The sequence below is a fragment of the Lithobates pipiens genome, unplaced genomic scaffold, assembly GCF_037356315.1.
Source record: "Lithobates pipiens isolate NorthernLeopardFrog02 unplaced genomic scaffold, aLitPip1_a1.2 Scaffold_10, whole genome shotgun sequence".
Lineage (NCBI taxonomy): Eukaryota > Metazoa > Chordata > Amphibia > Anura > Ranidae > Lithobates > Lithobates pipiens.
The window spans coordinates 72579635-72640897 of NW_027507686.1; the positions used below are offsets into that span (position 1 = coordinate 72579635).

At 45.0% G+C, this 61263-nt stretch overlaps 1 protein-coding gene across 1 annotated transcript; it reads right to left on the reverse strand.

The window, feature by feature from the left end:
- Positions 1–2854: 2854 nt before the first annotated feature.
- UBXN1 (UBX domain protein 1) lies at positions 2855–30885 on the reverse strand. The gene is made up of 10 exons (XM_077455860.1): positions 30798–30885; positions 25742–25802; positions 18141–18194; positions 17915–18063; positions 14148–14196; positions 12012–12203; positions 9977–10028; positions 8333–8461; positions 7847–8030; positions 2855–3093 (listed from the first exon to the last, which is right to left on the reverse strand). Exons 2-10 carry the CDS (start codon positions 25798–25800, stop codon positions 3053–3055), a joined length of 909 nt encoding a protein of 302 aa, XP_077311986.1. The 5' UTR covers positions 25801–25802; positions 30798–30885; the 3' UTR covers positions 2855–3052.
- Between the last annotated feature and the right edge of the window lie 30378 nt (positions 30886–61263).

A 61263-nucleotide genomic window follows, 5' to 3' on the forward strand; every position in this document is an offset into this window, starting at 1 on the left:
ATGTAGTTTTTTTCCCCTAAACTTGGGGTGCGTGTTATATTCCGATAAATGCGGTAATTAGCCACCATTGTCAGTTGCATTTTAAAATGGAAAATATCCTTGTACAGGAATTTTTCCTTTTTGCTTTATACACATTAGTTGGAACCTATATTATGAATAGGTGCGGACTTCACAAACATGGCGGCCAGAGTTTTTTTTTTTTTTTTTTAACAAGGTGCACAATGCCCTCTAATGTTTATTCTGATGGAAAGATAGACATACCCTGCCTTTTTTTGAGCACTGCTATTCATGTTGCCCCAGTGACGATGTTCATTAGAACTAAATGTACTTGGGGGGCGATTTGCGGGTTGTCTATTGAAATTGCACCCAAAGTCGCCAAAAGTAGTACAGAAACTACTTTGGGGAATCAGTGCGGCATTGCCAAGTCGGCGTCGCACCGATTCGGATAGTGCCATTGCCGGCAATTTGGTATACGATTTGACATGTCAAATCGCATCAATGCCAACCTAGACTTAAGGATGTCTGCGCAATGATTTGTTTCCCCCTTTTTAATATGTGACACAACGAGCTGGAGTGTGGATTACTAGCACAGCTGGATGTTAATGTGATGTGGTTTTTCCATTCATACTGAGAGCCTGGATTTGCAAAGGAAGTGTCATCCCATAGATCTTTGCTTGCATTGAAAAAGCTGGAAAAAGGCTGCGTTAGACCTGCAAAGGTCAATCCATTTGGTAAGAGGCAAATCCTCTTTTGTGTGCGGTGTATTTAAAAAGGTTCACACATTTATTCAGGAAGAATCACCTCTGAATGGTTGTTGGAAATCTATACCTAAACACACTATCTTGTGTATGGGACTTTTTTTCATTTATTTGTTCATTTATTTAAACCATGGACTCACATTTGGTTTAATTATTCCACTCTGTGAAAAACAACTTTTTATAATTGATGCTATCAATGATTTTTTTTTTTAGCACTGTTTTGAATAAGTGCATTTACTTTCTATACATAGTATTTTTTTTATTGTTATGTGCAATATGTTTAAGTGCTGCTATCCCTTTGTTTGAATTCACAAATATGTATATCATTTTATTCTTTTTGATGATGAACACCTTAATGTTTTACATAATATTTAAATTACTAGCACAAATATTACTTATTTCATATATGTGCTTAGGTCAGATTTCATGAATTGGGTTTACATCCACTTTAACTGCATGCTGATCAGCTGCCGTCATTATACTACAGCAGGTTGGCACAGCTGCCAACTTTAAGAGCGATAGTGGGCTTGCGACGCTGGAGCCAATGCGTGAGGCCGGGGGCCGCTATGTCCGTCAGTAACGCGCGATCGCTCCTCAGGGAACCAGAACAGGGATCTGTCAATGTGAAAAGACAGCTCTCCGTTCTGACAGGGGAGTAGACAGATCTGCTGTTCCTAGTGATCAGAAACAGCAATCTCTCTCCTTCTCCAGTCAGTACACTGCCCCCACAGTTAGAAACACCTCCCTAGGGAACACTTGATCGACTCCTAGTGTTAACCCCTTCCCTGCTAAATGTTGCTGATCCGCCGCAATGTCCCAGGCCCACAAAAAAAAGAAAAAAAAAAAAAAAAAAAAAATCGGAAATCACCTCCATTACTAGAAATAAATAATAAAAATGCCATAAATCCTTTATTTTGTAGACACTATAACTTTTGCGCAAACCAATCAATAGACGCTTCTTGCATTATTTTTGGTTTAAAAAAAATAAAAAGCCATATTGGCCTAAACGGATTCCATTTTTTTTTTTAAGACATTATAGCAAAAAAGATTTTTTTTTTTACATCAAAATGTACTTTTTTTTGTTCATAGCGCAAAAAAAAAAAAAAAAAAAAAAAAAAAAACGCAGAGGTGATCAAATACCACCAAAAGAAAGCCAATTGTGTGAAAAAAAAAAAAAGACATAAATTTTGGGTACAATGTTGAATGACCGCAAAATTGTCAGTTAAAGCGATACAGTGCCATATTGCAAAAAAAAAAAAAAATGGCCCATCATTAAGGTGGCAAATCCTTCCGGTCCTTACGTGGTTAATTTCTTAACTTATTTGTTTTGATTTCTTTGGATGGATGGGTTGTTACCAACATGTGTGAAAATTTCTCGTCAATAGCACCTTTAGAAATATATTTACCTAGAAAAATGGTGAAATGTTAAATACTTATTTTACCCGCTGTATATACACACAATTTGTTTTTCTTTTATAGCAAGGAGCGGTCTCAAGCTTCAGCTATGGTTGGCGAAAAATTTACAGCATAGGCTGTTTTTAAAGTGATTGTAAAGGTTTAGGTTATTGAAAAAAAAAAAAAAAAAAAAAAAGTACGTTATACTTGCCTCCTTTATGCAAGGGTTTTGCACAGAGCAGCCCCGATCCTTCTTTTCTGGGGTCCCTCTCTTCGGCGAGTGCCCCCACAGAGAGACAATTTCCATGGGGGCCACTTGTGCAGGAGCACTCGAGTCCTGGCTCTGCGTCCATTGACAAGACAGCAGGACTCGGTCCTGCCCCCCATGTCAATGGATTCGAATGACATCAGTGGGAGCCTATGGCTCCTGCTTCTATCAATCTATCCAATGAGGACCTGAGACAGCGGTTGGAGCTGCTGGCCTCGTCGCTGGAATGATCGGGTTCAGGTAAGAAAAAGCGGGCAGCTGCAGCACAGAAGGTTTGCATAGAATGCAATAAGGTGGAAAATCCTGAGACTTTGCAACTCCTTTAAAAGCATTGAGGTATGGCATCTGGAATCGTCTTTTAAAAATCACCTTTCCTATTATCATAATTCAGATTCAAACAACCTGGGGTTTAGTCAGATAAGCATGAAACGGATAAGGATTTCACACAATGGTTTATTTCCCCATTAAAATATATATGCTAGCACATCACAGTTTGGGGAGATGAGGGCAATAGTCTGTGTGATCCTTTCAGAAAGATAGCGGTCAGGTTTGTCCACACTGGTTTCTCGGCCATCGCTCTTCGGTCTCTTCTATTTTGGTGGTCTTTACACGGGAAAGATTTTTGTGCAATTTACTTTTTAGCGACAATTAAGACAGCTGAAGGCACCAAACCTGCAAAATTCATGAGGAAAAAGAATGAGTAAACACAAAATTGCAAAAAAATGTTTTAAAAACAAATATTTTAAGAAATATCGATCATGTCTTCATATAAATTTGTGTGGCATCTCTGTGGCTGGAGAAGGGCTACATTATCAGGTACAGAATGCTGCCAAGTATAGCAATAAAAAAACAAAAACGAAAAAAACACATTGTTCTGTTATGCCACTTACACACGATCAAACAATCCGGTGGAAAAGTCCGGCGGACTCAAGTCCGCCAGACAATCTGCCCGTGTGTAGGCTCCGGCGGACTTTTTTTACCCAAAAATCCAGCAGACTAAGATTGGAAGTTTTGCACATCAATCTGTCCGCTGGACTCGCATTTCGGCGGACAATACAGACGTGTGTGTGCCAGTCCGCCGTACTTTTGAAATGAACAGACTTTTCCCGCCCGGAGAAAAGTCCGCTCATTTTGAGCGCGGCTCCAGGTAGCCGGGACCAGCGAAGGATAGCGTCGCTGGCCCCGTCACCTGGTATGGACTTAAAGGGGAATCCCTATGCTGAAAAAAACGGCGTGGGGGTCCCCCCCTAGGTTCATATCAGGAAAGGGGGGGTAAGCGGGGTGCCTTGGGGAAGGGGGGGCCTCACGACCCCCCACCCCAAAGCACCTTGTCCCCATGTTGATGAGGACAAGGGCCTTTTCCCGACAACCCTGGTCATTGGTTGTCATGGTCTGCGGGCGGGGGGCTTATCGGAATCCGGGAGCCCCCTTTAATAAGGGGGCCCCCGGATCCCGGCCCCCCACCCTATGTGAATGAGTATGGGGTACAATGTACCACTACCCATTCACCTGGGGGTTTTCTTCCGTCTTTGGGGGTCTTCTCGCCTGACTCCTCCGCTATCCTCTGCTAGCTCTTTTACTAGCAGAGGAGCTTTCTTCTTCGCCGTCGCCCTCTTCCAACTTCGGGGGTCTCGTCCCCCTCTTCGGTTCTCCGGTCTTCTGTCGCCGCCGTCTTCTGTTCTTGAGATGTTGCCTCGTCGCTGACTCCGGTCACTATGACAGGACACGCGGCGTGACATCATAATGGGCGGGGACATCATCCAGGGATGTCCCTATATAAGTCGCCTCATGCCACGTGTCCTGTCATAGTGACCGAGACAGCGACGAGGCACCATCTCCAGAAGCGAAGAACAGAAGACGGCGGCAGCTGCGGCGACAGAAGACCGGGCCACCACTTGTAAAAGCTAGAAGAAGGCGCGGTGGCCCGGCAAGAAGAACCGAAGAGGGGGACAAGACCCCCAAAGTCGGAAGAAGAGGGCAGCGAAGAAGAAAGCCGGGCTCCTCCGCTAGTAAAAGAGCTAGCAGAAGATAGCGGAGGAGTCAGGCGAGAAGACCCCCGAAGACGGAAGAAGACCCCCAGAGCTGTGCAATAAACTATTTTAACCCTTGTGTATCGTGTTTTTTTTTTTAAACATTTTTTTCCACAGGTGAATGGGTAGGGGTACATTGTACCCCATACTCATTCACATAGTGTGGGGGGCCGGGATCCGGGGGCCGCCTTATTAAAGGGGGCTCACGGATTCCGATAAGCCCCCGCCCGCAGACCCCGACAACCAACGGCCAGGGTTGTCGGGAAGAGGCCCTTGTCCTCATCAACATGGGGACAAGGTGCTTTGGGGTGGGGGGGCCGCACGGGCCCCCCTTCCCCAAGGCACCCCCCCCATGTTGAGGGCATGAGGCCTGATACAGCTCAGGAGGGGTGGGGGGGCGCTCGCTCGTCCCCACCCCCCTTTCCTGGCCGGCCGGGTAGCGTGCTCGGAAAAGGATCCGATTTGGACCTGGGGGGACCCCCACGCCGTTTTTTCGGTGTAGGGATTCCCCTTTAAGTCCATACCAGGTAACGGGGCCAGCGACGCTTCCTTCGCTGGTCCCGGCTACCTGGAGCCACGCTCAAAATAAGCAGACTTTTCTCTGTGTGTGTGTGTGGGCGAGTGCGTTCATTTCAAAAGCTTAGTCCGCCGCAAAAGTACCGTGTGTGGGCAGGTAGCTCGTTCGGAAAGTCCACCGGATAGTCTGATACGTGTGTACGCGGCATAAGTTCGTCACACCTCAATTCACTCACTCAAAGCTGTTTACCATCATAAACTTTACTTTTTTATTTGTTATTACAAAACCTAAAAGGGGGTGAAGACCAGATTAAAAAAAAGAAAACACTGGGCTATTGTCATATATGAACGCTTTAATAATTTTAATTTACTGAATATCGTAGTTATCGGCGTATAACACACACTTTTTTCACCTTAAAATCAGGGGAAAATCGTGGGTGCGTGTTATACACCAATCCCCCACTGATCTGCGCTCTGTGGAGCGCCACCATTTACCGAGCCGAGCGTACTCGGCTCCATTCGCAATCACGCCCAGTCCGGCTTCCTAGCCTTTATGTCTCACCATTGGACCGGAGTTGTGTCCGTCATAGGACCCGGACCAAGGGGCGGGACAGGGGTGTTACTGCGAGTGGAGCCGAGTACACTTGGGGTGCATGTTATACGCTGATAAATACAGTATATATTTGCAATGATAGTGGATTCGATTTGTGTCACTGATGCATAGTGGGTAGTCGAACTATAAATAAAAGGCGTTTGTGCCAATATAAAGTGAATGAAATATAATAGCATGTGCCATACAAAATATACATGTAAAATACATACTGAGAAGTCCAATGTGACAATACCCAACACCAAATATAAAACTTTTTAAAAACGTAGAATAATGTGCTTCTAAATGGATGGGTCTTCAAAAACGCTTTACCACGAGTGCTCATGGGGGAAGTAGGGATCATCACCATTGGTTTAATAAAGAAAGGCCTTGAACAAGGTATTCCTGATAAAACTATAGAAGTACTTTTACCTCCAAATGCCAAGACGTCATACTGGAAAACTCCTGACAATATCTCAATGTTCTTCATAATGACAAGGCCCAGAAATGCAATTGTGTTCTCACATCCCCAGCATTTTCTGGAGGGAGTTTTAGAATGGAGAGGTGCAAACCCAGGAATCCATCAGATTTTTCCAAAAGCTCATTTTGACTTACTGTAAAAAGAGGTCAAAGACCTTTGGTGAGTTTCCATCTACCCCAAGCACTTGTGGCAAAGCGTTTTTGAAGACACATCCATTTAGAAGCAATATTTTTGTATTTGGCGTGGGGTATTGTCACATTGGACTTCTCAGTTTGCATTTTACATGTATATTATGTATGGTAGGGGTGCGCATTTTCACCGATTTCAGGATTCAATTATCTGGTCAACGATCCGATTCAATTCCACGATGCATCACGATTACCGACGAGCTCTCATTTCCGCTTGGGCCTTCCAGGCGGCCCTTCCACCCTGCAATCTTCTGGGACACATCACAGGTCCCAAAAGATTGCCCGGCTATGCAGGACAGCGCAGTAAGACATGCACACCCGGCTGTGAAGCTGCAAGCTGTCACAGCTGTATGCCCACAGTAGTATTGCCAGCACCGTGGACAGGCGGGGAGAGAATGGAGGGTTTGGCTGGCCACATTGCTGGATTGTGGGACAGGCAAGTCTCTTTTTATTAAAAGTCAGAAGATAAACAAAAAAATTGACTGGAACTCTGTTTTAAATTAAAAATAACCTCACTCCCTTAAAAGGGCAGTAATCCAATGCACTACATGGTACAGACATTCACACACACTGCTGCTGGGAGGTCAGTAGGGATTACAATCCACAGCTGACAAACAGCCTTGTAAAGATCCCTGTGCTGACCAGTGGCGGCTGGTGCTCCAAATTTTTTTTTGGGGGGGGGGGGGGGGCGCCACAAACTGAAAAATACTGAACCTCCCCCATCAAATGCAGCCACTGTGCCTGTCAAATGCAGCCACCATTTCATTCATGTGACTGCCCTGCCCGGCCTTCCTCTCTCCCGACATCAGCGGGGAATTCTCAGCCCCTCCTGTCCTCTCAGAAGAGACACGAGATGAGAAAGGGGGGGCCGGGCCGTCACATGAGCGCGATATATTGTACTGAAATTCGGTATTAAGTTCCAGATTTATTTTTAAAAAGCACATACAGCAGGCACTTCATTGATTGTAACAGCATTTATTAAAACACAGTAATTTTATCAATATGCTCGGAGCGCTCTCCCGGGAGGGGCGGGGAAAGTCGGGAGGACGTCACCAGGTAATCGATTTTCCGGTTTTATGCATCGATACCGCATCGGGGACACCCGAATCGCGAGGCAACGATTAATTTCAGCACCCCTAATGTATGGCACGTGCTATTATATTTGATTATTGTTAGTGCCAACACCTTTATTTATAGTTTATGTGTATGCAGGAGTGATTATTTCACTCATTTAAAGGGGCAGCTACAATATTCCAATTTCACATTCATCACCAGCTATGTTGTTAGCATAGTGGGAAGTAGGGCTGTGGTTTTCCACCAATACCCGGAACCAAGTTAGGGATGGCTGCAACATCTCTTGACCATTTTAAGCGATATGGGATCACACTCTTGTTACCTAGCTTGTGAAACCCCATCATAACCCCAACTATCCTTACTAGCTATTTGAAGCCCATCTATAAACACTCAAGAATTCCAACAGAGATTTGACAAATGCTGATTTTTTCTAACAACCAATTTTTGATATGAATGGAATTTCCAGAACAAAAACAAAATACAAATAAATAATTTAAAGTCGTCATCCCTATAGAAAACCTGCAGTATTTTCTCCTGTGAGACTCACCAAGCTCCTGCAGTGGCTTTTCCATATCTTCTTCAGTAAACACTCTTCGTGGGAAGCTAGTCAAAAGATTAAAAGGCTCTTCCGTGCCACCAGGCCAATTTAATTCCACATACAATCGAACAGCAGCCAGCTGCTCTCGTGCACGAAACGTCTGCGATAGGGCAGTGCCATCCAAAAGGCGGACCTGAGAGCAAGAACAGTTTTATGCTACTACTATAAAAATGCTTGAAATCACCTACAAACCTTTGGAATTTCATCATTTTCCATAACATATATTACCGCCATTGTGTTTTTTTTTCCATTCTGCAATATAAACATTTCTGCTTCGCAAATAATAATGGCTGCAAAAATATATGAAAATTCAAATTTTCTGGAAGATTTACCCTATTCAAGATATGATAGATTTGCACAAGCTTTAATAATCATTTATTCAATAGAGATGTGTTCTAGATAGCACACAGTGTAATTCAGTGTTCCTGGATTTACCTGTATACGACACTGATCATACTCCTTCTTAGTAGGTGGCTCCTGTGTTGGAGAAGATGGGGAGAGTGCGGGGGCTTGAACAGGTGTCTCTGCTGGAGGGGAGATTGGATCTGATGTCTCTCCACCATACTGGAAGAAAGCAGGATTACAAGTTGGAATAAAACAATGTACTTACCATCTGCCCTAATGATAGTACTAGGATCTTTTATCTGGAAGGCTCAGGATTTTGTGCTCATTATTACTGTGTGCGAGTACAGGGCACTGTGGTGACATTATCCAGGTCCATGGTTAGAAATCATGGGCCCCGTACATCCTACCTGACAGGACTTCCTTTGACCCCACCCTCAGCCCCAACTCTGGCCCTGCCCCTGACCTAGTCCAGCTGGCTACTGATGTTTTCTTGTGACCAAGAGCTGTTTTTGGCAGCTGAGTCTTTATGCATGCAAGAGGCACACTCCTAGTACAAACATGGATTGCCCAGGGTTGCATATGTGCAGTGTATGGGGGTTAAAGCCCAGCTTTTTTGATGCTGCACATATGGGTTACTGGTTTGTAAAAGGGGTTAAAAGGAGTGGTAAAAAAGCAGCTCAGCTGCGTGTTTTTACTGAATTTCCAAAGGCAAGTGTAAAAGTAGTGTCTCACTGTGCTGGTTATCATCATTACGGTAATTACACAGCACAGCAGGTGCTTTATGGCTCTGTCAAATTGTCCATGGCTGTTGGGTGCTGAATTAGTTATAGCCGTACTGTGTTAAGTCTGTAATGCAGCCATACGTTATCAAAGCCAGCACCCAACAGCCATGTCACACTTTGACAGAGCCATACAGTCTCTGTTGTGCGATTACCATAATGTTGATGATCATAAAATAAGTACAGTGAAAATTTTGAGCACTCTAAAACAGATATTTGTGTTCTTTACAGTGCAGCCACACCACCTGCCGCCACGGTCAACTTTTGACTTGCTGTTACCTGCTGTCAGCCACTTTCCATCAGTCTCAGCACCCGACGGAGCAGAGGGAAGCACGTACACAAGATCAAGCCATAAGGGAAGTGGGCAGCCGACACTACAACCTGCATCCCGAAATTAGGGCGGGGGGGGGGGGTCCCTCTGTTGACCCGATGGAGCCCATGAGAACATAGTTATACACCCCCTTAAACAAGCAGGAAGAGGGGTGCAGTTTAGGAAGCCCTGTCTTTATTTGGAAAAAATGAAAGCTGCTGGGGGGCCCCCTGTAGAGCTGATGGGGCCCAGTACAACAGGACTGATTGTACTGCATTATCAGCAGCCCTGACATTATCTCTGGGGGAAGGTGCATAACACCCTGCACTCAGTTTTTTTCTAAGTACAATGCCATTGGGTGCCATTTAAAATGTTACTAAACCCAGGACCCTGCATTCCCTGTATCTGTCCCCCCACAGTGCACAGAACATGGAAATGATCTTTTATTATATTTAGTAAATATACCCTGCTTAATACCCTTTCTCATCAGCAGTATATAGCAGTCTTGTGACTTCTATCAGTGTCTGGTTAAAGCTTGAAGAGGCGTTTTCATTTGACAAAGCCTTCAGTATTTACTACCCAACAACTAAAGGGATACTCATGTGCCTTTCCTGAAGGTAAGGAAATGCAGCAGCTCGTACTCACCCTTCTGGCTCTCTCGGCTTTATCCCTTGCAATTTTTTCCCGGACACGCTCTCTGTAAATGAGAAATGCATATAAAAGCTTCTGCCATCCACTCATGCAGCAGAATATAGCAGCTGCTAGTGGTTAGTGTTCTTTTCACAAAATCGACATAGAAAAAAGACTTCTATAAGCACCTTCACTGCTCCGATAAGAGATGGGAAACACTGGGCCAAATCCCATTTTCCTCTTTTAAATCATCTTCTTGTATACTTTAAGTGACATATTTGACAGCTCTGTTCAATGTATTGCACATCTACCTGGGATTTTTAGTCTGTTGATTGGACACGTTTGCTGCTTTTCACCTCTTAACATCTACAAACTTTAAGCGATTCCAAAGGCTCAATGTTTTTTTACCTTCACGCATTCTCTGTGCAGCAGGTCCCCCAGCTGCCCCCCCAATACTAGCCTGAGCCTGATCTTGCTCCAGTGCTGTGCATGAGAGCCTCGGCTCTCCAGGGACTCTCCCTCCTCATTGGCTGGGACAGCAGTGGGAGCAATTGGCTCCCGTTGCTGTCAATCATAGCCAGTGAGCAAATGAAGAGAAAGAGAGGTGGGGCTGAACCGCGGCTGTGTGTGTGAATGGACACGCAGAGGCTCGGCAGCGAGCCTGCCTGGGTGTCCCAAGAGCTGAGAAAAGGAGGATCGGGGCTGTTCTGTACAAAACCACTGCACAGAGCAGGCAAGTATAACACGTTTATTATATTAATGTAAAAAATTCCAAAGCTTTAAATATCACTTTTTTTCATCTTAAACGGCTCTACATTTCCTTTAGCATTACCAACTATACAGTGCCTTGAAAAAGTATTCATACCCCTTGAAATGTTCCACATTTTGTCATGTTACAACTAAAAACAAAATGTATTTTATGTGATAGACCAACACAAAGTGGCACATAATAATAATACAAATAAATATCTAAAAAGTGTAGCGTGCATTTGTATTCAGCCCCCTTTACTCCGATGCCCCTAATTAAAATATTATGTAACCAACTGCCTTCAGAAGTCACCTAATTAGTAAATAGAGTCCACATGTGTTGTTCTGTGAAGCCCTTAGAGGTTTGTTAGAGAACCTTAGTGAACATACAGAATCATGAAGGCCAAGGAACACACCAGACAGGTCAGGGATAAAAGTTGTGGAGAAGTTTAAAGCAGGATTAGGTTATAAAAAAAAATCCCAAAATTGTAATATCTCACAGAGCACTGTTCAATCCATCATCCAAAAATGGAAAGAGCATGCCACAACTGCAAACCTACTAAGACATGTTCGTCCACCTAAACTGACAGGCCGGGCAAGGAGAGCATTAAATAAGAACAATAGCCAAGAGACCCATGGTAACTCTGGAGGAGCTGCAGAGATCCACAGCTCAGGTGGGAGAATCTGTCCACAGGACAACTATTAGTTGTGCACTCCACAAATCTGGCCTTTATGGGAGAGTGGCAAGAAGAAAGCTATTGTTGAAAGAAAGCCATAAGAAGTCACTTTGCAGTTTGCGAGAAGCCATGTGGGAGACACAGCAAATATGTGGAAGAAGGTGCTCTGGCCAGATGAGAATTTTTTTTTACTTTTTGGCCTAAAAGCAAAACGCTATGTGTGCTGGAAAACTAACACTGCACATCACCCTGAACACGCCATCCCTACCATGAAACATGGTGGTGACCGCACCCATCTTGTGGGAAAGCTTTTCTTCGACAGGGAAGATGGTCAGAGTTTATGAGAAGATGGATGGAGCCAAATACAGGGCAATCTTAGAAGAAAACCTGTTAGAGTCTGCAAAAGACTTGAGACTGGGGCAGAGGTTCACCTTCCAGCAGGACAATGACCCTAAACATACATCCAGAGCTACAATGGAATGGTTTAGTCAAATGGTGCATTAAAGGCTTCAACCAACCAAAGGGTTCACCGCTTGCTGTACACACTGCTCTTATACAAGCTGAACAAGGCCTTAAACAACTTTATGTGACACTCATTTTCCGGACCCCTACATACAAGAACCAACCTGGCCAGTCTCTCCTCTTGCTTTTCTCGCCTCCTCTCTTCCACTGCCTTTTGCATCTCTTGCTCTTGAAGTTTTTGTTTGATTGCAATTAACTCTTGTCCCTGTTTCCGCCTCTGTTTCTCCTGTTCAATTCGCTCTCGTTTTTCTCGATCTTCACGTTCTTGTTGCTTTTGGGCTATCAGTTCCATCATCCTATAGGTAGAATCCTAAAGATTTATTGGGCAATGTACACTGTAGTTGCACAGCATGAAACAATGTGTGGACAGTATGCAACAAGGTTGTAGCCATTGACACAACACAGGCCATTCACAACACAGTGATAAAGTCAGCCTGTAAAGAGGGGTAAATATCCTACAGCTCCACCTGCTGGCTACAAGTGGTAAATATATATTTTTTGGTCCTGATTAAGCAAGACAATATACACACTCTTTTCTTTGCTTCCTCACCTCTACCAACAGTTAAATGTCAACAGAAGATTTTTCCCTGCTGCAAGATGCTCAAGTCATAGCATACACAGGGCTAAGGACTTTTCACATATAGCAGTATTGCTGCTTGGAATGAGCCACATGCTACCCCACATCTGGAAGAAATTAGTATTTTCTTCCCCCCTGCCAGCTTAACTGAGTGGGGGGCAAATGGATGGTAAATATACACTATGTACTGACTGGTTAAGGGGCGTACCTCCTTTTCATTGCACTGAATGTGTAAAGCGATTTGCACTTTTTTGCTCTTTTTAGTGCAATTGTAATATATGGTTTTGGGGCGTTTCTTTCAAATATCGCAATTATGTAAAAATATGAGAAAATGCCGCTAAATCTAAAACATACATGTGCATATTAAACCACAAATAAATACAATTTATACAATAGTGAAAAATCCAGAAATTGTGATAAAAAAACTAATATGTGAAACAGAACATTTGGTCCACAAAGGACATTTTGCAATAGGCACAAAGTGACAGAGTCCTATGGACAAAGCTGTAAAAGTTTTATTAAAAAGAATATTATATAGTAAAAAGCGCCGTAACGCTTGCAGTATAATATACACAACAAAATAGGCAAAGATAACACAAGCCACTTTAGAGGATCTAGCCAATCCCCCGATATCACCTCTGACAAAATGCGCTGGGTGTGGCTACGATCTAAAAAGCATTATTATTTTTATCTTTGCTATATGTGGCATGTATTATCTTTGTCCATTTTTTTGTTATGTATATTATACTGGAAGTGTTGCGGCATGTTTTACTATATAATAATCTTTTTAATAACAGTTTTACTGATTACACTATGGGCATATATTTTTTTATCTCCCAACATATTTATAATACTGAGAGCAATCCTGATGGGCGACGTGTCTGGTACCTGAAAGTATCCTGCTCAAAAGGATATAACAAGCGATTTCGACCATTTATTTCATGTTTTTAATTTATCTTTGTGCCTTGGCAAAATGGCCTTTGAGGACTAAATCTTCTTCTGGTTTACATTTTTTTAGCACAATTTCTGGATTTTTCCCAATTGCATTAATTTATTTGTGGGTTAATATTCACATGTACTGTATGTTTTGATTTAGAGCCATTTTCTCGTATATTTGTTTTTTGCTGTAAGGCCGCGTACACACGGGCGGACTGTTCGCCCAACTTAGTCCGCTGAACAGTGTTTCAGCGGACAATCCGCTCGTGTGTGGGCTTCAGCGGACAGTTTCAGCGGACAGTCTGACGAACAAAGTCTTTAGGAATTTCCGTAAGACAGTCCGTCCAAACTTGGTTTCAGCGGACAGTCCGCTCGTGTGTAGGCTTGTTCGACAGACTAAGTTTCGCGCATGCTCAGAAAGGATTTACACGGCGAAGGTTGCATTGCAGTGTATTGGACGTCGAATTTCTTGTCCCGTCGTACGTGCTGTACACGTCATCGCGCACGCTTTCAGCGGACTGTTCGTTCATCGTGTGTGGTCAAGTCCGCTCATGCAAATTTTGAGCGGACTGTTTGTCGGATTGTCTGACGAACTTAGTTGGGCGAACAGTCCGCCCGTGTGTACGCGGCCTTAGTGTCACAATTGCTGAAGTGGCTGCTTTATCACTTATTAGTTTAAACGCTTTAGCTCAGGTTTTCTACATAATAATTAGTAAATGCAACACACCTTTTTGTCTGTTTTTCCCTCTGCTCTTCAGTTAAACCTTGTCTTTCTTCTGTAAAGTAAACAAAATGCAATCAGCCAAACAAATGATCTTTCGCTGTTAAATATGTATTGCTGTCTGTGTCCCCACTGGGGAGATTCATCACTTCTATTTTCCTGGTGATCATTGTTACCTAGGTAGGAAGTGATGTAAAATCACAAATTTTTGAATTGTCCCTAGAATAGGAGGGGAGAATAAATCTTCCAGTGGGGAAACTGTTCTGGTGACAACTGTCCAAAAAGGGAATTCTCTGCATTTTATAGTTTTTCTCTCACTGCCTGTGGCATTTTCAGGACAGGCACTGAAGGAAAATCTCCCCAATGACATAAAGACAATGAGAGTGAGCTATGGTTATGATTATCTTGTTACAATAGCATCTGAAAGTCAGTGGAATATATTAGGCAGCAAGTAAACATGTCTCTGAAATTGTTGTGCTGAACACACACAGGAAAAAATCCACACAGCGGACGCGCATGAGGTAGGGTTCTGTACATGGACGCCCTCCCAGTACTAGAGAGCTGCCCTGTAGCCGTCTTTCGGCTATAGAGCAGTACTATAACGGTTAAACTTTCTGCCAGGAGTGTGGATTAGGCCCAAAGTCAAGATATCAAAAAACTTCAGAAAAAAAAAAATCTCAATAGGTACACAGGGACTTTTCTGGCTAACAAAAAGGCAACAACGGGCATCTCGTCTTTTTTTTTAAAACAGGGCACGCACCTTCAAAAGGCTAAAATGGCTGTCAGGTTCTTTGTAACCATTTTAGTTTCTTGGAGTGCGACACTCCCAGGCACCAAAAAGGGTCAAAATAATTTTTGTTTTTTATAGGCAGGCCATTGCTTTTCAGGTGGCATATACAGCTGCTAGATCACTTTTATTGAACCAACGATGTTCCATTTTGTTCTTGGCTCAGCTGGAGCAGAGAGCATGGGAAACATCAGGGGTCTAATAGACTTTTAATGTTGCATGTTAAAGGAGTACTATCACCTGCCCAAAGCTATTTCACAAAGATCATTAACCCCCTAAGAAAGAAGAAAAAAAAATGTAAACGCACCCCCATAACCCTGCATATACACATATGTAAACAATTGCAACATAATCAGTATCTTTGAACGTGCAGAGTAAGAGAAATCATTTTAGGTCCCCGATTTATAGCGGGCTCTGAAAAAGCGAGCTTGTAAAGACATTTAAAGCGATTCTTCACCTTATGCCACGTACACACGATCAAACAAGCGGGTGGAAATGTCCGGCAAACTCAAGTCCGCCAGACAATCCCCCCGTGTGTAGCCTCCGGCATATTTTTTGACCCGAAAGTACGGCGGTTTGCACTCCAATCTTCCTGCCGGACTTGCATTTCGGCGGACATTCCGGCCGCGTGTATGCCAGTCCGCCGTACTTTTGAAATGAGCGGACTTTTCCCGCCCGGAGAACCGGGCCACCGCCTGTAAAAGAGCTATAAGAAGGCGCGGTGGCCCGGCAGAAGAACCGAAGAGGGGGACAAGACCCCCGAAGTCGGAAGAAGAGGCCGCGGCGACGAAGAAGAATGCTGGGCTCCTCCGCTAGTAAAAGAGCTACAAGAAGATAGCGGAGGAGTCCGGCGAGAAGACCCCCGAAGATGGAAGACCCCCGGAGCTGTGCAATAAATTATTTTATCTTGTGTTTTTTTTTGTACTTTATTTGACAGGTGAATGGGTAGGGGTACATTGTACCCCATACTCATTCACATAGGGTGGGGGGCTGGTATCCGGGGGCCCCCTTATTAAAGGGGGCTCCCGGATTCCGATAAGCCCCCCGCCCGCAGACCCCGACAACCAACGGCCAGGGTTGTCGAGAAGAGGCCCTTGTCCTCATCAACATGGTTGATGGTGCACCCCCCATGTTGAGGGCACGCGGCCTGGTACGGCCCTTTCCTGGCCGGCCGGGTAGCGTGCTCGGACAAGGGTCTGTTGTGGACTTTGGGGGGACCCCCACGCCGATTTTTTTTCGGCGTTGGGGTTCCCCTTTAAGTCCATAATAGGCGGCGGGGCCAGCTGCGTCTCCTTCGCGGGCCCCGCCTACCTGGAGACGCGCTCGAAATGAGCGGACTTTTCTCCGGGTGTGTGGGCGAGTCCGTTCATTTCAAAAGTAGGGCCGATAGTACGGCGGACTTAGTACGCTATATTAGTCCGCTCAAAAAGTGCCGTGTGTGGGCAAGTAGCCCGTTCGGAAAGTCCGACGGACAGTACGTCGGACAAACGGCTACGTGTGTACGCGGCTTTAGAAAAAATATTAAGTCAGCATCTACAGCATTTGTAGCTACTGCCTTTTAATAGGACACTTATCTGTCCAGAGATCCAGTGTAGTCCGTATTCAAGCTGACTCTTTAGCCGTCTTCTAGCCGAACACAGCGAGTCAGCTGTACACAGTACCTGTGTGCCAACACGGTTGTAAAAATCGACTTCGTAACAGGGCCCCTCGCGGGCTCGTTTCGCACACCACGCTTCGGGCATGGCCTCGCTGCGCTCAGCATATTTTATTCGAACTCTATGTCCACTTGGATGGTGGGGCTTGAACCTGGACTCAGGGCAGAATGTAGGGCGCAGGCGCCGTGTACAGCTGACGATCAGCTGTTCATCCTCTGAGACTTTCGGCAGCTCCTTAGTCGTTCGTACTGCACAAGGGCAGCGCATGGGCAGTACTGGGGGGTCCTTAATGGCCGGAGGAACTTTCTCGGCAAGACACCGGAATGTTTACTTTGGGAACCTGGCAGTGACAGCTTGCGGCTTCACAGCTAGCTTCCCACTGTGTATGTGCAAGCTTTGTGAATGGTCCCATGGCTTTCTGGGACTTGTGACATGTCCCACAAGGCTCCGAGTGTGGTGTGGTGGGCGGGGCAACTGGAAGTAGGAGCAAGTCAAAACCAGGTACACGTCACTTAAATTTTGGATACTGTAGTTTTCTGCAGGTTTGACATATTTGCTATTTACTCGACGCAACCTTATCTTGTTTAGCACAAAAACTAGGATTGAAATAGTGTTTTAGTGTATTTTTTTACTGAAAATATAGAGATTTGATAGATTTGATAAACAGTTGCGCAAATATAGTACGATATGAAAAACTGCAACTACCATTTTTTATTTTACATAGCTTGTGTTCCCAGAAGAAAAATATAATGCTTTGGGGGTTTTAGTAATTTTTTAGCCGCAAACAAAATTAAAAATAAAAAAAGAAGGATTTGTGCGAAAAAATTAAAAAATTCCTCCAAAGGCCCAGTGAATAAAGCAGAACTCCAGGCGAAAAGTTAAATGTAATAATAATAAAATAAAATATTGATCTGTATGCTGTGTATGTGGATTTGTAATTCTTTTCAGACGCTATTGTGGTCCACACATTTCTGCGACTGTGCCACAAGGGACAGCTATGCAAATAACTTTCTTATATCCTACCTCAACCTTACAACTTCTTTTGTCACCTGCCTGCTGAATGGACAGTGAAATAGCAGATGGAGCTGTGATCTGCAAAGCTGAACCAGGAAATAGGGGTGTCAGCTGACCGGATATTCAGTACGGCAATGTATGAATCACATGTCTCACTGAACAAGATTACAAATATTTTGCAGGTAAAACACAACACTCACACAAAGTTTACTTAAATCTTTAGCTGAAATTTTACTTTAAAATAATTACTGCTGCCATTTTCAGGTAATGCGCACACTTCAAGACAATTCAATGGAAAAACCGAGACAATTCCAGACCTGACTCTGTGTCCATTTCTTGTTCAGCTTGCTCGCTGGGTGTTTCTGTGGATACAGATTCAACAGGTGCAGTGGGTTCAACGGGTCCAATGGGTTCAACAGGTGCAACAGGTTCATCTATGTCGGGGTCATCTTCATGTTCCATCAGCCTGAAACAATCAAAATGAAATGGCAGCAAGTCCAGGAATCTCTTTACTATACTGTAAACAGAGGTGGTCCAACTTACCAGTCCATTGCAGACTCTATACCTTGGTTACCCGTGGCAGACACTGCCTTTTCCCTGAATAAAGGAAACAAAAATAACTGAGCTAAAAACAAACCCAATAACAGTTAAAACATAATTCTAGAAAACCGTGGATTCAATCTTGGGTGGAAACCAGTGGCATAACTACAATGGGCTTTCCACCCACAATCTGTGCATTGATGTTCCTCGGCATTAAGCTCCATGCCAAGTATATGTGAATACATGTTCTATGGCAAAGGAAGAAGAAAGCCTATATTAATTTAACAACTTTAATACCAGGCCATAGCTGAAAGATGGCTACAGTCCTGCTCTCTTGTCCTGTGATGGCATCCATGGATGTCCTCTCAGAACACACCTCCCGTGCACACAGCTGATCACAGACTGAAATAAAGGGCCAATCACAGTGACCCTTTACAATGTGATTAGCTGCGTCCAATTACAGCTGATCACATGTAAACAAACTTGCTGGTTATCGGCATTCCTTTTCTCATGCGCTGTCACTGTGTGAGGAAAGGAGAGGCAATTAGTGGCAAGGATGATAGGGCACATTTACAGCCCCATCAGTGGTCATCCATGCCCATCAGTGCAGCTTATCAGTGCCACCTCAGCCTACATCAGCGAAGAATAAAAATTACTTATTTGGTAAATTTTGTAACCAAGAAATTTTTTCAACATTTTCAGATGGTTTAGCAAAAAATAAACCCAGGGACGATTAAATACCACCAAAAGAAAGCTCTGTCTCAAAATGATGATAACAATTTCATTTGGAGATACATGTGTCGCATGATCGAGGATTTGTCAAAGTGCGACAGCTCTGAAAGCTGAAAATTGGCGGCCTGGGCAGGAAGGGGGGGGGGTGAAAATGGCGGCAACAGAACGTCACCTCCGTTACACATTCTGACAGGCCGGGGAATCCTGCGTTGCACACTCCAGCGGGTGTATCTTTACTGTAGAGCAGTGCGGGGTGAAGCAAGATGGCGGTGACGAAAGGTTACTTCCGTTACACATTTTTATGGGTCACTTAATTTGATGAATCATATGGGCAAGTTACGCATGTGCAGTGCGAAATTTCTCAGCGGAACGTCACTTCCGTAGCCAAATATGATGGGTCTCCGAGTGTGACAAAACACCTACCCTGAAACTAGAGGCTCAAAGCATGATGGGACGTGTATCAGGACTGGTAAAGTAAGGAAACAGGAAGTCAGAGAACTGAAATTCAGCCAGGAGATAGAATGACATCACAGAAACCTGCTTTTTACAGCTAAAGTACACTGAAGATAAATGGACAATGGGGTTGTGAATCATTTACATGCACAATGCATCTGTTTTGGGGAGGAAAAGCTGGCATTCCGCTTTAACAAATAGTCAAAAGGTAAAACTGGAATGGAGAGGGATTAGAACATGTGTGAGATTTTATTGTTGCCAGATTCAGCCTCTCTATTTGTCCTATTTACAGTTATCACCGAAAGTGAAAGTAAAAATTCCACATTTTGGGTTGTCACCAGAACAAAAGAGGCAACATTCTCTAATAGGGACACTTGTTCTGGTGACAATCAGGAATTCTCTCACTTCTTGTTTTGGGGACATGAAGTGAAGGGAAATCTCCCCAATGAGACACAGAGTGCCCCCCCAAAAAAACCACAGGAGTTATAACCCTTCCATATGCTAGGCAAAATTACAAATAAAAAAAAAAGTTTTTCCTTTAGCTGTACTCAAAAAAATAAAAAAAAGTTACTTAGACAAATAAAATCAATCATACTGGAAAATATTCACTTATTATGTATGCATATAGCACAAGTGTATGTAAATGATTGTGTCAAAAGTGTAATATAATGCCGCACATGCCAGAACAAGAGCAATTATTCATTACCATTAACTCTACACTGGTGAGCTGTACAGACATTTAAAGCATCTATTCATTTTACAGTACAGTAATCTTCACTGACGGATCCCAAATACCCCGTCTGGGCACCTTCGTCAGAACTGCATCTTCTGTTCTCCAAACACACCCTCAGCCGGCAGACTCGCCATAACCAGCCCTTAATCCCCAATCACGAGGCAAACCACACAGATGTTGAGGGTTAAACATGCACAGCATAAACTCTTTAATAACCACTTAAGCCCCAGACCATTTGGCTGGCCAAAGACCAGACCGCTTTTTGCGACTCGGCACTGTGTCGCTTTAACTGACAATTGCGCGGTCGAGCGACGTGGCTCCCAAACAAAATTGGTGTCCTTTTTTTCCCCACAAATAGAGTTTTCTTTAGGTGGTATTTTATCACCTCTGTGTTTATTTTTTGCTCTATAAACAAAAAAAAGCAACAATGTTTTAAAAAAAGCATTATTTTTAACTGCCATTAGCCAGGAGGTTTAGGGGTAGGAGGCCAGCCCACAGCCCCCTCCTAAACACAGAGACAGCGGGTTCTGTCACAGTGACCATTTCACAAGCTCACAGAGTTTTGAGGCTTGACATATTTGGCAACTATTTTCTCATACCCAAAGGGGCATAATGAAGAGAAGAATCAAGCTGCACAATACCAAGGCTTTTGCAAACAGCAACAGTGAGCTTTTCCACATTAGAAGGTCTCTCTTCAATATAGTGGCCATCTAGAGAAGAAAAATCTTCTAGTTTCCTCCAGTACTGCCTCTACGTCTTCTTAATTCTCTTCTGTGTCTGCCTTGTGTAGGGCAGGCATATTGGGATCTGACTTAGGTACAGAAATGGAATTAGAAAAAGACGGGGCGTTTGAGACCATATCGAAGGTGGCTATATTAGGTTCCATTCACATTAGCGCGTCTCCAAGGTCACATGACTTCCAGCGCAACTCTCGAGAGTGACTTTGATCCGAATTTACATTCTCTGGACCAAAGTCATATCAAAAGTTGCACCAAAGTAGTCCAAGCTCCTTTTTTTAAGTCGTACTGATTTGAACTGTGCCATTGAAAACAATGGACTGGGACTTGTCAAGTCGCACAGGTGTGAATGGAGCCCTAAGATCATTATTGGTTAGAGGAATTGTGACCTAGATGCACAAAATTCAGCTTTTGCCAAATAGGCCACTTATGTGCCTGAAATAGAAGCCAGAATCAGATGCCGAGACTGTGATTAAAGTGGGAAGTTCTCACAAAGCAGAGGTTGCATCGGACAGCTGAGCTGCAGAGAGAGACGTCTGTACATACAAAGAGCAGCAGTCCAAAGTTGCAGACTCCAACCACTACGTTAGGTAAAGTAAGGACATGTTTACACTTGCATTGAGCATCTGAGGAGCAATCCAGGGAAATTGCTTTCAGAGGGGGTTTGACAGGTGGCGAAGAGGTGTTTTGTCTTCACAATTGTGCCATAACCACACTGCACCACCCACCATCTGGAGGAAAGTGACTCGCTTGGTTGCCACTACCAATCTCAGAAAGAAGGGAGTTCACTGTGATTGAAAAAACCAAACAGGTTACAGTGTGTGGAGTTACTGTTGAGCTTCTGGGAACTTTGTTGGAAAATATATTTTATATATATTATACATATACATACACACACACACACATATACGTGTCACTTACTACTGATCCCTCAGCTCTGAATCATCTACTACTACTACTAACCTCTACAACACCTACTCCCAAACCTCTGAACTTTGCATTACTTACTACTGAACCCCTCCACTGTGTGCCTTTAAGCCACAGCCAGCATTCAGGGCAATGAAAAATTGCACCCAGTTTTGCTGCGACGCTTGGCACCGCACTTTTTCTAAGAAAATGCCCCTTTCCTCAGCTCATCCATTCCAGATGCTTGTATGTGACATCACATGTGGGCTGGATGCAAGTGGTGGATCAGCGGGGATGAGTGTGCTGGGACAGGTAGATGTGTCTCCTCTCTGTTTCCTTGCACCACTCTGCATATCACACATATCATAGATGAGAAGAGGGTACAGCAGTGGAGCAGATGAGCGGGGGGGGGTGGGGTTCAGAGGTGGGACAGAAGAGCAGGAAGGTACGATGGTGGAGCAGAAGTGCAGGGGGTACAGTGGTGGAACAGATGAGAAGGGAAGTGATGAGGTAGATGAGCAGGTGATTACAGCGGTAGGATAGAGGAGCAAGGGGGGGGGGTTCAGTGATGGGCCAGATGATAAGAGGGTTATAGTGGTGGTACAGATGAGCAGGGGGTTACACTGGTAGGGCAAAATAGCAGGGGGGGTACAGAGGTGGGGCGTAATGAAAAGGGGGTTATGCGGTGGGACAGAAGAACGCGGTACAGCAGTGGGGAAGATGTTAAGGGAGTTACAGTGGTTTGACAAAAGTGCAGGCAATACAGTGGTGGGAGAGATGAGAAGGGGCTTCAGTGGTGAGACAAAAGAGCACAGTACAGTCATAGGGCAGATGAGCAGGGGGTTACAGTAGTAGGGCAGATGAGTTCAGTGTTAGGACAGGTGAGAAGGTGGTTCAGCGGTGAGACAGAAAAGCATGGGGGTACAGCTGTGGAGCAGATGTGCAGAGAGATAAAGTGGTGGGACAAATGAGAAACGGGGTACATTGTTGGGGAAGATGAGCAGGGGGTACAGAGGTGGGGCAGATGTGCAGGGTAGTACAGTGAGGGGACAGATGAGCAGTGGGAGGACAGATTTGCGGGGGGTACAGTGATCTGAAGTGTGAAGTTGCAAGAATTGGGGCTCATCTACAGACTGGAAATACAGGAATTGAAGCTGATCTAAGGCATGAAAGTGCAGGATGTTAATTAGTCCATATTACTCCAGAAGTTTACAGCATTTACTTTATAAAAAATCATTTTCGTGATTGAGAGTATGAAGTTAAATTGTTTTGTTATAAAATCGGCACGCTCAATTTCTTTGAACACAAAACTTTGCCTACCCCTGATCTAAAAAGAACCAAGAGATACATTGTTGACAGCTCTGATCGGTTCTGTACTTGTTTAACATGAATCAGGAAAATGCTGTATTAAAGTGGAACTCCACCCCAAAAAAAGTAATTAATGTGCATAAAATAACATTTTAAAAAATTTGGATTTTTTACTCACCTTCAAAATCTTCCTCCTTAATCGCCAAGGCTTGTTTCGTCACTTCCCTCGGCGACTCCATTCGCTACTGCGCCTGGGAGATGTTTGTCACCATTTCCCAGCAGTCAGTTGGGCAGCGCCGAGAGCTAGGTTGCCATAACAAAGGGGCGGGCCCTTCTGACGATGCCGCCCGTTCTTATGGCAACCGGTATACTTTACAGCGCCGATACGGCACATCACTGCGCGAAAACGGGGAGAGAACGGGTGGTGCATGCTGGTCCAGCAGCAGCACAGGGCCCCCGGAACTGTATGCTTGTAGGCTTCACATGTCCACAAGCAAAATGAAAAAACGGACAAGACAAATTATATAACTTAATTTTTTATATTACAGCGGACATCAGGGGAAGAAATCTACTAAACAAGTGAATGTTATATTGTAATGTTCTGACCTTTAGAAGTGTTTACAAAAAAAAAAAATGTGAACATGCCATTGGAACTCCACTTTAAGATTGTGAGGGGGGTTGATTCGCGATCAGTATTTTTAAACGATTAATCATGCAGCTCTAGCCGCACCGCAATGAAAAACACTGCACCCGCAGCATATGTATTTCCCTGTACCGGGTGCCTTTGCAGCTTAGGGGGGAGTGGTAAAACACAACTCGGCCACAAGTGTAATCTAGGCCTTAGACCCCTTTCACACTGGGGTGCTTTGCAGGCGCTACAGCCTGAGGGCTTTCACACTGAAGCGGTGCGCTGGCAGGATGGTAAAGCAGTTGAAATCAATGGGGCAGCACGGCTATACCACTGGCATAGCGCCCCCACCCCAGTGTGAAAGGGGTCTTAGACACACTGGGGTTGATTTACTAAAACTGGAGTACTCAGAACCACCTGGTGCAGCTGTGCTGTAGCCAATCCCTTTCTTACTTCAGCTTGTTTAATTAAGTGGATGTTGAGCCAAAATCTCTAACTCTAAACCTACTCTCTGCCACTTTTAAACTTAATTTATCTAGCCCTGTAAAGAAAAAAAAAATGAAAAATGACTCTGCACTTCTCTTCTCTGAAGTCGATCCAGTCCAGTCTCTGGCAGCAGATGCCATGTACAGAGAAAGCAGACAACGGCTGTGAAATGCCTGGGAAGTGACGTCACCCATAGAGTTACTATGTGGCTTCTGTTGTCTTTTGCCTCTCCTACACACTCCCACACATTAAAGCTGCCGCTGACAGCTCAGTGTGGGACCAGACAGGCTGCAGAATAGGTAAGTGAAGTTATCTGTTCTTTACAGGGTTAGATAGATTCGGTTTAGAATGTGGCAGAGAGTAGGTTTTGCGTTAAATAGGTTTTGGCTGAACTTCCACTTTAAGCTTTGACAATAAAACCTGGAGGGCCAACGAACACTGATGCATGTACATTTCCATCCATTTTAGTCACATTTTAACACGCACTGAGGTTTATTAACATGCATGTGCAGCATTATTTTGTGAATAGGACACATTGGAAATGTTTTTTCAGACGCCCTTCCTTTGATCTGAATTTTACAGCTGCGCTAAAAACGCAGATCAACGCACTGGTGTGGATTGGCCTGGAAGCAGAGCTGCACCAGATTCTACACACTCCAGTTTTATTACATTTCCCCCATAGTTAGATTACATTATATGAAGTATATCTTTAGCCAAAATCTTTTGTTTCATATTTGGATGGAGTGTGGAAGGGTTAGAATATCTGTCAGGTTATAAATGCTGTTATCAGATAAACTTGCTCAATGCGTGTTAGAACACAAGAAAGCTTCACCTTATTAACCACTTGAGCTCTGAAAGTTTACCCCCCCCTTCATGACCAGGCCATTTTTTGCGATACGTTACTTTAACTGACAGTTGCGTGGTCATGCAACGCTGATATTTTATTACTAGTGATGGCGGTGATCAGCGACTTAAAGCGTGACTGGTACAGTGCAGCGGCCAACTCAGACACCAAGTGACACTTTTTGGGGACCAGTGACACCAATACAGTGATCAAAATATGCAAGTCACTGTGCTGACACTGGCTGGGAAGGGGTTAACATCAGGGGCGATCAAGGGGTTAACTGTGTGCCTAACCTTGTGTACACTGTGGGAGGTTCTTCTACTATGGGAAGGCAGAGATCCGCATTTCTGCTTTGCAGGAACATAGGATCACAACCTTCCCTTCTCACAGAACGGCAAACTGCCAAACGATCGGCGGGCCCCAGTGGACATTGCTTCTGCTGGACCCGCTGTGTCCAATCACAGTGGGAGCAGGTCAGCAGCAGCAGCGTGTGCCCCAGAAGTGCAGGATCAGGTACAGGTACGCGATCCTGCCCAGGAGAGCCGCCTTGCCACTGTGTATATACAGTAAGCGAGAAAGTGGTTAATGTGACCGACAAGATCATCAGTATATGGACATACAGTGAAAAACCCCAGGGATCAGACCTGTTTTCTTAGATAATGCAGAATATATGTTCAATTGGGCATATTCTTGATATATACACCATTGATCAGAAGTGTGTTGTGTTATAATCCATCATATGATGGGAAACGTGCAAAATAGGAATCAGTGACTTACGCTCTGGTCTGGGGGAATCCCATCTCTAGGAGACTCTCTAGCGTTGAACACTGCGACATTTCTGGAGGAAGAAAATATGTATATCTGTGAATTCTTCTCCAGCAAAAATATAAAATTTCCACACAAAACAAAATACGACATGTGATGCCATTCATGCATACTGGACACAATCCTAGACACATCTTTCTTCAGGCAGCAGAAAAACTCTGGATGCCGGTAAACGTGTGTACCGTGTTTAGCAGCGTCCAGGGCTTGGGTGCAAATTCATTTCAGTGGCCAGAATAAAAATGTATTCTAGCCACTGAAATGAAAGTGTTAACTCCCAGTGTTTTTCTGTTAAAACTCTCATCTCCTGAACGGAATTCTTCTGTGTTCAGAGGAGGAACATTTACTGCCTCCAAATGCTGCTGCCCCTCAACTGCTGTCAATCAGCGGGGCCGAATCCTGCTGTCTGTGTCAATGGATGCAGCAGCAGGACTCGGGAGCGTGCCCACTTGGGTGTCCTCTTGGAATGCCGGTCTCCGAGGGGGCACTCGATGCGGGTAGGAGCCAGGAGCGCCGCTCAGGACCCCAGAAGAGGAGGACCAGGGGCCACCCTGTGCAAAACCCTTGCACAGAGGAGGTGAGTAAAACATTTTTTTAAATAACACACAACAAACTTTTACAACCCCTTTAAGCTTTGACAATAAAACCTGGAAGCCGATTGGCTAGCATGCACAGCTGCACCAGATTTTGCACTCTGTTTTTAGGAATTCAACCCCCATAAGCTTTTATCGAGTCGAGTTAGGAGCTTTGGCAAAAAGTGCCCAAAGCTCCCAAAAGTCAAAAACATGGGTTTAGGAGCAGCAGTGTGCATGAGGCCTTAGGCCCAATTCACATTGCAACGCAGAGCGACAGGAGTGATTCACCGCTCTGCATTGCTGTCTTGTACGGCTTTTTTTTTGTTCTATGAGCTTTATTTGAAGTGTACAAAATGTTCACTTTATACATTGCATTGCCTTACATTGCGGTGCGTTTCGAACCACTGTGCTACAATAAAAATGCAGCACTAAGCTGTGATGCAGTGTGAACTACTGTTTCCTGTGTGTCCCTTTGGTGACAGACGATTTACTTTGCGACACTGCACATAGTGTGAATTAGCCCCAATTCTACTTGGCTGATTAAAAAGAAAGTAAACTTCTGCAGCAGTGCTTTGCTGTGGGTTTAACCCTTTCTTGGCCACCCCCGCTAGCGGCTGAAAACAGCGCAACTTTACCACCGACGCCCCCCGCAGCTCAGTGTAAAAGGGCTCTAAACTTACAGCCAGAGAATTTCACTCTCTAGATGTGCAAAGCTGGTAGAGACATCCCCAAAAAGACTTGCAGCTGTAATTGCAGTGAAAGGCGGTTCTACAAAGTAATGACTCAGGGGGGCGGAATACAAATGCATAGTTGCCAACAGTCCCGACATTCACACCCTTGTCCTAGTCTGTCCATGTCCCAGGAACAAAATCAGGAGAAATTGGCTGTCTCGATATTCGGTAGGCGACCCATCACTGGCCACAGCTTCCGGCTGTGAAAACATGGCCGCATGATCTCCCTCCGGGTAGCAGGTCTCTTCCTTGTGTACAGTGAAGAGGCCACCACACCGTGCAGCTAATTGGCTTCTCTCTTTAGTGTACAAGCAGAGCAATTTGCTTGTACACTGAAGCCGATTAGCTGCCCCTCCCCCCTCCCCTCTCCACTGTACACAAGGAAGAGACCTGCTAGCCGGAGGGAGATCCCATGGGAACCACAGAGCTGCCATCCGCACCCCCCCCTCCCCTTAATTCTTAGTGAGCCTGTTGCAGGCGAGTGGCCATGAGGTGATCTGCTGGTCATTCTTTGTGTTGGGGGTGGGGGTACACATCAAGTCCTGTACCATGTCCGCACCCTCTGACCAGCTCCTATACCATGTCCGCATCCTTCTCTGACTGTCTCCTGTACCATGTCCGCACCCTTCTATGAATGTCTCATGTACCATGTCCGCAGGAGAGCGGAGATCTGACAGGGTGGTCCCTGCACAGTGTGCAGGGACCGCCCTGTCATCTGCCGGCTCAGCGGGGATCAACGGAGAGAACCCTGCAGAGCAAGCGGATGTTCACGGGGCGGATCATCACAGATCCGTCCCGTGTGAAAGGGGCCTAAGCCACATCTACAAATAAATGCCCCACCCCTAACTAAAATAAATCTCCCCTACATACAAAAAAAGTGCAATCAATTTTTTTCAGAATGTTGGCAACTATGCAAATGCACGCCACAATTTTCAGATATTTGTAAAAAAATTTGGAAAACCACTTATCGTTTTTCTGCCACTTCACAATTATGTGCCACTTTGTGTTAGTCTATCGCATATGAATTTGTCGGCCATTATTGGCACCTTTAGTGCATGAAAACGTCAAGAAAAATGTACCCCTTTAAATTCTATACAAGTCTTCACACTGGTCTGTTGAGGTGTTAATAATCTTGCTTGCTGCATTCATCAGTTTGTATTGCTGTCTGTGCCCCATTAAGATTTTCACCCTCTCCATTTGTCCCGTTTCATTCTCATTGAAAGTGAAAGTAAAAGAAAATCCCAAATTTTGGGTTGTCCCCAGAAAAGTAATAGAGGGGAAATCATCCAACAGGGACACTAGTTCTGGTGATCTGGGGGTCCTCAATGAATTCCCTTAATTTGCACGGATTTTCTCTCACTACCTGTTTGGCTATGGGACAGGAAGTGAAGGGAAATCACTGCAATTGGGCACAGATGGCAAAAAAACGAGTAGGGCCCTCCTGTACCTTTTGTATTGAACTGTACTGTAATTGTGTTGTCCCCACTTTACATTGTAAAGCGCAGCGTAAACTGTTGGTGCTATATAAATTGTGTATAATAATAGTAAAACATTTTTTTTATGCCAGTAAATACCTTATACAGCCCACTTCCTGTTTCTTGTCTGGTCATTAGCCTAGGCTTATGACATCATGCACAGCGCTCACTCTCCTGAGAGTTTGCCAGGAGGGGGGGTGAGTCATTAAAGGACCAATGAGAGCTGCAGGTGTGTGTCTGTAAATCCAAGAAGCAAACAGGCAGCAGCTTCAGCTGCCCACAGTTAAAATGGATGCCGCTAGACTCAGTGGAGTGAGATTTCCGCAGCATACTTGGCAAGTAAAGAATCACAGTATATATAAAATGGCAAATATGTTTTTATTACAAATTATATGAGCAGACTGCAGTTCACTGCTTGCCAACCAGCTGCCATCATTATACGACAGCAGGTTGGCTCTTCTGCATGTTCGCCAGCAACCTGCTACTACAGTGGCAGAATGGGGATCTGCCAGTGTAAACAAGCAGATCCCCGTTCTGACAGGAGACATTACAGAGATCTACTGTTCCCAGTCATAGAGACCAGTGATCTCTGTCACGTCCCTGCCAGCCCATCCCCCCTACAGTTAGAACACACCCATCGAACACAGTTAAGCCCTTGATCGCTCCCTAGTGTTAACCCCTTCCCTGCCAGTGTCTATTTTACATTGATCAGTTCATTTTTATAGCACTGACCAATGTAATAATGTCACTGGTTCCCAAAAGGGTGTCATTTTGAAGTTCAGATATGTCCGCTGCAATGTCGCAGTACTGCTAAATATGGCAGAACGCTGCCATAACAATTTAAAAAAAAATGTAAAGTCCCTAAATCTATCCCATAGTTTGTAGACATGATAACTTTTGCGCAAACCAATCGATATATGCCTATTGGGATTATTTTTTTTCCCCTTTACCAAAAATATGTAGAAGAATATATAATCGTCCTAAACTGATGAATAAATTTATATATTTTTTCCAGCTATTATAGTAAAAAAAAAAAAAATATTTTCTTCAAAATTGTCACTCGTTTATAGCACAAAAAACAAACCGCAGAGGTGATCAAATACCACCAAAAGAAAACTATTTGTGGCAGAAAAAAAACCAACCCAAACACTATTTGTGTTTGGGTACCGTGTCGCGCCACTGTGCAATTGTCAGTTAAAGCGACGCAGTGCTGTGACAAATGGCCCGAGCATTAAAGGGGTGTTTCGGCCGCAATTTATTTTTTATTTTTTAAAGTTAGCAGCTACATACACTGTAGCTGCTGACTTTTAATAAGGACACTTACCTGTCCAACGAGCCTGTGATGTCGGCCGATCCATCTATCAGATCTGGTGCTGGCGCCTCCATCTTAAAAAAGGGAAACAGGCAGTGGAGCCTTGCAGCTTCACTGCCCGTTTCCTACTGCGCATGCGTGACTAGCGCAGCGCTTTGTGAACGGCCCCGTTGTTTTCTGGCACACATGTCCCAGAAGGCAACGGGCCGCTCCCCGAAGAGGAAGTGCTGCGGAATAAGAAGAGGCAGATTAGGAAGACTCCCTAGCAACAGCGGTTTCAGATAGGTTAAAAAAAAAAAAAAAAAAAAGTTATTTAAGAATATTACCAACATTTTTTATTTTAGGGTGACACTCCACTTTAAGGGGGCAAATCCTTCCAGGGCTGAAGTGGTTTCATCTGCCATCATAAAGTAAGGCCCTGTCCCCTGTACACAGACTGAATGGAAGGTCCAGGTTTGTCCTATTACATAGTCTTAGTAAATCATAGGCACACTATACAATCTGATTGCACAATCACCTATATAATGCATGGGCCTGCCTGATCGGACAGATAGGTGTATCCTCCTATTAGACCATTTAGGTGAATGCATAGGAGATTGTACAGTGAATGGACACCTTAACGGAGATTGTACAACCTCATACAGTATATGGCCAGTGTAACAGCTCTGTCGGATAACCTGACCACAACACACCATTGATATACGAAGCAGACCCCAGCCATCCAGTATGGAGGGGACACAATACACAGAGAGCCATATCTATGGGACCATGTGTTCCCCACGCTTCATTAACCCCTCCCCCGCCGCAGCATGGCTCCCCCCGTGCCCGCAGCCTTCCGTATTTATTTCCAATCACCGCACACAGCTAGAAATAGAACGGAAAAAAAAGGCGCTAGTAGCATCACGTGACTTCACTCACCGTCGGCGTCTGCGAACCACGTGACAAAGCAAAATCGGAGGGGCGGGGTCAAGCACTTCCAGGTTACGGAAGCCGAGAGGGGGACCCGCCTCTCATTGTCTTGCGTACTACGTAATGTGACGTGTCGTTTGGGGGGTGTGTCTGTTGCTATTGGAAACTGGTACACAATTTACTCCGACGCAGTTCTGATGTTACTGGCGGTTAGGAAGGTTTGTTGTATGTTTTAGTATACAGAACAGGGAGGAGTAGACGCTGGTAGGATTGTGGTTTCCAAGGTAAACGTCGTGAGTGGAAAGAAATGAAGATGACCTGATATCATTTGATTGTACAATATCCTGTAGGTCTGTGAAGGCCTGTCTGAGGGGATACTTGTTGAAAGGTTTGTGTAAAGCCGATGTCCTGTTGAGAAATGTCCCCCATTGGATAGTGTCCGCTTCAATACTGTGCAGGCGTAATATGTAGGACAAAGGAGACGCCGAAAGTCTCCGAAGATGAACAGCGCCCGCGCACTTCATAGTACCTTCTGCCCGAGTCCAGGTTCAAGCCCCATCATCCAAGTGGACATAGAGTTAGAATAAAAATATGCCAAGCGAGGCCACGACCGAATCGTGACGAGCGGCCCTGTTACAGAGTGCTGTTTTACAACATCAGGAGCGCGTGAAAGGAAGGTACTATGAAGTGCGCAGGCACCGTTCATCTTCGGAGACTTTCGGCGTCTTCTTTGTCCTCCGTGGTGCTCAAACGCTGCGCAGTGTAGGACGGACACTATCCGCTGGGGGGACACTACTAGTCAGAACACCGGCCATACATTTTTTTTTTTTAAACAACAGGAGTGCTTTATTGTCAGTCATACACATACAATATAAAATGAAAAGAAGACAAGGGGTCAAACTACCGGCGCAGCCGGAGCATATTAGGGTGCAAAACACATTACATACATCAGTACAATTCACTCAGTAATACGAGGATACAAACTCAAATATAGGGGGCTCTACAGAGAACCAGCAACAACAACTACCCAGATGTCCATGGGAGCCAGATTCTATCAAATTTCCACGGACAGCCTCGATTGAGATACTTTATCTTATATAGAGGCAAAATATTGTTCACATTGTTCTCCCACTTAGTCACACTAGGAGGAGCAGGCGAAAACCACTTACAGATCATTTCTTTTTTGGCATAAAAAAGTAGATAGGAAATCAGCAACTTGGTGTAGTAGGGTTTATGTTCATCTGCGTGAATGCCTAACAAAGCCATCTCGGGAGTCCTGGGGACCTCCAACCCCAACCGGGTATTGAGATGATCAAACACCTCAGACCAGTATCTATGCAAGCGGCGGCAGTCCCAGAACATATGGAGGTAAGTTCCAAGCTCCGCCCCACATCTAGGACAGTGTGGGTCTCTGTTAGGGTAGATTCTTGCAAGTCGCACAGGGGTGTGATATACCCTGTGCAAAAACTTCGTTTGGATAAGTTTATCACCCGCAGAAATGACCAATTGGGGGCCCCTCTCCAAGCATTCCTCCCAATCCTCCTGCTCCAAAGATGGGATATTCTCCTTCCATTTGCCCCAGAGAGAGTCTACCTTATGAGAGTCTATCGGAAGTATAATCCGGTAGACATCCGATAAGGGTTTTTTGGGGCCCTCCCCCTCAAACAGCTCCTCCAGCGGGTTAGTCCGTAGATTCGGGGGTTCAGGGAACTGGGCCCTAGCTGCATGACGCAGCTGCGCATAGCGAAAGAACATCCAGCCAGGCAGTGCATGGGAGCGAGTCAGTTGGCCAAACGTTAGTAGGGTACCCGCCGGCATAACATCCCCCAGTGTCTTAATCCCGAATCGCACCCAGATCTGCGGGTCTGGAATTGTCCTAAAATGAGGAAGGTTAGGGTTATTCCAAAGGGGTTGGGCCGGAGACCAGCTACCTGGCTGCATGAACCTGCGCCCCGCCATCTTCCACACCCGAAGAGAGGCCTTTGTCGGCCCAGGAAGAGCCGCATATGCCCCAACCCCCCTGTAAACCAGGCCCTGCAGGTCTTGCATAGATCCTACTATTGCTGCCTCCAAGCGCACCGCCGCATTAGAATTCCGCGCCGCAAACCACCAGGAGATAGTGACCAACATAGCAGCCCAGTAATAAATTCGCAGGTTAGGAAGGGCAAGACCTCCCACCCCCACCGGGGACTGAAGTGTAGATTTAGCCAACCTGGGGGCAGCGCCGTTCCATAAAAAGGAGCCAATACACTTGTCCGCCTCCCAGAAAAAGGAGCCTGGAATCCATCCCGGACAATTCCTAAATATATAGTTTAACTTGGGGAGAAGCACCATCTTCAGAATATTTATGCGTCCCACCAGGTTCAACGGAAGTCCAGACCAGGACCGGCACCTGTCTCGCAGCAGTCGGAGAAGGGGGAGTACATTTAGCGTATAATACTTATTGGGGTCCCTGGCCACCCGTACCCCGAGATATGTAAATTCAGGGGTCCATTGTAGTGGCGACCTATCAGGAGACGGAGGCATACCAACATCCAAGGGAAAAAGGATAGATTTGGACCAATTAATGCGTATACCGGAAAAGGACCCGAATCGGTCAAAAATCTCAAGCGCTTCCGAGAGGGACGGACCCGTATCGTTCAGGTACAGCAGGGCATCGTCGGCGTACAGAGAGATCTTTTCTTCCGTAGCGCCCCTCCGCAGACCCCATACAGGCGACTCTCTAATTAATATTGCAAGAGGCTCCAAGGCCAGGGCGAACAACCCAGGTGATAGAGGACACCCTTGTCGCGTGCCACTCTGCAAAGAGAAGGGTTCTGATATCCAACTATTGGTGCGCACCCTGGCCCTAGGAGCCGCATAGAGCAATCTCACCCACCTCAAGAATCTAGGGCCGAACCCAAAACCCTGGAGCACCCCCCAAAGGAACTCCCACTCCACTGAGTCAAATGCCTTCTCGGCATCTAAGGAGGCAATCGCTCTGGTGCCCACCTCGTCATGATCAGTGGAGAGATTCAGGAAGAGGCGTCTGATGTTAATGTCCGTGCCTTTCCCAGGCATAAAGCCCGTTTGGTCAGCATGCACCAGGGTGGATATCACAGAGCTTAAGCGAGTGGCCAGAATCTTGGCTAACAATTTGGCATCCACGTTCAATAGGGAGATAGGGCGATAAGACCCACACTCCCTAGGGTCCTTACCCAGCTTGGGGATCAAGACAATGGTTGCCTCCCCCATGGACTCCGAAAGACCATCCGCCTCCCCGAGCCCAGCAAGAAGAGCCTGGAACTTAGGGGCCAGAAGATCAGTGTGCTGCGAGTAAAACTCAGAGGGTAATCCATCAGCTCCCGGAGTCTTGCCACTTTGAAGACTACCGATGGCCAGTTGGACCTCCTCCAGTGATATGTCCCCCTCCAACAGCTCCCTATCGCCACCTGATAGTTGAGGGAAGGAGATCTCTACCAAATAGTTGTGCAGTTCAGTGGCCGAATAGTGAGACCTAGAGGCATACACTCCCTGGAAGAACTCATAGAATCTACGGTTGATATCTGCCGGAGAGGTAAGTTCCCGGCCCTGCACATCCCGGATACTAGCAATATGAGTAGAGGCCCTCTGAGTGCGTGCCAGCCACGCTAGCAACCTACCATTTTTGTTCCCATATTCAAGGAGTCTCTGTTTAGAGTACAACATCGATTGCTGAGTCTGCGTTACATTAAGAAGGGACACCTCCCTGAGGACCTCCTGCCATCTCCTGTACGCGTCCCCATCCCCATTCCGAACATACTCCGCCTCCCTTCTTTCGCATTCCCCCTCCAACGTGTCAAGGGACCTAGATGTTGCTTTACGTATAGAAGCAATGTTAGAAATAAAATGACCCCTAATGGCAGCTTTAAATGTATCCCAAACCACCCTACCCCCCGCCGAACCTTCGTTGAAGTGCCAGAAGTTACAAATAGCCTCTGTCGTCCCCTCCCGCAGTCTCTCGTCTATGGCCCAGTATCTGGACAGACGCCACAGCCTCACCCTGGGAGCTGGCGCCAAAGATATTGTAAGCATAAGTGGGGTGTGGTCTGAGATCCCACGGGGTAAATGCTACGCAGCCCTCGACCACCCCAGAGCCCCAGGGGAGGCAAACGCCAGGTCGATGCGTGACAGCGCCCGGTGGGAGGCGGAGTGACATGTATATCCCAGCTCGTGTGGGTGGTAGTGGCGCCACACATCCACCAGGGCAAAAGTGTCTGCCCAGAGCTGTAGCTCACCACTGGGACGGGAGGCGGGGCGGAGCCTATCCACATCATGCTGAGGAACCAAGTTAAAGTCTCCAAAAACAAAAACCTCTTGTGCCTGAAATCCGAGAACAGTGTGCATAATATCGTACAAGAGCTGTCCATTAGCTGGCGGGGGGAGATACAACCCTACCAGTACTATATCCCTTTCGTATAAGGTAACATGCAATATTACAAATCTACCTCCAGGGTCCGTTCGCACCTCGTGGACTTGCATTGGGAGGGACCTGTGGATCAAAATGCTAACTCCCCTGGCATATGTAGAGTAAGTAGCATGATAGTGAGCACCCACCCATGCCCTTCTAATACCCAGTATTCGTGAGCCAGTCAGGTGTGTTTCCTGCAGTATACAGATGTGGGGACTATACTTCTGCAGGTACTTAAACACTAGAGACCTCTTGATAGAGTTGAGGCCCCGGACATTATAAGAGATAATAGATATATCAGCCATACTGTACTACACACACATGACCTAACCAAATCCACAGCCCCCCCCCCTGCTCTCATCCCCCAGCACAGGAACCACGGACCCAGTAACTGTAGAGGTTCAGCTGGGTGACACCATGTATGTAGTGGGCAGTACCCCCTGTGGACAATAAGCAACTCCAACAAACACACAAAGAAAACAACAATGAACAGAACAGTTTCCCTATCCGCAACGGCGGATATAAACACCATAACCCCCCTCCCCGCACCCCCCCCCAAACCCGAGGATGCATAAATCTCCCAGATAACCAATAAGTACATTTCCTATAGAGGGCGTGTGTTCATAGCAAGAAGTGTTGCCTAATGGCATTAAGGAGCCATAGAGGTGCTGACAACAAGTGTAAAATAAAATAAAAAAGTATAAAAAGGGGGAGAAAAAACTGTATATCATGTCTCCTAGCTCCTGCTAGGGGCTTCAGCTTATATGCAAACATGGGCACAGGTAACATGCATCCAACCAAGGATCCGCCAGTCAACAGCCGAAATCCAAAAAAACTCTCCCCTCCCCGAGCGGACAACATCGTGAAGAGGGTCCATGGCATAGGAGCAAACAAACGTGGCCAAGTCAAAAGAGTACCCAAGACCGCTGCCCCCTGGACCGTGCAGTACCCAGAGTTTGTCCTTTTCCCGACATAACGTATACCTGGGCATAGCCGTAGCCGGTCTGTATGGGTAAGCAAGTCAGATATTAAACGGTCCACCACCTCTCACTAGCCAGGGGGACAGCAGCAGAAAAAAAAGAAAAAAGGGGGGGAGAAAAATGATCCGGTACATTAGGATACAGAAGTAGGCACCTGTAGCAGCCAGTAATTAAGATGAGGGCATCATCACAGCTCTAACAGCGATTCCAGCCAGGCAGCAGCTTCCCGCGGGTTGGCGAAGAACTTAGTGGTTTCTCCATCTTGTACCCGCAGCTTTGCAGGGAAGAGGACACTATACTTAATATTGCGCGCCCTCAGGCCTACCTTCACCTGGTCGAAGGATCTGCTGAGTTTCTGTGTTTCCATGTAGTACGGGAACATCATAACGGTGGCATTCTGGTATCGCAACTCTCCCACCCTGCGGGCAGCCCGCAAGGCCACATCCCTATCCCGAAAATGCAGGAGCCTAAAAATCAAGGTGCGTGGTCTTGCTCCAGGAGGCCCTGGGGTAGGAGGAACGCGATGTGCCCGCTCCACGGTGAAGTATGGGGAAACTGCGCGTCCGGCAGCAGAGTCCGCAGCAGCTCCTCCACGAAAACAGTAGGGTTCTTCCCTTCCACTCCCTCAGGGAGGCCGACAACGCGGAGGTTATTCCTCCAGTTCCTATTCTCCGCGTCGTCGGCCTTGTATTCCAGGGCCCGAACCCGGGTATGGAGGGTGCGGAGGGACTCCGCATGTTCAGCCGTGAGATCCTCCGTCCGCCCGACACGTTGTTCGGCCTCCGTAACTCTGAACCGGAGCTTGTCAAGATCCTGATGGACCAGGCCGACGTCCAGCTGCACGGCCTCGATCTTATTAGTCAGGGTGGCTTGGCATGTGGCTATGGCCGCCATCACGTCCCTGAGCCCGATCTCCTCAGCCCAATCCTGGTCCTCCACCTCCGTCCGCGACACCATATTGCGCGCCCTTACAGGGGAGATCGCCGCCTGCAGGGCCGGTACCGGGGGAGAATCCGTGAAACGAAGCTTCTTACCCTTGTGCCGCGTTCTGCAGGACATCCGGATCACCCGTGGGTATTTTTGTTCAGGAAAAAGAACAGCAGGAGCATAGGTTCAGGATAAAAAGGCAGCAGAGCTCTGGCATCCACAACCTCTCAGGTCGCCATCTTGGTTACGCCCCCTGACCGGCCATACATTTAATCATTTTTTGTTTTCATTCAACCAGAGGGTTAGGCTGCATTCACATGTGATGATCCACGATTTTAAATGGCTGCAAAATGCGGGACGCATTTTCGATTCCCTTACCACAATTGCGCCGCAATTGTTGCGCAGTAAATTATGCTGCAATCCCAATACTTGTTGCTCAAAAAAGAACATGAGATTCTTTTGGGCGACAGTGTCGTGCGTTGCGATTTGCAGTTATTGAAATCGTGGCAGTAATGGCATTGCAAATGCGTCCCGTGTAATTCCTGCCCGAGATCATGTGTTAATTACGGATGAGCTCAGGCATGTTCCCATGGAACACGTGCAGAGCCCGCCAGGAAGTTGGCGCAGCGCTGCGTTAATCACAGGCAGCAAGACATTGCCCGATCTCTGCAGCCGAGGGAATCCTTCCTGCTGTGTCCTGACATTGGGAAGCCTTCCCTGCTATCAGAATAAGGGCTAGTTTACACTTGCTTCAAAGCTAGGCTTCAGACACGCTTTGTTAAAGCACTCTTATGCCGTGTACACACGACTGGACTTTTCGACGGACTAGATCCAACGGTCTTCCCAACGGACTTTCGGACGAGTTCCAACAAACTTTCCTGATGAACGGACTTGGCCACACACAATCACACCAAAGTCCGATGGATTTGAACATGATAATGTACGATCGGACTAGAATAAGGATGTTCATAGCCAGTAGCCAATAGCTGCCCTAGCGTCAGTTTTTGTCTGTTGGACTAGCATACACACAAACGGATTTCTCGATAAGTCCAGCGGAGTTCCGGCCGAAAATTTTCAAATATGTTCTATTTCTAAAGTCCGTCAGATTTTTGGACAGCAAAGATCCGATGGAGCCCACACACGATCGAATTGTCTGATGGATTTGTTCCATCGGACCTTTGCTGTCGAAAAGTCTGGTCGTGTGTACGCGGCATCAACTCCAGTCAAAGCTCCTGTCACTAAATAAAATGGTTAGCTTTCAGTCCTGTTTACACTTTGCTTTTGCTTGGGGCTTCGATGAGGTTTTAGTGGAGCTTCGATGAGCCTTTGGTGAGGCTTCGGTGGGGCTTTAAACAAGCTTTGCCATAGACTTCTATGGAGGCTTTAAAGATGCTTTGAAGTGCAACTAAAGCTACATGGGGTTTAATTTCTGAAGTCAAAGCAAAGCAAAAACAAGGTGTAAACAAGACTGTAAGCTAACCATTTTAATTACCCCACCCAAAGTGACTCCTGTCACACAAGGTGTAAACATGACTGTAAGCTAACCATTTTATTTAGTGACAGGAGCTTTGACTAGCGTTCAGAGAACACAACCTGTTTGAAGCCTTGTTTTGAAGCAAGTGTAACTAACTAATTAACTAACCGTTAATGTGTGTTGAAGCTGAAGCAAGTGTAAATGAGCCCTGTTGTGATTAAAAGGGTATTTCTATATACCTGACAAAGACCAGCTAGGTGTAACTAACGCAATTACAATACTCACAAAACCCTTTTCTTAATACTGCAGTATTAAGGAGACAAACATCCTGACAAAGACAATAATGCCCCGTACACACGAGAGGGATTAAGTCTGACAGACTTCCGACGGAGTTCTAGCGGAGTTCCGCCGGAGTTCTGGCGGACTTTTCGACCGAACGGACTTGACCACACACCATCACACCAAACTCCGACGGAGTCGAACGTGATGACGTACGACTGGATTCGACGTAGGAAGTTCATAGACAGTAGCCAATAGCTGCCCTAGCGTCGGTTTTAGTCCGTCGGAGTAGCACACACACGAGCGAATTTTTCGAAGGGGACCGGGTCCGGCGGAGTTCCGTCGGGAAAATTTGAAGCATGCTTCATTTCTAAAGTCCGTCAGACTTTTGCGAAGCTAAAGTCCGTTGCAGCCCACACACGAGCGGATAGTCCGCCGGACTCAGTCCGTCGGAGTTTGGATGTCGAAAAGTCCGCTCGTGTGTACGGGGCATAAGAGACGAGTCGAGACCAAAGTTCAGGAGTTATCTAATGTATTGTAGGAGGGGCTGCATTTTATATGCACCCTTATCAGCCAATCATTGTATAGAACATGGGTGTGGTTAATACAGAAGCGCTCATTACATATCATTACATATCATTACTCATGTCATCTGCTTCTGAATCACAGTCATGGGATATGTGGCCCAGACATATATTGCACTGGCACTCCAAATCGCATGTAAAATCGCACCACAGTGTAACACATCAGTATAAATTTGGGCTTAAGGCTGCAATCACATCTGTGTGTTCTGGAAACTCAAACATGTGAAAAATGTGCATCATGCTTGCGGTCTTAATGGTACCCCAAACGTGTGAAGCTCAACACCTGAAAAGGTGCAGGAGCTTCTTTGGTGTGTGCAATGGCAAGTGAACGGCTACGCTATGCGCATCACATGCAAAACTGCGCATTCAGAAAACACTAGGTGTGAATGGGGTCTAAAATTCACTCCCCCTTACATTTTTTTTCCTTTCACTTTTTTACCTTGTTCACTGGTTTATCCTCAAAAAAACATGCAGCATTGCATGATGTAATCCATTGCTTTGTCGCCGCACACAGTGTCCTGCACCACCATCTTCTGTTCTTAAGTTATTGGGAGCCGGCTGTCTACTCCTGGTTCTTGTAGCTGGCCCCCTAGTGTTGCAGCACATGCACTGTGTGGTGGAGATTGCCCTGAAGCCTTCTGAGATTGCATGACGCAAGTATCATAGGAGGCCTCAGTCGTCTGTCAAATTCTGGCAATGGCCAGACAGCTCTTGCAGCCTTGAGGCTTTGTGGCACAGCCAAAAGTAGGGCATGTCTCATTCAGAAGATGATACTGTAGCAAGGTCTCTGGCCTTGTCTAGTCTAATGAAGACCAAAGATAGCTGACATCCTTCAATATGTAGTGGGTTCTGAGGCATAGTGGGTGCAATGACGATGAAAGTCATTGGGCGCCAGACATTTCTTGGATGTAAAAGAGGTTTTATTTCTTTTGACAGTCCTTTTTGTATTTTGAGGGGAAAGAGGGTTAGGGCCAGGACACTCTTAAGTAGTTGTAGATTCAGTTGGCAGACTCCGAGACTTCAATAGGAAGACAGCCGTGCAGGGAAAGGCCCCAGCAAAGCACCACATCTGCACATGCAGAAATGCTGTCTCCTATAGTAACAGTCTTTAACAGTTCCTAACTCAAACGTAACAGTCCTTTCAGCTTCACTACAACTGCCTCTTGTAGTTCTTCAACACTGAGCTCCTGGTCTCTCGCTAGACCCTCCAATTCACTGACTCTGAATCCCTTGAGCTCCTCCAAGGTTTACGGTGGTATCCTCTCAAGGGTCACCCATGCTTTCCTGCTGGGTCCCTAGCTTGGCACTCCAAATACTTCTCAAGCTTCACCTCTGCTAACCGGCGAGGTCCCTGGCTTGACTCACAAGGCTGCTCTGCAAGCATCTTCTCCTTGATCACCGCCTGAAGTTTCCAGATTCTCTACCATGCCCATTCGGTGAGAATGTGGTTCGGGTACTTGCTTCAGTTACTCACTGTGGTTCCTGGTAAAGGAGGTTGGTCCCTTTGTGGCGACAGATTCTCTTTTACCTCCGACCACTGACAGGTTCTCCGACCGACAGAACCATCACTTTTGGTTGGACTGCAAGCTGCATAGGCCCTCATACAGCTCGGCAGACAGATGCCCCCTTGATAGGCCAAATCCAAGCCTAGCAGTCCGGGGCGTATGACACGTCCACCCAGACAGCTGTCCAGGTGGCACAGAAACGCTGATCACCTGACCTCCCCCGGAATACATAGGTTCCCCCAGCAGGCTGAGATACCCCATATACTCATGACCTGACCTTGGGTTGCCCTTCTCATATTTAGTAATACCAAGTACCCAGCCACCTAGTGGTATAAGAGAAAAGTGCAACAAGGCCAAACTTAGGGAGAAATCAATAGATCTCTATCAATCGACCAAGATAGCTACTCCCTGACTAAATCCCTGGGTGCAGCAGTATGAAGAGGGCTTTCAGGCTGCATTTGCACCTGAGCGTTTCAAAGTCGTGCATTTTTAGCGCAATTTTGCCATGTTTTTACAGCGTTCAAAATGAAGGACTTTCCTCCGTGTGTGGGCAAGTCCGTTCATTTAAAAAGTGCGGCGGACTCCCGCCATAGTCTGGTGGACCTAGTCCGCTGGAAAAGTCAGGTTGTGTGTGGGCAGGTCTGCTCGTTTGGAAAGTCCGGCGGACCTCCGCTTCTAAACCGCCGGACAATCTGATCGTGTGTACGCGGCATAAGTGTGAAATCCCTCTTAAAACAGGTGTGTGGGAGGCAGCAATTCACCTGTTAACTGTGGGCCAGCCACAGACAACAGGGTGACTTGTCACAGATTGTGATCAAGCAACATTGCAACACTCTACATTGTTTTCCTAAATCTAAAAAAAGATCAGACAGATATTGTATGATCAGATTGCAACGTGTATGACCAGTGTATGTTTTTATTCTGTTTAAAGCTAAATATGCACTACATATGACTGTGATGGTAGCGCATGTAAAACACAAGTAAAATGAGTGTGAAAAAAGTAAAAGCACATGACTAGCACCCATTACTGATAGAGAGCAGATGTATAAAGAAACATTTTGGTGTGTTGACAGTCCATTATTTTTTAAATGGGAGTCCGCCGTTTTTTTTTTTTTTAAAAGCCAGCAGCTACAAATACTGCAGCTGCTGACTTTTAAAATAATGACACTTACCCGCCCAGCGCGCCCACGATGTCGGCACCCAAAGCCGATCTCTCGATTGTCTCTCGGGTGCTGCTGCCGCCATCTTGGGTATGGGAATCAGGAAGTGGAGCCTTTCGGCTTCATTTCCCGGTTCCCTACTGCGCATGTGCGAGTCGCGCTGCGCAATAAGGATGGTCCCCGATGTCTCTGGGATCCGTGTGTTTCCCAGCAGGCAGTGGGGGACCTTCGGAAAGGGGCGTAGATTCTGCGGAAAGGGGCGTACCTTCTGCAGAATCTACGCCGGAAGTGGGTGCAGATACCTGTACTGTACAGGTACCTGCACCCCCCTCCCCCCTGAAAGGTGCCAATAGTGGCGCCGGAGGGGGGAGGGTTCCAATGAGCGAAAGGTCCACTTTAGGGTGGACCTCTGCTTTAACACAACGCGTGGCATAAAGTGTGTCAATGCACTGAGATGGTGTGTGGGCCCTTACCATACAGTAGAGCTGCATGATTCTGACTAAAATGAGAATCACAATTTTTTTTGCTTAGAATAAAGATCACGATTTTTGCGGCAAAACATCTTTCCTGTTATACAAAAAAATTGGGCTAACTTTACTGTTTATTTTTTTTTAATTCATTAAAGTGTATTTTTCCCTCAAAAATTGTATTTAAAAGACCGCTGCACAAATACAGTGTGACATAAAATATTTCAGCAACCGCCATTGTAGCCTTTAAAAGAGAAGTATGGCTCTTTTTGTCCCCCGGTGCTTCTGCACTGAGAACTGAGCAGTTGAACACTGCCGATGGCTCAGTTCTCTCAGCTCCTGGAGCAGTCAATCAGCAGCTTTCCGCTCTACCCCCCCCCCCCCGCACACGCTCACTGGAGCACTGAGCTGTGGGGGGGGGGGGGGAGGGGGGGGCAGGGAGCAGCCTGAGACGGGTTTTAGTCCAGGCACATGGTGGATCCAGACTTTATTGGACTGATTTCTGTGACGTCAGCAGAGAGCAGACTTCAGCCTTCTTTCTGGCAATAACGGGTCACAGTAGTGCAAAACGAATTGCACTCCTGTGATCTATAGGAAAAGCCCAGCCAAACGAGCTTTGGCTGGACTTCTCCTTTAAGTGGTAAAACTGACATCATTTACAGACCGAAGTTCATCCCTTTGATCTAAGAATGAAATGTTACTTTGTTTATAGTTATCTCCAATGTTGAGATAAACTTGGCACTCTGCACTTATTACGTAGAATTGGGTAATTACTGTTCTAAGATCGGGAGGGGGGGTAGAATCATGATATTGATTCTTTAACGAATAAACGTGCAGCTCTACCATACAGTATAATACACTACAATAGAGTGAAAGGGCCAATCAGCCAATGGCTGAGAACGCTGACCAGTGTGTTCTGGCAAAAGATGCTGCCCCCTGTCAGAACACAATAGCTCAGCACTTCAGTCTTTTCTAATTCAGCCTTCTGGGTTGAATGAAAAAAAAAAAAACTATAATGTGTAATAGGCTTAAATCAGTAGTAAATCGCAGCTGGTGAAAAAAAAAATTCCCTGAAAGGCAATGTTATAATGTGCTAGTATGCATCACATTCTAGCACATTAAAATAAACATTACCTTGGAATTAAGTGTAGAAACCTTGGAACTAAGTGAAGTGTAGAAAATGCATAATCATGGCATATCGTGTCCTGGAAATGACAGCATAATTGTGGCGGGCCTGATGCCGGTACCATTGGCGGTACTGGTAGCGGCCCTGCGTGGCCTGTGTGGTTGTACCGATGGGGGTAAGGGTAGCAGGCCTGATAGCGGCACCGGTGGAGGTACCGATGGCTGTTTGACAGATGAAGTTGTGACAGGTCCTCTTTATTGGAGGGGGGCTCTTTATTGGGGGGGCTGTGTTGTGCACAGTAATGTACTACAGACAATACACTGATCTCACTTACTGATCCCTGCTCTCTCCTCACACGATCGGGGTGTGAGGAGAGAGCAGGGATCAGATAGTAACTCTCTTTGTTTACATTTGTGACCGGCTGTGATTGGACACAGCTGATCACGTGGTAAACAGCCAATTTCATTGGCTGTTTAACGTGATCAAGGAAGTACTGTGTCCAAGGGACACACGCCTTTCCTGATCAGCGCGCGCTAGGGATTATCTTGCTAGACGTCATATGACGCCCAGTCAGGATAACGCAACAACAGACCTGCCGTCATTCTGCTATAGGCTACTTATACCTACAGGTAAGCCTATAATAAGGCTTCCCTGTAGGTGCTGTAAATATCTCCTAAACTTGCATTGTTTAGGAGAAATTCAGAGTGCATGCAGCCGGTGACGTCACTGGTGCATGCGCTTTGAAGGTCTGGCATACAGCGCCAAACCTTTAGAGCCCTTGTTGTAAATGGCGGCTCCCGCATGTATGAGCGAAAGTGACGTCATCGCGCCTTCGGCCACTCATGTAGCTGGGGGGGGACCTGGAAGGAAGACTGGGGGGAAAGGTGGTGTTGGCTGTTTTCACCACTCTATGCTGCGGACCTGGGGATGACAGGACCACACAGGCAGAAAGCTTCTATTAACCACTTAAGCCCCGGACCATTTTACAGCTAAAGGACCAGGCCCCTTTTTTGCGATTCGGCACTGCGTCGCTTTAACTGACAATTGCGCGGTCGTGCGACGTGGCTCCAAAACAAAATTGGCGTCCTTTTTTTCCCCACAAATAGAGCTTTCTTTTGGTGGTATTTGATCACCTCTGCAGTTTTTATTTTTTGCACTATAAACAAAAATAGAGCAACAATTTTGAAAAAAATTCTATATTTTTTTACTTTTTGCTATAATAAATATCCCCAAAAAATATATAAAAAAACATTTTTTTTCCTCAGTATAGGCCAATATGTATTTTTCTACATATTTTTGGTAAAAAAAAAAAATCGCAATAATCATTTATTGATTGTTTGCGCAAAAGTTATAGCGTCTACAAAATAGGGGATAGTTTTATGGCATTTTTATTTATTTTTTTATTTTTTTACTAGTAATGGCGGCGATCAGCGATTTTTATTGTGACTGCGACATTATGGCGGACAATTTTGACACATTTTTGGGACCATTGGCATTAATACAGCGATCAGTGCGATTAAAAATGCATTAATTACTGTAAAAATGTCACTGGCAGTGAAGGGGTTGACACTAAGGGGCAGTGTAGGGGTTAAGTGTGACCTAATGTGTGTTTTTTTACTGTAGGGGGCGTGGCTTGGCGTGTGATGTCACTGATCGTCATTCCCTATGACAGGGAACGGACGATCAGTGACAAGCTCACTAGGAAGCACGGGGAGAGGTTTGCTTACACTATCTCTCCCCGTTCTTCAGCTCTGTGACCCGATCGCGAGACACCGGCGGTGATCGGCTCCGCGGGTCCCACGGCCACGGTCACGAAGCTCAGGACCAGGTCGCGAGTGCAAGGGCAACATACCTGTATGGACTTGTGCCCAGCTGTGCCATTCTACTGACATATATCGGCGGTGATAATTAGCAATTGGCCTTTTTCTTTTTCATTTTTTCCTCTTTCTTTTCTCTTCCCTCCCTTCTCCTCTCTCCCCTTCACTCTCCCCTTTTTTCCCTTTTTCCTTCCCACCTCCCTCTCCCCCCCTCCCCTCCTTTCCTTCTGTGTGGGGGGTAAATACTGTTATCACTAGTGAGTTGCAGTTTAGCAACACCATCTATATGCATACATATTAGAGCTGCACGATTCTGGGCAAAATGAGAATCACAATTTTTTTCTTAGAATAAAAAGATCTGACTTTCTCCTTCTCCCCAGTCAGTTTGGAGGTATCAAACCTCATTATCTTCACACCTTTGCCCATGGGCCTTTTGCTCAATTGATAGATAAGGTCATTACTGTTTATATTACACAGCCTTTATGTAGGCTCACCTTACTGACAGAATAGCAAAAGTTATGGCATGACTGTAGAGATACTTTTTATTACCCCAAAGTAGATTCTGTTTATTTTATTATTTAAATGTACTGACATATTTCAAAGCACTTCATAGAAGAGAATGAACCATTCACATCAGTACCTGCCCCCAGAAGAACTTTATTTTTTCTTGTCAAATTTGTTTATTGAAATTTTATAAGTCAGGAAACAAGTTCAAAAGCGATACAGGAATATATAATATTAAAGTACAGTATAATTATATTATATGACTAAGGATAAATTAATCTTGCTCTTTATTCATAAGGGTAATAACTTAGAGAGACTATTTCCTATAACGTTAAGAGAGCATACATTTGTAAACATAAATTATTGTAGCACTAACCCCTGAAGGAGCTGCTGGTTTGATTGGGCTTACAGTTACCTTCTTCTCCTCGATTTACGTCATGGGGTTTCCCGTGGTAGATGGCCCAGAAACTTTAGACACTGACGACAGATCTGCATAAAGGGATTTTTATTTGCAAAACACGTAATCAACAAACAGCCTCTTAAAATAGGATCAGAGGGTTAGGAAGAAAGTTCAGGTACTCTTAGTGTCAAAATTAATAATGAAGGACTTACTTTGACTAAGTCCAGAGAATAACCATTCACAACTGGATGTTCACTCAAGTTGGATAGTCCCTCTCTCACAAGGCCTAGCATTCAACAAGGTGCTTAACTCAGGAACAAGTCTCTGCCACAGAAGTTGTTGTAGAACATATAGGAACAAGTCTCTGCCACAGATGTTGTTGTAGAACATTCAGGAAACGAAAACTTGTAGAACACTTGTGTGATACCTGGATCTTTCAGCCAGCTTGGCGATACCCATGAGACTGGATTCACTTAGGTACTTCAGCCCCACCAGGCTCTTGCTAAGAAGCCAACCCATACGTGGCCTTCTTCTGAAGAGTCCTCCCCTGGATAGCTACAAAGTTATTGGGCCTCTCCAACTACCGGAGATGTCACCGGACCACCTCGGAATCCTTCTTTTGTTTCCTTGCCTCGGGCTAGCCAGCCCTGAGACAATAATTCAGGTGGATCCGCACCCCAGGCCATAGCCTTCCTGGGGGCTGGTCAGGAGGACCAGGGCCATGGAGTCAAAACATACTTCTGGACCGGAACCCTGAACCACGTGACATCCGCATCTTAAGTACCCTTTCCCAGGAAGCACAGCAAGAGTGACCCTCCCACTGGGCGGGCCCCAAGAGAAGGTAACCTTAAAGCACCCAACCAGACCGTGGTTCCATGCCTGCCAGAAGAGACAGTGCCCCCTGTGGCCAGGCTGAACATCCTATAGTCCAGTCAGACTGATGCTGAGGTCCAAATTTGGAATAATTGTACCCAAACCAAACTGCAGTTTAGGTGTAATATTAACTTTCAAAACACATAGCGCATGCTCTTCAGGAGCTGGCACTACATTATGATGGGAAAATGGAGTTTCCAAATAATTATAGTTGAAAACTATCTAAAAAATTCCTAATACAGGAAGCATTAAGGGAACATCGCTCTCATTTTTCAAGCAGGAAACAATTTCTATGTTTCATACCGTTATAAGAACAAGAAATACAATTTAAAGAAACGCTATATGAACCTGATGAAGAGAAAGAGAGGTATGAGAGAAGAAAAGAAAAGTAAAGTAACAGAGGGGTTAGAAAAGAAAGAAAGGAGGAGAAAGGAAAGGGATCTCCGAGGTAATGTGTGTTTTCAATCAAGTTTTAAATATGGGAATAAAAAATAAAATAATGAAAGCGTATGGGAAGTTTACCCAGACATCAATAATGATACATCGAAATTAGAGGGCAGATAGTGTGTCGTCCAGGGGAGCCATATCCTCTAGAATTTAGGAATTTTGTCTTGGGTTATAGCCTCTATTTTGGCATGTACCATAGCTTGATTAATCCTATGTTTTGTTTCAGTTAATATCAGGATAGGAGTTTTCCAGGCTTTAGCGATTGTTTGTTTTGAGGCTGTAGTTATCTGTAATAATAGTTTGAATTGATTATTAGAGAGAGTTGTTGGTTTTAAGTTTAAAAGTGCAATCAAAGGAGCTGGAAGGATGGACACTGCGAATAACGTTGAATTCATGTGAAATATGTCTTCCCAAAATCTTTGGACAATGGGTCAGGTCCACCATATATGGAAATGTGATCCAGGTTCAGTGCAGCCTCAAAAACAAAAAGAGGAATAATTGGGAGCAAATTTCGCAAATCTGGTAGGAACTAAGTACCAACGTGTAAGTTCTTTGTAGTTAGTTTCTAAAGCAGTTATGTTTTGGGAGGAAGATTTTGTAGTTGTCCAAATCTTGTCCCATTTTGTAGTATCTAATGTAAATCCAAGATCAGATTCCCACTTAGCTACATACGTGGGCGGACTAGAATCTGGTTTAGAAATAAGTTGGGCGTACAGATTCAAAATAAGTCCTTTTGCATGGGGGTCATGTTTACATACATTTTCAAAGTAAGGTAATTTATCAAGTATAGTCCTTCCATGAAACGGCTGCGTTTAGATGAATTTTGGTGGCTTCTGTCATCTTTAGTACTAAAGGAATCTCGTGAAGAGTCAGGTGTAGCACGATGGCGAGGACCACTTGAAGTAGAAGATCTATCTATGAGATGTAAATTGTGCAGTTTATTTTGCAGCTCATCATAGGATCTACAGGTGTATTTGGTACCTTGACAGGTAAAGCGCACCGAAAACGGAAATCCCCATTGATATGCAATGTGATTTTGTAGAAGGATTTGAAGAAGAGGTTTTAAAGCTCTCCGTTTAGCAACTGTAATTGGGGAAAGATCAGCAAACAGCTAGTAAGGGTGACCCTGAAAAACGAGGGAGTCTTTTGCTCGTGCTGCAGCCAAAAGTTGCTCTTTGCTGCGAAAAAAATAACGTTTTGCAATTATATCACGAGGTGGACCTTCAGCTTTGCATGGCATTAAAGCCCTATGAATCCTGTCAAGCTCGAATCGATCGATTGGGATTGACGGCAGTAATTCTTGGAATAGAGCAGTCATAGTCGATTGGAGATCAACAACTACCTCAGGAATTCCACGAATGCGCAAGTTAGAGCGACGCGCTCTATTCTCAAAATCTTCCAGACGCATTTGTAAAGTGAGGTTTTCCTCTTCAAGATTTTCCAGTTCACAAGTATTGGCCTGTACATGTGTTTCAACATCTTCTACTCTATTTTCTAGGTCAGATGTACGTTGGCCTAATTCACGGATTTCCTTAGTCAGGCTTTCTGTGATATGTTTTGATGTCTGCTTTAATGCTTTTTGTAGCCTTTTTTCAAACTCTTTTATTACATTAGGATGTAAACAATGTTTTATTACATTAGGATGCACAACCAGCGTCTGGTTGTGCAGTTTGTGAAAAAGCAGTGCATTCATCATCAGATTCAGCAGTGTCAGCTGTATCATCCTGTGGCTGCTGTTTCTGTCTCTGTTTAGTAACATGAGAGGAGCTGGTGTGAGGTAAAGGGGGCGGCGCCATTTTAGACATAGCTCTAGGCAGAGTGTCTCTGGTATTCTTTTTAACAATAGTCTTTGGTTGAGCCCCGCCGAACACCATTTTGTGTCCCCAATACCTCAGTGAAGGTTGACAGCTCTCTGTGTGCTTTATTAGAAGCCGTGCGGGTGTTCTATATGGCCGCGGAGTGCCGGAGATACAGAGCTTCAGCGGGACATGTCTGCCTCAGCCGGCTCCGTGCATGCCCTCCTCTTTTGTGAAGAACTTTATTTTTAACTTTATTGCAGTCATGCAAATACAATAAGGCCAAACTGGCTAAAAGCCAGTCAACCTGACTGTGGGTTTTTGCTATTATAGTATCACATGGGGAAACTGACCCAAGGATGCCAGTGCTGCAATGCAATAGTAAATGAAATAATTAAAATAAATAATTTATAGGAAAACAGCAAAACAAAGCAACAAAAACAATAAGCTCTAGCACATTAGGAACACGATTACAATTGTGTATGTCTTTTTTTGCTATAAGGCAGTTGGTAATGGTTTATTATGAAGGTCTCTGGTGACCTCTTGTGGAAAGATGACAGAAATGAAAAGGATTTCAAATAACTACAAAGGATACACTTTCTAGTTATTTGAAATCCTTTTCTTTTTCTGTCATCTTTCCACAAGAGGTCACCAGAGACCTTCATAATAAACCATTACCAACTTCCTTATAGCAAAAAAAAGACATATACAATAGAGCTGCACAAAAAAAATCGTGATCTCGATTCAACCCCTCTGACAATTTTTATTGCAGAGTTTGCTTTCTTTCATATAACAAGTGGAGAAGAGACTTATTTGCTCACTCAGCCATCGAAAGAAAACATCCAGGCAGTCTGCCAAGTTTTTAAAATGAAACACTGTAACTAACTCTTCCTTCTTAGATTCAAAGAAAACTTCTGTGTGTAAAGCCCAATATACACAATCAGATTTTCTGATGATTTTTTCCTTCAGATTTACCAAAAGCATATAATATGCCGTCAAACCTTAGGAGTTTCAATTTATATCCAGTCAGGCAGGCCCTTGCACTACATGATTTTGGTAAATCTGAAGACAAAAATCAGCAGAAAATCTGATAGTGTGTATGGGGCTTAAAGAAAAAAATCCAGGCAGTCTGCCAAGTTTTTAAACAATAAATTTGTTTTGTTTCGTGTCTGTTTAGTTTCGTACGAAAATTAATTCGTATTTCATAATTTGTGTCCGAAATTCAATTCAGATTCGTACGAAATACAAATTTTCGTTAGATTCATAAACTTTTCATAAAATAACGAAAGTTCGTTATGATGAATTTATCATCATGAGGGGTTCCCACCATCCCTGTGCTGTGCTGACTTCCTCTAATTGGTGAACAAAACACCAGTCATGTTTCTGTTGTAACGAAATTTGGATCCAAAATTCTGAAATTCATTAACATAAGTTCATATAAAATTCATAAGCATAGAAATTCCCATAGGGTTCCCACCATCCCTGTGCTGAGTTCCCAGGTCTGTACACCTGCTGTGTGCACATTGTTCCCACCAACCCTGTGCTGAGTTCCCAGGTCTGTACACCTGCTGTGTGCCCATTGTTCCCACCATCCCTGTGCTGAGTTCCTGGGTCTGAGTGTACACCCGCTGTGCCCATTATGAGGGCTTCCCACCATCCCTGTGCTGAGTTCCTGGGTCTGAGTGTACACCCGCTGTGCCCATTATGAGGGCTTCCCACCATCCCTGTGCTGAGTTCCTGGGTCTGAGTGTACACCCGCTGTGCCCATTATGAGGGCTTCCCACCATCCCTGTGCTGTGCTGACTTCCTCTGATTGGTAAACAAAACACCAGTTAAGTTTCTGTTAATTTGGATCAGAAATTCTGAAATTTCGTATAAAATTCGTAAGCATAGAAATTCCCATAGGGTTCCCACCATCCCTGTGCTGAGTTCCCAGGTCTGTACACCTGCTGTGTGTCTATTATGAGGGGTTCCCACCATCCCTATGCTGAGTTCCCGGGTCTGTACACCCGCTTGTGCCCATTATAAGGGGTTCCCACCATCCCTGTGCTGACTTCCCGGGGTTTTAACTTTTAGGTTAGTTAATTTTTCGTAACAATTATGAATTTTCGTTATGAATTTGGATTCGAAATTCGTAAACGAAATTTCGTATTTCGAACAGAATTCGTATGCATAAAAATTTGTATTTCGAATTCGTACAAATGTACGAATTTTTGGAAATTCGTACAAATTTTCGATTCATACAAAACTGTACGCACATGTCTAATAAATATAAATCCATGGTCCAAACAAGATTAACCTGTGGATAAACATACCTACAATATGAGGTCACATCAAAAAAGACCGGTGTCCAGGCTAACAATGGCACAGATGTCTGGCGATGCTGAGAAATGATCCAATCACTGTTGTAACATAGGACTGTTTATAGTCCCAAATAGGGAAAAAGAAACAGAAAACAAAATATAAAGAGCGTCAAGCCGCCCATAAAGATATATTTGTACTAGAATTACCAAAAGAGATCAAAGAGGTGTACATGTTACTCACTGTAAGCCTATTCCATCCCCTATCAGCATCTCCAGATATGTCCGCCCATTAGCCAGGCCTGTGCGCTTGTGATGTCTAGGTATTTATATGTAAGTTGGGATCAGGCATACTGCCCATCATGAGAAACAGCTGCATGCAGCCGGAAGTTGTACAAGATTCCACAAGGGCCCCCTGAGCTGCGCTTGCACCGGGCCTTCCCACAGCGCGTGCGTGACATGACGTCATGCGCATGCACTCCAGAATGACGCGCACGCGTCCCACTGAAGCGGAAGTCTCTCCAGGCAAACACAGACGGTCCCCCTGGAGACACAATGAGGTAACCAATGTAGATAGAATAACATCTCACTCCGGAAAGATGCTCAGAAGAGTGTCCTAACTGCGCCGGGCACGCGTGAATGCGCCACAGCGGATGATGAAATCAGAAAATATGGTACCTCGCGCTGGTTTAAAGAGCATATAAGAATAAATAATTAGAACTGTGTAAAAGCCAGTCAACCTAACTATGGGTTTTTGTAATTATAGTATCACGTGGGGAAACTGACCCAAGGATACCAGTGCTGCAATGCAATAGTAAATAAAATAAAATAAATAATTTATAGGAAAACAGTGATTGTATCCTTTGTAGTTATTTGAAATCCTTTTCATTTCTGTCATCTTTCCACAAGAGGTCACCAGAGACCTTCATAATAAACCATTACCAACTGCCTTATAGCAAAATAAAAAAAGACATATACAATTGTAATCGTGTTCCTAATGTGCTAGAGCTTATTGTTTTTGTTGCTATGTTTTGCTGTTTTTCTATAAATAATTTATTTTATTTATTTCTTTTTATTTACTATTGCATCGCAGCACTGGCATCCTTGGGTCAGTTTCCCCACGTCATACTATAATTACAAAAACCCACAGTCAGGTTGACTGGCTAAAAACCCAGTTTGTCCTCATTGTATTTGCATGACTGCAATAAAGTTAAAAATAAAGTTCTTCTGTGCGCAGGTACTAATGTGAATGGTTCATTGCTTTGAATAATGTCAGTACATTTAAATAATAAAATAAACAGAATCTACTTTGAGGTAGTAAAAAGCATCACTACAGTAAGGACCAGTTCACACTAGATGCAGTTCCTTTTTTTTCTGCACCAATACAGTCAGTTCCGGTCAGTTTCTGCACCAGAAACTGACCAGAAACTGACTGCATGGTGTGAACTAGAGCCATTGGAATACATGGAAAGCACTGTGCATGTATTTTTAGTGCAGAAAAAAAGCGAACGGAACTGCGTCTGGTGTGAACTGGCCCTCAAGCCATAACTTTTGCTATTCTTCTATTCTGCCAGTAAGGTGAACCTGCATAAAGGTTTTTGTTGCTTTGTTTTGTTAGTGGACAATATTACATGAACATAACATGGCTCTAAAGATTCAAAAATAACAACATAATCCTCAAACACTTTCTATGCACCTGTGGTTGTCCCCAAACCAAGATAAAGCCTCATCTCTAGTACTAGATGAGAGGTCCTATATGTCCTGTTATACCACAGTCCAATGCAAGTACCTCCTAATTGGCAACTGAGATATGAGACTTCAATTGTGGGACATCAGGGTACAAACCGAGCTCTGGCAGAGGTAGTACAGAGTACCCACAATGTTCAGTCTGCTAAATCTTTATTAAAAGTGTGTAATAATATAAGCAAGCAAACAGGCAAAAAAAAACAAAACAGCTAGCACAAATTAGGGTAATCAGCCAACCTTATATGCAGAAATGGAATTCATAATCATCCAATTAAACCAAAAACATTTACCATAAATTTAACAATACATGTAATGAAGGGTAATCACCACTAGGTGGCAATCATCCTTAAAAAAGTGCTGAAAGTGCAAACAAAGTCTCAAAAATAAGTGCAAAGATGAATGTCAGTCTTCCTCCCTAAAATAAGTGCTAAAAGTGCAAACAAATTTCCAAAAATAGGTGCAGAGATAAATATCAATCTTCTTCCTTAATAGATGCATATGCAGTGTCCCCAAGTGCAGAAGTAATCCACGTTGTCACCAACAGTGTACCCCACCACCACCTCTGTAATGCACTCAACAGATAGATCAAATGTATCAACAAATACACATCCAATCCATATGTCACCTGATGTTCACCAGACCCCAATAGCTCAGGTGACGGTGATCCTTTCTCTGCATATAAAGCTCACACAATGGAGCCCACACAGAAAAAGTACATAGTGTAATATTTTATTAAAATATGAGCAATTATAATACATAAAATAAGCAATCCATGTAGAAAGCGTATAAAAAAGCAAAAAAAATCTCTCCAGAGGCCGCCGATCCAGCTTGTTGGCTCCGCGGTGTCAGTATGTACAGGCCCTAGTTAACGCGTTTCATACTTACGCACACCCTCAAGGGATCCACTTACAGCTGATGTCAGTGTGTGTCCCTATACATAGCCTGCTAGGGGGGAAAGATGCAATATTGATGGGTGCCATTTTCCTCTAGGGGTCCCACTCTTGCCGCGCATGCATGCCTGGCAAACTGTGGTTTGGTGTGGTTTGGCGTGTCCCTCAGACATGGCGCATCATGAATTTCAATGATCAAATGCTACAGCCCTATTTAGCAACACCGAGGTCCCGTTGCTGGTATAAAAAAGTTGCAATTTATCTTATTAATATGGCCATTTATATTGCTTATGTCACCTTCACCAAATCCACTCAAATTCACAGACAAAAATTGTCACGTCCCTTGTCTACCAGCAAAGATTCCTCCCCAGAAAACCTTCACTCTGATGCTGTTAGCAGACTTCATGAGCGCCATTTCCCTGAGAGCATTGCACCATCAGAAGCAGGCCGAAGACGCCAAAAATGATGTTGCATATGCAGCAGAGGAGGAGTTAAACGAGACATCAGTTATCATTGTCCCTCCCAACCCGACCTATGCATCGGAGAATGCTTCCAACATTTTCACACATCACTAAAATATTAGACTATATTTTTAACAGCCTGCCATTTCCCCCTTTTCAATATCTGTGCTGACAATTTTCCTGCTTCCTACATGCCACTGCCTTCCACCTTAACTGACCCTGGCTTGTTTATTGACTATGTCTCTGCCTGCTGTCTGTATTGTTTATTCACCGTGTTTCTTCCTTCCACGTGAACTGATCCGGGCCTGTTTATCGACTATGCTTCTGCCTGCCGCCTTCATTGTTTATCCACCACATTTCTGCCTTCTGTATGAACTGACCTCGGCCTATTAATCGACTATGTTTTTTCCTGCCGCTGTGACTGATCTTTTTCCCTACTACTGTAGTAGAATACAGAGGTCTCACATATGTGAGGGGCTCCAGGATTGTTTTCTCTGGGTTTATAATACCTGGATTAGGGTCTAGACCTGCGGCTTTAAATAGATTTGAGTGGGAAAAGCCTCTGTCCCAGTGCCCAGGTTACCTGAACGAGGCCCTGAGCCTAATATTCCTGCCTGCTGCCGACTTACTGCCATCATACCTCTGCCTGCTGCATGAACTGAACTATGGACCATGTTCCTGCCTACTACCAGGACCAATATTTTGGCTGTATGACCATGTCTCTGCCTGGACAATTCCTTTGGCTGTTGCTGACCACATCTCTGTCTGCTGCCTGGACCAATGCTTTGGCTGTGCTGACAATATCTCTGCCTGCTGTCTGTACTGACTATAGCCACTTCAGCCCCGGACTAATTTTCAGCCTAAGGACCAGAGGTCTTTTTACAATTTTGCACTGCACTGCTTTAACTGGTAATTGTGCGGTCATGCAATGTTGTACCCAAACAAAATTTGCGTCCTTTTCTTCCCACAAATAGAGCTTTCTTTTGATGGTATTTGATTGCCTCTGCGATTTTTATTTTTTGCGATATAAATGGAAAAAGACCGAAAATTTTGAGAAAAAAATATATTTTCTACTTTTTGTTATAAGAAAAATCGAATAAACTCAATTTTAGTCATACATTTAGAGCAAAATTTATTCAGCCACATGTCTTTAGTAAAAAAAATGTCAATAAGCGTATATTTATTGGTTTGCGCAAAAGTTATAGCGTCTACAAACTAGAGTACATTTTCTGGAATTTACACAGCTTTTAATTTACGATTGCCTATCTCATTTCTTGAGGTGCTAAAATGGCAGGGCAGTACAAACCCCCCCAAATGACCCCATTTTGGAAAGTAGATACCCCAAGGAAATTGCTGAGGGGCATGTTGAGCCCATTGAATATTTTTTTTTTGTCCCAAGTGATTGGATAATGACACAAAAAAAAAAAAAAGTTTACAAAAAGTTGTCACTAAATGATATATTGCTCACACATGCCATAGTTATATGTGGAATTGCACCCCAAAATATATTCTGCTGCTTCTCCTGAGTACGGGGATACCACATATGTGGGACTTTTTGGGAGTCTAGCCACGTACGGCACCCCGAAATCCAATCACTGCCTTCAGGATTTCTAAGGGTGCAAATTTTTGATTTCACTCCTCACTACCTATCACAGTTTCGAAGGCCATAAAATGCCAAAATAACACAAAACCCCCCCCAAATGACCCCATTTTGGAAAGTACACACCCCAAGGAAATTGCTGAAGGGCATGTTGAGCCCATTGAATATTTTTTTTGTCCCAAGTGATTAAATAATGACACAAAAAAAAAAAAGTTTACAAAAAGTTGTCACTAAATGATATATTGCTCACACATGCCATAGTTATATGTGGAATTGCATCCCAAAATATATTCTGCTGCTTCTCCTGAGTACGAGGATACCACATATGTGGGACTTTTTGGGAGTCTAGCCGCGTACGGCACCCCGAAATCCAATCACTGCCTTCAGGATTTCTAAGGGTGCAAATTTTTGATTTCACTCCTCACTACCTATCACAGTTTCGAAGGCCATAAAATGCCAAAATAACACAAAACTCCCCCAAATGACCCCATTTTGGAAAGTAGACACCCCAAGGAAATTGCTGAAGGGCATGTTGAGCCCATTGAATATTTTTTTTGTCCCAAGTGATTGAATAATGACACAAAAAAAAAAAGTTTACAAAAAGTTGTCACTAAATTATATATTGCTCACACATGCCATAGTTATATGTGGAATTGCACCCCAAAATATATTCTGCTGCTTCTTCTGAGTACGGAGATACCACATATGTGGGACTTTTTGGGAGTCTAGCCGCGTACGACACACCGAAAACCAATCACTGCCTTCAGGGTTTCTAAGGGTGCAAATTTTTGATTTCACTCCTCACTACCTATCACAGTTTCAAAGGCCATAAAATGCCAAAATAGCACAAAACCCCCCCAAATTACCCCATTTTGGAAAGTAGACACCCCAAGCTATTTACTGAGAGGCATGTTGAGTCCATGAAATATTTTATATTTTGCCACAAGTTGCAGGAATATTACAATTTTTTTTTTTTTGCACAAAGTTGTCACTAAATGATATATTGCTCACACATGCTATGGGCATAAGTGAAATTACACCCCAAAATAAATTCTGCTGCTTCTCCCGAGTACGGAGATACCACATGTGGGGGACTTTTTGGGAGCCTAGCCGCGTACGGGACCCCGAAATCCAAGCACTGCCTTCCGGATTTAAATATAAAACGCTACCAAAAAAACCTGTTAGCAATCGCAGGGATCAGGCCTGACTCTGCGATCGCTGCAGTTATGTGTTTAGTGTTTTGTAAGTGACAGTGATCGATCGATACTGCACTTGGGTGGGCTGGGCAGAGGGGCAAAATGCAGGTGCTAGCAGGTATCTGGGCTGATCCTGCTAACAATGTATTTTTTTGGAACCCTAAACTGCTGGGGACGCTAGTATAGATCTGATCAGATCAGATATTGATCTGTTCAGATTCTATACCACTACGGGAGGTTTATGCTTTGCGCGTGGGTGTTAGCGGTACTGGCACTAACCTAGCGCTGCCTGGGGCGACGCAGACCCTGACCCTAAAACCTAATTAATATCACCAGCCGGGTGATCAGGGGGTTAAACCTTTATTGGGTAATAAATGGCGGGTGCCCTGATGCTATAAAAAGCAAACTAACCAGAGTCACCCGTAACACTTATACGGTGATCACTGGTGAAAGGGTTAACTAGGGGCAATCAGGGGGTTCAAATTTTTATTAGGTAGTATATGGGGGTCCCTGGCGCTATATAAAAACCTGATGGGGAACCTAAATAACTAACTGGCTAACCAGCGTCACTAGTGACACTTATACGGTGATCGCTGGTGAAAGGGTTAACTAGGGGCAATCAGGGGGTTAAAACCATTATTGGGTAGTATATGGGGGTACCTAGTGCTATAAAAACCTGGCGGTGAACCTAAAAAAATAACAAGCTACCTAGCGACACTAGTGACACTAATGCAGCGATCAGAAAAATTATCGCTTAGTGACACTGGCAAAAGGGGGTGAAAGGGTTAACTAGGGGCAATCAGGGGGTTAAAACCATTATTGGGTAGTATATCGGGGTACCTAGCGCTATAAAAACCTAGCGGTGAACCTAAAAAAATAACTAGCTAACTAGCGGCATCAGTGACACTAATGCAGCGATCAGAAAAACAATTGCTTAGTGATACTGGCAAAAGGGGGTGAAAGGGTTAACTAGGGGTAATCAGGGGGTTAAAACCATTATTGGGTAGTATATGGGGGTACCTAGCCCTATAAAAACCTTGTGGTGAACCTAAAAAAATAACTAGCTACTTAGCGGCACCAGTGACACTAATGCAGCGATCAGAAAAATGATCGCTTAGTGACACTGGCAAAAGGGGGTGAAAGGGTTAACTAGGGGTAATCAGGGGGTTAAAACCATTATTGGGTAGTATATCGGGGTACCTAGCGCCAGGGGAGGGCTGGCAGCCTTAGGCCTGGGGGGCAAGTCCAGTCAAGTGGCCCATTGAACCACTGAATCAGCTCACCACCCATCTACACCACATTCCCCGTACAGAGAAAGAGGGAGACTGCTCCACATTGCCCCAAAGAGAGAGAGACTGCTTGACACTGCCTGCACAGAGAGAGAGACTGCTTCACACTGCCTCCACAGAGAGAGACTGCTTCACACTGCCTCCACAGAGAGAGACCGCTTCACACTGCCTGCACAGAGAGAGACCCCGCTTCACACTGCCTCCACAGAGAGACCCCGCTTCACACTGCCTCCACAGAGAGACCCCGCTTCACACTGCCTCCACAGAGAGAGACCCCGCTTCACACTGCCTCCACAGAGAGAGACCCCGCTTCACACTGCCTCCACAGAGAGACCCCGCTTCACACTGCCTCCACAGAGAGACCCCGCTTCACACTGCCTCCACAGAGAGAGACCCCGCTTCACACTGCCTCCACAGAGAGAGATCCTGCTTCACACTGCCTCCACAGAGAGAGACCCCGCTTCACACTGCCTCCACAGAGAGAGACCCCGCTTCACACTGCCTGCACAGAGAGAGCAGTCACTTTCTGTGCAGGCTCTGTGAAGCAGTCAGTCTCTGTACAGGCAGTGTGGAGTGGAGCAGTCTCTCAAAGAATGGAGCAGTCTCTCAGAAAGAGACTACATGATTGCCCCCAGAGAGACTGAGAAAAAGAGCTTGCCCCTTCCCCACACCCAGTACACAGACCAATGAGACTGCAGGAAGATGAAGACTAAAGACTGTGCTGTCACTGCCACCACACTAAGCACTACCTGTGGAGTCTGGAGCTTCTCTCGTGAGTGAGCACAACACCACTAGGCAAGCCAAGCAAGCAGAGTAGCTGAGAGTCACAGTGAGCGCAGCAGGCTAAACACGCAAGTCCTGCTGTCTCCCCGGCATGATCACCAGATTCACCAGGGTGCAGGTTCCTCCTGTCTCAGTTGCGGATAGTAAGAAATGCACATGCAGGCGCATGCTGGAGCACAGGCCAGATTAAGGGCATTGTGGGCCTGGTGCTGCAGTGGAGCAAGTTTAGGAGTGGCAGGGATATGAGGTAAGTAATGTCATATCTCAGCTGTCGCTCAGACTTGGTCACAGCCCCACAGGTGTAATGCTAGGGAAGCCCAGAACTTGAATTACCAAGCTTCCGTAAGAGCCGTGTGTCGGTGTGTGCTCTGAGGTGAAAGTTTCCAAGCCATCAGAATACAGTGATCACTGCTGGCAGCTATAGCAGCCAGCACTGATCGCTAAAAAACATAAAGACACACGCTGGTTGTACTGTCAGTTGATGGAGTCAAATTCTGTACAACCAGTCTGCACAGAGATAGATTGAAATGTCTGCTGAATCGGCAGAATTTCAATCTGTCTATTGTGGCCTAAGTCCACCAGTCTCTGGGTTTAATAATATCCTCAAATCTTCTGAAAGGGGGGCTCCACTTAGGTGTAGAAATTCACTTTGAACTCCACCTTATTTCCAGAACTCTCTTTAGGGTCCTTTAACACTGAAGGCGCTGTACAGGCGTTTTAGTGCTAAAAAATAGCACCTGTAAAGCACTTCTTATGCCACCCCAGGTTTCCCACTGGGGCGGTGCGCTTGAAGGACATTCTGAAAAGTCCAGCAAGCAGCATTATTGGGGCGGTTTGGGAGAGGCGCCCAGCCCATTGAAATGAATGCAACACGACCGTTTTTAACACTTTCTTTGGCTACTAGTGGGGGGTTAAAAGGTAGGCGTTCTGACGTCTCCGCGTTCTACGCCCAACTAGGAAGTGCGGGCGGCACACGAGTCCGGCCGGCTCGTTTTTTTATACGATCGTTTTCTTCTATACACATGTGAGTGTAATATTTTATATTTTATTCCATTAAACTAAGTGGTTTTACGCTATGCGAGTGCCTTTTGAATTTTTTTATATGATCCACGATACCCTCGTTTCCTGACTGGAGGCTTCGTATTGGAGATAGAAGCAGTGTGGTGCCTGTGACGGTTCATCCAGAACTTCTGTGCTGTTGCTTTGCTGATCTCATTAACACTGAGATCTATAACTCTGGTAAGCGGCCCCTCTTCTCACTGGTGGAGGATTGTTTGGATTATTTTTCACACAGGAATTTGTGGGTGTTTACACCTTAATATCACCTTGGAAGAACTAACACTATTCTTTGGACAATTTTTGTTTCAATATATATAAATCCCTTGTTGTTTTCGAATACTATTTATGCTAATTTCATTATTGGTTTTGATCTAGTATATTTT

Coding starts and splice junctions, on each gene's coding strand:
- UBXN1 (XM_077455860.1), bottom strand. CDS start 25,800: ATGTCGCAGTGTTCAACGCTAGAGAGTCTCCTAGAGATGGGATTCCCC. Junction 18,064..18,140: donor ATAGAGTCTGCAATGGACTG/GTAAGTTGGACC, acceptor TGATTGTTTCAG/GCTGATGGAACATGAAGATG. Junction 10,029..12,011: donor CAAGAGGAGAGACTGGCCAG/GTTGGTTCTTGT, acceptor TCTCATTTACAG/AGAGCGTGTCCGGGAAAAAA.